A 72,089-nucleotide genomic window follows, 5' to 3' on the forward strand; every position below is an offset into this window, starting at 1 on the left:
CTAGTAGACGTCTTAGCTAATAATAAGGAAGATAAGGACGATAAAGAGGACGATAAAGAGGAGGACGTGGTTATAGATAATAACTAGTTAACTATACTATAGCCTATATATACGGGGCATATATAAGAAATAACTAAACGACCCACTATCCCTGCCCTAGTTATCTCTTAAGCTACTTAATCTGCCTCTCTAACTCCTATACTGTCCTCTAATACTATAGTTCCTATACGCGAATCTCTAACTTATACCTCTACTCCGTATATACTGCGCTTATGCGTTCTATACGCGCCGTATATACCTGTTACCGTATTCTCGCTGCCCTTACGGAGGGGGACGCGATAGAAGAACTACGGCGGCGTTTAGCTCTTAGTATAGCCCCCGCCGGCGGACTTAGCTAGTATCGCCTAGTATTACCCGTAGATAGGTCGCCCGGCGAGGTATATCAAGTATTAGCCGGGGTTTCCGTGGGATATATACCCCGTATATACTCGGGAAATATAGTGCCCTAAGAGGGCGAGGGGCGTGGTTATAAGTTAAAGCTTAAGTCGCTTTCCGATATTCCGGGCCTACTAGGCGGATCTAGGCCAGAGTAATCTCTATCGTTATTCGAGTAGTCGGTATAACTAGTATCCGAACCCAATATAATACTAATTATATCCTCCGGGCTTATACCCGGTATATACGACGTATATGGATTTTATGGGTTATACGGACTTCCGGAATTCCGCTTAGCCGCGACTGCCTATCGCCGTAGAGTCGTCTCTTATTTACGTAGCACCCTGCCCGCACGCGCTGTCTTACTATTATCCTTATAAAACGCGTGTATACTATAGCGGAGCTCTATATAATCCTGCTTTAGCTCTTCGAAAATAAGGTCTTAAATACTAAATAATATTAGTAAAAGTCCTAGCCTATATCCGGTATATGCTCCGTATACGCGGGATATACACTTACCCAAGGATACCCGTAAAAAGCATCTTCTTCCGGCCTATATTCTGATTATCCTTTATATAAAATACCTCTGCTAGGTTTATATCGCGGCAAAGGATATACTATACGTTAGCAGGGATCTTACTTAGGCCTAGGCAGATCACGGTAGTAACCCAGGGCCTGGACTTATACTTAGCCTATACCTTTAGGTCCGGCCACTAGTTATATATAGTGTTAAGTGGGTAATCGCGAAGAGTAAAGAGATAATCAAGATAAGAGTACTTAGTGGCTAGGACGTGATCGTATATAAGTTAAGTAGGGGGGTGCTAAAGAGTTAGATTAATCGCTGGCCTCCTTATTCTAAGGGCGGCTATCTATCTTTTTTATATACGCTGTCTAGGTCCGGACTAGCTTAGGATCCTGTTAGCCGTAATAACTGCCGTCCCGTGACTTATATAATAACCCGACTCGTGCCCTAAGTCGGCCCGCGACGTGACCACCTACTAGTTAGGCTCCTAACCGGATACTCCGACGTTTTCCGTGACTTATCCGCTAGCCTAGACTTATATCGTGACTCGTGGCTACTCGGCACCGGGGGAACCGGTAGTCTGGCACCTAACAGGGCGCCCCCTCTCCGTGGCTTCCGTCCCGGAAGCCTAATACTATCCTGTTATCCTCCTTTATTCTCCTCCGTCCTCCGATTAACTAATAATCCCTCCGTGATCCTAGCCTATCTATCGCGTCTCCTAATTACCTTTTCCGGAATATCGTTCTTTATAATAATCCGTTCTTTATAGTGGTCTTATTCTGGTTACGATATAGTCCTTCGCGGATCGCTTTATTATCCTAATTATATCCTAAGTCCCTTTAGCGAGGCTAGCCTATAATTACCTTTATTATAATATCGGGGTGGTTATTCCTTCCCTTTATAGGGTCACCTTTATTATTCCTTCCGTATAAGTGGGATAAAAGATTAGTCCTACCTAACCTTATAGATATCTTATTCTATTTTTCCTATAATCCTATTCTTATTATTTTCCTCTTTTTACCCTATTCTAATTAACTTTATTAGATTAGATTACTAGCTTTATAAGTAATCCCGCGCTACCCCGCGATAGAGTTAAGACTGGTTAATAATAGCTTTATATAATTTATTCCTCCGCCTATCCTGCTACGTGTCTTATTACTAACCCCGATCTTATTTTAATCCTAGTCTTATTCTCTTATTATAGCTATCTTTATCTCGTACTATTATAAGTTCCCCCCTTATCGTTTAACGCGTGGTTAGAACACGAGCTAACCGCTATCTTAGTATCGTCCGACTATTATAGCTCCTAAGAGTAATAAGAAGCGCGCCGCTACTAGTGGTAATAGTGTAGCTAGGACTCCTAGTAAACGTTAGAAAAAGTCCGCCGCCGCTAATACCCCGGCCGCTAACGCTAACGTGCCGCCTACCGCTAGACTTATCGATATAAGCGAAGGCGAGGGCCTTTATGCTTTATACTTACGGTACGCCGGCCACCTAGCCGACTTAAATCTAAAAGAGGGGGGTATTATCTTATATAAGTCGTGCCGATATAGCGCTAGTATATGTCCTGTTATTAGCCCGTATTTAACTCCTTATTTACCTACCTTCTTAAAGAAATCGGCGAAATATTATTACTACTAGGTTAATAATAATCGTTTATGCCTCGATATAGGCTTATGCTCCCTCCGTTATAGACCGCTTTATAGTCCGTTCCTTACTAATAGTTATCTAGTTACCGATAACGGGTAAGGCCGCCGCTAAAGTCTTATAGGATATTCTAGACGCTATTAAAATATAACCCGGCGGGTTTAATTAAGCCTATCTTATAAATACACCTTATTCTATATCTAACTATATACTAACGGCCCTAATAGGAAGCTACGCTCTAGGCTTAGTAAATTTTAAAGGTTAGTATCGGTAAGTATAAGGCCAAGACTACCCGTGGATCCAGTAAGGGTATACGGGCTAAGCGGCGCGATAATAAAGAGATTACTACCGCTAAATAAAATGCCCTTAAGCGGGTCGTAGCCTTATTAGAGGAGATATCGGCCTCCTTAAAGGCCTAGAAAGAGATCTCGGATCTCTTAAAAAAGTTCCTAGGGGTTTAGGGCGGTGTTACCGTTACGGGGTTGGTTACCGGTCCTATTATAGATAGTAACGCCGGGGCAGTACTCCCTAACCTAGACGCCGGTAATGGTATCTATAGTATACCCACCCCGGGACCGTTATCTGCCTAAAAGAAGGGTAAGGCTAAGAAGAAGGCCACCCTTATTCTAGTTAAGGATAACACCACGACTAACGATAACGATAAAGATAAGGGCGGAGATACCCCCTCGCCCACTACTCCTCCTCCTCCTCCTCCCCTTACCGCTAATATAATAGCGCAGGAACTCGACGATAACCTATAGCTAAGTCTCGCCGGCCTTACTACTAACTAATTTCCTTTTCTTTTTTTTTTTTTTTTTTTTTTTTTTAGAAGGGAATTTTATTCCTTTTCCTTTTTTTTTTTTTTTTTTTTTTTTTTTTTTTTTTATAAAAAATCCTTTTAAGGCACTCCGTGTATCCTTAATCCACTATTATCTTATCCTAATCCAGTCCCCGCTATGCTATAGTTATCGCTAGAACGTATATAAAGTATCTATCGATTAGCCCCGCTAGTATATTCCTTATAGGTTCCTAGGTATTATCTTTATAGCCCTAGCCTACTTACTTAATAAGATATTCGCGCCGTTTACCTTAGTAGCGATAAGTAATAATAGCTTCCACTTTGTATTCGTCTTTTTATAGTTCTATTACGACCTCCTACGGAGCCGGCAGCTAGCCGTCGCGTGACTTCTATAATTCGAGTAGGGAGATAGGGAAAATATTATAAATCTTTATACCGGTAGGCAGCTTAAGCCTATACGCTAGTCCGTGGCTGCCTATTATTCCTATAATCTTATAGGGTCCGATATACTTATCGCTTAGTTTACGGGATAGCCGATATTACTTTAGGTTCTTCGTAGAGAGTAGGATATAGTCTCCGACTCGAAACTACTATATTATCCGTCCGCGGTTATAATAATATTTATATATCGCTTAAGCTCTTTAAATTAATTTAGCTAGGGTCTTATAATCGGCTATAAGCTAAGTAGTATATCGGTCCGCCTTTATAAAGCGGATCTCTTTAGCTCGGGGTAACTTTACTTTATCGGGCCCCCTCGGGTTATAGCCTATTAAAGCCTTTACGGGGCTCCTTTTAGTGGCCGAATACTATACTATATTATATATAAACTTAGCGAGTCCTAACTTATCTACCTAGTCGTCCTGCTATAACGTGTAGTAGGCATAAAGGTAGTATTCTAGGTTCTGATTCTATCGTTTTGTTTACCTATCCGTCTACGGGTGCTACGCGGTGGATAGGCGGCGATTAATACTAAGGTGCCGATAAAGCGTTATCCAGAAGCGATTAGTAAAAAGGGCTCCTTTATCCGATACGATACCGTCTAGGAGGCCGAACCTATAGAAGATATATATCTATAACGTGTCCGCTAGGCTAGGCGCCGTTAGGCCACTACTTATAGGGATATAGATTAAGTATTTAGTTAGGCGATAGACTATTACTAGGATAGTGTCCTTTTTATAACCGGCCCCTATCACGGGCGGTAGGCCGGTAATAAAATTAATCGAAATCTCCGAAAAGGGATATTCGGGAATAGGAAGACTTACTAAATTACCGTATAGCTTATACTACCTAGGCTTAATACGCTAATATACTAAGCAGCTAGGGATAAACTCCCGAATATCCTTTAATAAGTGGTTCTAGAAGTAATAACCAGAGATCCGACGGATAATCCTCTTAACCCCGTGGTGCCTAGCAGTTAGGCTATTATAGAAAACTTATAAAACCTTTTAGCGTAGACTATAATAGTTAGGAATAAAAATCTTCCCTCGGAAATATAAAACTCCTTGCTTATCTCGGGACTAAGGGCTAGGCCTCCGTCGGTTATTAGTGGCTTCACGCTAATTTATATAAAACGGGTTTTCGGCCTATACCTTAATAATTTCTTCGTATAACGTGGGCGAGTCGGGATTAGTGACCGCTCCTAGGGTGATTAATCCTAGGATAAACTTTCTTAAAAACTCTTCCGCGGCCTTAGCTTAGTCGGAGGTAACTTCTAACTTATTAGGGGTATACTACGGCTTCCGCGAGAGGCTATTAGCGGGGTTTAATAACCCGGGCCGGTGCTTAATTTCGAAATTATAGGCAGTAATTTCTTTAAGCCAGCGCGCGTGCTAGGCCTTTAACTTCGGCTTATCCATTAAATATCGATAATTCAGGTAGTCGGTTAGGACTAACACGGGAGTCTAGCTATAAGCAATATAATACCTTTAGGTACAGAACAACTTAATAATCGCTATTAATTTAGAATTAGGCGTGCTATAGTTTAGTTCGGGTCTATATAGCTTCTAGGATATAAAAGCAATAGGGCGCTATATTCTATCTTTAAGCTAGCTAATAACTACGCTAATCGTAAATACTAATATATCGGGCTTAATACGTATTAGTAACTTAGGGTTAAAGTGCCGGAGAATAGGTGCCTCTATAAATAACCTCTTTATCTTAGCGAACGCTGCCTTTACCTCTAGACCGAAAGTAATAATCCCAGGGTTCCCCCCTTTAGTTAGGTCTATTAACGGCGCGGCCACCTTCGAGTAATTCTTAATAAATCTCCTATAAAATCCGGTAAACCCGGTAAAAACTTAAATCTTCTTAATAGTATTAGGCTCTTCCTAATCACGGATAGCTTTAACACGCAGGGGATCTATATAGACTTTATCGGGACTATATATAAACCCGAGGAACTCGACCTCGCGGATCTTAAATTTATACTTCTCGGGGTTAGTATAAAGGGACTATTCGCGTAGTTATTATAGGACCTGCTTTACATATACCCGGTGCTTATCTAGGTCCCGACTATAAATCAGGATATTATCGAGGTATACTATATAGATAGTGTCTATAAGGCTAGACAGGGCCTAATTAATATAGCGTTAGAAACTTACGGGGGTATTAGTAAGCCTAAACAGTATTACTAGGTATTCGAAGTATCCGTATTTTATACGGAAAGCCGTCTTTTATTCGTTACCTACCCGGATACGGAGCCGGTAATAGGTATCTTTTAGGTTAAGCTTAGTATAATAATTAGCGGCAGATAGCCTATCTAAGATCTTATAAATTAAGGGAAGGGGGGTGCGGTCCTTAACCGTTACCTTATTAAGCCCGCGATAATCGATATATAGGCGAAGCTTACCGCCTTTTTTTAGAATAAACAGAATAAGGGCTCCCGCCGGACTACTAGATAGCCTAATCCAGCCCTTAGTAAGAGCGTCCTTAATATATTACCGGAGTGCTTTAAGCTTTTATATCGCGAGGGGGTAAATTAGCCTAAATAGTGGTATTTTCCCCTTTTCTATATTAATAGCGTGGTCCTAACGTTAATAGGCGGGTAGCCGGCCTACTTCCTTAGTATTAAATACGTTAATAAAGTCCTTATATTAGTTAGGTAAGGAGAAAGGGGTAACGGAGGAATCTTTATCCGGGGGTTCTTTATCCGAGGGGTTATACTCCCCTTAATCCGGGTCTTATTATAGGCTTATCCAGCTTAAATAAAGGGAGGCCTCCTTTAGCAGCTTTAGTATTAACACCTATTACGCGTCGCCTCTCGCTTATTTTATTTACCGCTATAATATAACTAGCTCTAAGTCACCGTGTATAATAGGGTAAGTCTATATCTTCTAAACCTAGTCGATATTAGGATTAACTTAAGTTAACTAGGGTAAGCCTAGGATAATTTTAGGTCCGGACTAATTAAGGTCTATAATATAGAACTTATCTTATTAAATCTTTATATAGCCCTAATAGTCTTTTATCTTAATAATTCTCGATACCGTTCTATAAGTATTTATTATTATACCCTTAAATAGCTATCCTACCTTTAATTAGGGTCCCGTAATAACCTAGTCTAGGCCGACTAGGGACCGATCCACTATATTACCGTCGGCGCCGCTATCTAAGCGCGCCAGGATAATAACCTAACCCCCGCTATTACGGAGACTAACGTAGGCCTCCACGGGTTTTATAGGGGCCTTTCCCTCCTTAGGCGGGGAAGGTTCCTATTATTCCTCGATTATAACACGGCCTAATACTAAACGCGTACCGGCTATAGGCTATTTATTCGGATTTTATCTCGGGGCCTATCGCTTAACGCGAGGGTTATTATAAGTGCTCGCGTAGTGGCCCCGTTACTAGTAATTAAAATAGGTGATATTCTTAATAGGTGGACGAGTAAAGGGGGAGTAAGTATTAGATTCGCCGCGTCCCGATACTAGGTTAGGAGGGCCTTAGGGTTACGCTATGGCCTAGGACTAGCTAGCAGGGGGTCCCGCTTATCCCTAGTGGTTACTTTAGTCGTGATTATTACGCTAGTATCGCTAGCTATACCGTGGTTAATACCTGCCCCCGAAACGACTCTTTAAGGGTTACGTTAGGGCTTTGGCCTTTCGGTATAGGGGTACGAGCTCTCCGTATATATATAGGACTCCCTATGTAATAATATAGTCGCGGGTCGCTAGGTAGACTCTAGTCAGGACTATCTAAATACGCTAAAACTCGGGTAGTTCCTCCGGTAGCTCGGATTCCAGGGTCTCCTATTTACGGATAAATTATTAAAAGGTTTTATTAGGTTTCTAAGAGGACTCCTGCTCGGATATAATCTAAATAGTAACCTCTTATAGACGGGTATCTCGGTTATCGACCTATTAACCGAGCCAGGCTTCTAAAGCCGGCTATAAGACCCGCGCTGATTTACTATTATACTTATAACGGACCTTATTCTACCACCGTTCCTTAAGATAATAGGGTAAGCAGGAGATAATAAAGTAGTTCTTAGTAGCGTTAGTTAGGAAGCTATAAGGGTCGATTATAAAGCGCTCCTTTATCTCCTAGATAAAGGTCCGATACTTAGCCTAAGATATCCTATCCTACTTTAGGAGAGGGTAGTTAACCTTAGCCTAATTAGTTTATATTCCGGGGCCTTTTATATACTAATTAATAGGGACCAGGACCGCCTCTCCGCTAACAAAATATTTAATAGCACCGCTAATTAGGTGCTAGTTATTATTAAGTTAGTTTAAAGTCCGAGCTTCGAGCTTAAGTAGTCGTTCGAGTTTTCGCTTCTTCTTTAGTTCTTCTATATAATATAGGCGTTCTTCTAGTTACTTATATATTAGCTAATCTCCCGGGACTTAATTATAAGGGGGCCGGGGTTCAGGGTTCCGGTTATAAGGGGGCCGAAAAGGGAGCGGCTTATAGAATATAGAGGCTAAAAAGACCGAGGGGGCTAGTATCGAGTATATAGTTATTAGGCGCTTTTCCCTAGGTGGTCCGTTATAGGCCCGGACGGGTTCAGAGTTCTATTAGACATCGGATACACTATACTTAGACGATAGGTCCGGCTCCTATTACTGGCCCGAAGGTACCTTAGTGGTGGGTGCGGGTAGACTAGTGTCCGGATAGACTTATTCGACTTACTCGGTGGTGTTAAATACCTATTCGTTAATAGGGTTAGATATCTTATCTTAACTTCTTAACGGTCCTCGCGCCCTTAGAGGGTTAAAGCGATTAATATATTAAGTGGGTGATCGCGAAGAGTAAAGAGATAATTAAGATAAGAGTATTTAGTGGCTAGGACGTGATTATACGTAAGTTAAGTAGGGGGGTGCTAAAGAGTTAGATTAATCGCTAGCCTCCTTATTCTAAGGGCGGCTATCTATCTCTTTTATATACGTTATCTAGGTCCGGACTAGCTCGGGATCCTATTAGCCGTAATAACTACCGTCCCGTGACTCGTATAATAACCCGACTCGTGCCCTAAGTCGGCCCGCGACGTGATCACCTACTAGTCAGGCTCCTAACCGGACGCTCCGACGTCTTCCGTGACTCGTCCGCTAGCTTAGACCTGTGTCGTGACTCGTGGCTACTCGGCACCGGGGGAACCGGCAGTCCGGCACCTAATATATAGCCTATAGGTGTATAGTATATTATAACTAGGATAGGGCCTCGAAGAGCTTAAAGATAAGCTTTATAAGCTAATAGTTATTATCCCTAGTGCTTTTACTAATATTCCGTTTTAAATAGATAGTGCAGAAAGCTAGGAGGTATAGGAGATACTTATCGTATATTCGGCTAGTATTAATAGAATATAGGTAGTTACTAAAGCCTATAAATATATTAGCCTATACACCGTATATACCGCGCGTATACCCCGTATATATATATATATAACTCACCCTTATACTACGCGTCTAATATATCTAAGGTAATTGCCTAAATCGAATTCTCGATTATAGGTTCGATATACTAAAATCGAATAAGAGTCTCCACTATATCGTTAATATACCGAAAAAGAAGTATAAAGAGACGCTAATATCCCTTCCTCTTTAAGATATTAGTAAAAATATAGGTAAGGGTTTATATACTTAAAGGAATATTAGTATACGCGGGGTATATACGGTATATAGACTAGACTCACGCTCGACTTCGTTACTCTAGTAGCTAATACTATAGCAGTTATTATTCCGCCTATAGACTATCTTAAAGGATAGGTCCATTTAGAGGCATCGTGCTTTATGGAATTCCTGGACTCGAGTATATACGAAGCATATAATATAGAATATACTATCCTCTTCCACTTTAATAGCCCGTATCCAGCGCTTTTCGGGAGGGTAGTCCTGTTCGTAAGCAAACTCCCGCGTTACTCCTAATATTGAATATTAGTATACGATATATATAAAAATACATATATATATATATATATATATATAGGGCATATACGGGGCATATACCCCGTATATTACCTATCTTAAAGATCATAGCCCGCCGGATACCGTAATAACCGAGCCTTACGAATCAGGCTATAAACCAGGTTATACAAGCCAAAGGCCTAGTAAATATCGGTAAGTAACCAAATACTAAATCGTCGATATATAGTAATTAGTCCCGGATTTAAAAGTAAACGCTCTAAAATATATATTAGTTATATAGTATATATACCCCTAATATAAACACGTATACTTACTCGCTATTAAAGCGGATATCTTAGGGACTTCGCTAAGACTAAGGAGTAACTGCTGCCGTAAGCTCTATAAAACCTGGCTTAGTGGTGGAGGAGTATACGTATACTCGCCACGGGTAAGGTATATAATAAACGGGAACCGTTTAAGGTCAAACGGGATATAGATATCGATCTTCGCCTTATTAGGGTATGACTAGACGCGCCCCGGCCTAGTTAGATAGTTAAACCCTAACTTATTAGCGATTAATTTAAGGACTATATGCTCCGTATATACGGGGACTATTCCCGGTATATATATACTATAAAACCGTCGGGTCGCCTTAATACGGCTAATAAAACTATAGCCCTTAATAGGCCTAGTAGCGCCACTATAAATAATAAGAGTCCTAAAATACTTAAAGTCGATACGATCTTATATAGGGCGAATAGAATTAATTCGATGCTAGTTATTTTCCTTAGACTAATATATATAGCCTATAAAGTATACCTATATATAGTTAGTAGATGCCGGGCTTATACGATAGGACGCACTTACGCTAGGTTAAGGTTCGTACACTTTAAGCTCGGTATCCTTATAGGTAACCGTTTTATTATAGTATCCACGAGCAGGGTATATACACTGCTTCCGCTAGAATCATGCCTTAATCGCTTAATAGAATCTAGATTCGGTTAGTTATATTCCCTTCAGATATATTACTAACTTACGCCTCCGTTACCTAGGTTAGTTCTTCGGTAAGCGAATAGGACCGCCAGGGTTAATTCCTCGGATTTAGTAGACTCTATTCCAGGACGCGATAGTCGATATAACTCTATTCTAGGCATACGCTTAGTATACGCCTATTAATATGCTTATAATGCTTTATACCGCGATAGGTATAGCTAAAATACTAGGTAGCGTTATAACGATAATTCGGACTATTACTATTAGTAACCTATACTACCCTTATACGGGGTATATTCAGGGCATATAGTGCACTCTCCTTAGTATCTCGAGATAAAGCTTACGCGTAGAATAATCCCTCTAAGTATAGTACTGGATCTAAAAGATATTAGTTTAGGTTATACTAATATAGTATATACGCTAAATACCGTTTTAATCACGTCTCGATATATATTAAGGGCCTGATTGTAGTTAACCACCCTAAAAGCGTACCCTGCTATAATAAAGTATAGTATACCCGAATTCTCTATAATAGGATATAACGGAGGCGTTTAATAGTTAAGGAAATTAGTCGCTATAATTATATTCCTCCCCCGTCTCAAGAGGATAATAAAGGTGGTAGGGAGGTTAGCCTATAATTATCAGTATACGCCCCGTATATGCATAGCAGGTGCCCACTATATATAACTCACCTATAGTCCTATACGCAGGAAACCGGACACAGGAAAAGCCTCGCGACCACCCTCCTCTAGGTTAATGCCCGTATAGTTAACGGTATCCCGCTAGAAGGTCTTCTAGCTACTAGTAACCCATCGATTTACGAGATAGGTTAGGTTAATAGCCCTAGAGCCTAACCGGTCTCGATTAGGCGTAGGAGTATCGCGAAAAGGATCCATTATATCGGAATTAGAGTAACCGGATTATATAGATCCGGGCAAAGGCTAATCCTGTTCCGTAGGTATCTTAATCGCGATTATATACTACGAGGTTATGCGTATACTATACGTATACTATATTAGTACTCGAAGAAATTTTTACGCGGTCATTATATCTTCTACGTGTATATAGCCTCCACGAAATTACTTACATAGTAATACTTACTAAGCGTAGTATATGCTATATATAGGCATAGTCTATGCGTCGCGTATACTGTGTGGATAGAAAGGATACATTATATACGGCTGCTTAGATATATACCTAGGTCACTTTTCCTTAGTATTTTGAGTTCGAGGCCCTTATAAACTTAAAGTGGGTACTTTTTCGAGGCCCCTACGAACTAGCCCGAGGCCCTTACAAACTATATACTCGTTCCTATGCGTTTCGAACTTATAACCTATGGGGTTAGTTAGAGTAAGTATGACGGGCTAGCCCCTATAGGGCTTAAGCGGCAGCTCTCGCTTCGGCCGTTTATACAAAAGCATAGCCCCTCTACCACGAGTACCACTATTTACAGCCGCCCTATCTAGTATTTACAGCCCTCTCTATCCTATTTCGGAAGGTTACGCGAGCCCGCGTAGTAGTCTATATACGCCACGATCTTAGCTATAGATATCGCGTACCGGTACGTATATATTAGGACAAGACTTTCTTACCTAATCTTATCTCTAATATCTATGACTATAAATTCACTACTTATAATAACCTTCTGTATATAAACCTCTAGGCGATACGAATAGATCACGTCTACCTACCTAGAGGTAGAAGAGAGTAGTAGAAAAGGGTGGTGGAAAAATTTTTCTTATAAGGCCACGTAATTAGTCACGTAATCAGTCACGTAATTAGTTATATAATTAGTTATATACTTAGTTATATAACTAGTCACGTAACTAAAAGCTAATAATATATATATATTAATATAACGTAATACGCTATGTAAAAAGTTACGTGATTCGTCCCGTGACTGATTACGTGGCCTTATAAGAAAAAGTTTTCCGCCCTCTTTCCCACTACTCTTTTCCACCCTTTTCCACCACCCTTTTCCACTACCCTTTTCCACCACCCTTTTCTATTACCCTTTTCTACTACCCTTTTCTACTACTCTTCCACCCTTTTTTTAGCCCTCGGACAGGTAAAGGATATCGGGTATTCTAAGATACTTAAAGATAATGAAAATAATCGAAAAATAGCAGTGATTTTATAGTATAGAGCATTCGAGATAAGTTATAGTGAACAGCGGTAGTCTTAACACCATAGAAACCTTATCGTGATCCGGGGTATGTTGTATGTACCGGTACGCGATATCTGTAGCTAAGATCGTGGTGTATACAAACTATTGCGCGGGCTCGCGTAACCTTCCGAAATAGGATAGAGAGGGCTGTAAATACTAGACAGGGCGGCTGCAAATAGTGGTACTCCTCTGCCACGGAACCGGTAAAAGAGTACGCATTACTCTAACTGCCTATCAGAGCAACGAGCTGCGTATATAAGGGAAGGGTGGATCATAGTCTTAGACCGGATCTTTAGTTATCGGGGTATAACCCGTAACACCGAGTATTATTTATTTCACGCCTATTATTTCAACCTCCTTAGGCCCTTTAGCCTATAAGCCGCTTTCTCTTAGGCCCCCTTATAAGCTAGTCCCGTAGGAATAGCCGATATACTAGTAACTAAAAGAGCGCCTACGCTACCTAAAGCTAGACAGGGAGCGTAGACTTAAGCGCTAGCTAGAGCTTAAAGAACTAGCCATATACCAACTCGGTCTTAGTCAGGACTAGTAATAGGACCTAGGATGCATAGCAGTTAAACGTTTCGCTAGTAGATAAGCGGTTCCGGTCTCCGTTAATTAGTATACAGCTATAAAAGGTCCTGGTATCTAGACTAATTAGGCTAAGGTTAACTACCCTCTTCTAAAGTAGGACGGGATATCCTAGGCTAAGTAACGGACCTTTATCCAGGAAATAAAGGAATAGTTTATAATCGACCCCTATAACTTTCTAACTAACGTTACTAAGAATTACTTTATTATCTCCTGCTTACCTTACTATCTTAAGGAATATTAGCAGAATAAACTCCGTTATAAGTATAATGGTTAGTCTGCGCGGATCTTATAGCCAGCACTTAAGGCCTGGCTCGGTTAATAGGTAGACGATAAGGATACCCGCCTCCGGGAAGTCCCTATTTAGATTATATCTAAGCAGGAGTCCCCCTAGAAATATAATAAGACCTTTTAATAATTTATCCGGAAATAAAAGACTCCAGAGTCTAAGCTACTAACGGAACCACCTAAGTTCTAGCGCATTTAGATAGTCCTAACCAGAGTCTACCTAGTAACCCACGACTATAATATCGCTTAGGGAATTCTATAGGTTCACGGAGAGCTTACCCCCTTATACCTAAAAGCGGAGGCCTTAACGTAACTTTTAAAGAGTCGCTTTAAGGGTAGGCTATAGTTATAATATAGCTAGCGTAACTAGCGTAACGACTAAGGTAATTAATAGGGATACTAGGATTAGATAGAGGCTCTAGCTGCTTAAGCCTAGACTATAGGCTAGTGCTAGAGTTCTTTTACCCTAGTACCCCGATAAGATAAGCTATTTTCTTTTTCCTCCTGTCTACTTATTAAGAATATTAATATACACTAACCGTATATATCTATGGCCAGCCAGTACTATAGGACCTATAAGAGGATTTGAGTTAGGTAACCTTAGGGTGTAGTAAATGATATGTAAATAGGATGTATTATCTATAGGAGAGGGCGAGATTCTGGCCGTGTATATCTACGGGGGAACCTCGGGCTATCTAAGGCTAGGCGCTATACTGGGTATAGTGCTGGAACGGTGCTGGTACCGGTCTAGCGCTATACTGGTTTAGTGCTAGTATAGGGCTAGCACTAATCCAGCGCTATACGGGTTTAGTGCTCGTATAGTGCTAGCACTAATCTAGGGCTATATGGTTTCGGGCCCTGGTATAGTGCCGGATAATGGTGCGTAGTATATGCCCTAGGAGAGGCAAAGCCCTATATCCCGCGGGCTTCGCTATCCTTTAAGGTCTATAATATCTAACTTAGACTCGGCGTGGCCGATTATTATATTAGTAACAAGTAGTAGACGCGGTTATAATTCTTGATTATTAGCCGAGGCTAAATAAATAAAAAGAAAAAACTATAGTATAGAGTGGCGCTTTATAGCGCGTGTTCCTAACGCTTTTAGGTTCTGTTTAACGCTAGTAATTATATCCGGCCGCCCGTCCCTCCTTTATATGCTTATTAACCTAGGACTCGATATAGATAAAAGAAAACGACTAAATAAAGACTATAAGTATCCTTCCCCCTTACTCTATTATAGTATCTTAATCTCCGGCGCGTCTAGCTTTATGCTAGGTAAGCCCTAGTCTTATATAGGCAGTTCGAGAATCGTAGCGGTATTTTCGGGCAAGATCTTATTTAGGCGCGTTTATAGCTCGTTATCTACTAGATTATATAACGTCAGGATTCCTTTATAGCCGTTTCTCTAATAGTGGTTATAGATAGCTCCGGTATAGTGAATAAGGTCTATAACTAATCAGATATTAGTGGTTAGTCGGTTAGATATAGTCTCCTGCTTAGCGGCGTCTAAAGCCTTATTACTTTCTAATCTAGCCACTAGCCTATATAGTTCTATATACTATATCGCGACTAAAAAGGCAGGTCCGCTACGTACTACACGTTATATTATACCACGTGGTCCTTAATAAACTATACCACGAACTTAGCGGTTAGTAAAAGGACGATAATATCGTGGTAGCGCTAAGTAATAATAGCTAGTATCTAGTTAATAATCTTAATATCTATGTATCGGGCTTAGGTATTAGTATCTTTAAGCTATAAGGCGAAAGCTTTAGCGGCCTATACCTAAATTTTATTTTCCCTATACCGCGTAAAAGGCATCTTTCTAACTAGTCCCGTGTAGCCGGAGTCGTCGTATAGCCTCTTTCTAGAGGCGATAGTTCCGCTAAGGGTATTAGGTTCGGTACTAGCCGGGGATAGTTAGAGACTCGTTTACGCTAAGATATCTATAACTAAACGAATAGCGGGGGCTGGTCGTTCTCTAAGCGTCTATATATATTCTTTAACGGCCATGGCGTGCTATTAGATATACTCGCGGTGTTTTTTAGTCGCCGCGATAAACGAGTCTAGATTAATATTCCTGTTATTAAGCTTATCGATAGCGTCCACTAGCGCGAGACTAATACTATTAGTTTCGTTAATCTTATTAATTATCTTAGCCGATAAGTAGGCACCTCGGAGCGCTAGGCTCTAGCGGTTAGTTAGCGTGTTAGCTACACGTATAGGTAAACTAGTCTCCGTCACCGTGAGTCTACTAGCTTAACAGGCCGATCTATATAAAAATTACCTATCCAGGCCGCAGGGTATATTATAATATACTATCGTGAGGTATTATTCGAATAACTATTTATACTAAGGCCACTAGGTAATAGTGAGATTATTATCTAATAGAAACTATAGCTACGGGTATTCTAAAGCAATTAACCTTACCCTAGTAACGCTAATAGACTTAGTAGCGATAGCTTCTAGGGCGAATATAGTGCGTTCTAGGCGCCGGTTTTACGGGCCGTTATATCCCGCTTTTATTACTTATCTACGGTACCTCTTTACTATACTCTTATACTTAGTGCACCACTCTTTAAAGGTCGGCCCGGCTATAATAAGATAGTATACAACGTAATTCTTATTACTAAAAAGAGTGATAGCGCGAAAGTATCCCTTAAATATTAGTCCGGAGCCGTCTCTCGCGTTCCTAAACTAACGGGTAAACTCCTCTTACAGTTCTTAGTCTTTCGATTAGTGTACGTTTATAGGGTATATAATAACGTAAAACGTTATATTAGGGGGTATAGGGCTAGGCTAAATCGGTGAATAAGGTTATAATAGGGTAGCGTCTAGAAGGGAGTTAATAGCAGCGATATTAGACTTATATTAGGGAATAGCTTAATGGATAGGGGATCGTGATAAAGAAATAGTGTTAATAGTGGCTAAGTATAGGATTATAATAGAAGGATAATTATAACGGGATTACTAAGTAGATTTACGGTAAAGGTGGCTATTATAATCTCTTAGCTATAGGTAAAGAATAAAGGGAAATAGCGAAGCTATAGGCGGCTAAGAGAATTCTTTTATTTTCGAGCTAGCCGGGCTAATTTATATATACGCCGGGGCTATATAGCCGGTAGGGCTTCTATTCTTATTAGTTTAAGATCGGATAGTATTATTCTTACTATATCGGTCATACCTTTTAAAGGAGTGTTCCTTATCGCGGGGGATAGTTCTTTAGCTCTAGCCTAGCTTCGCCGCGAGGCTAAATAGGTCCCTTTAGTCCTTTAGAGCTCGCCGGGCTCTAGTCTTTTAACTTCTTTTACTCTATTTAATACTAAACAAAGCACCTCTAAAGCTCTTTAACGTTCTTTAAATTCCTTTACTAAATCCGGAGCTTCTATTATATCTACTACTATCTAGACGTTCTATTAGACCGGCTAGTCCTTCTATTAGATAAGGTACTCGGTACGTGGCTTGCCTTTTTCTCTACGGGTAATCCGTTTATCTAGGATAGCTTTAATCTCGTAGTGCTTATATAGGTCTCGCTATTACTCTTAGTCCCTATCTTATATACTAACAGGTCCTTTAGTCTCGGGTATCTCCGCGAATCTAACCGTTTAGAGTTAGGTAATACTAATAACGGGGTGTATATTAAGAGTCTTAGGCAGATCTAATCGGTACGCTAATAGCGATACTTACTTAAGGACCTTAAAGGGGCCTATCCGTTAAGTACCGAGCTTAGGGCTGGCTTTGCCTAGGAGCCAGTATCCGCGGCTAAGGCGGATATATACGTAGTTACTAGGCTAGAACCGAATATTACGCCGTTTCTTATCGTATAGGCGCTTTATATATATCTATACTATTCTAATAATAAGTTTCGTATCCTCCTAGAATATCTTATATATAAACTTAGGGTTAACGCTACCGATTAAGGCGAGTAGGCTATTTATTTTAGTGCTATATAGTATCTTATTTAGTATATAGCGAAGCGTTTTATTAAAGGCGTTATTTAGGTTAAACTATAAAGGTATAAGCACCTTCGGCTATAAGGCGTTTAGGTTATCCGCTAGGTATATACATATCCCGATATTAACTATTTAGTTCTGTCTCTCGGAAATACTATCGGTTTAAGGATACTAGGCTAATAAGAACTTTAGCTTAGTTCCGGCTACTATCCATAAAGTTATCCTGAAATCTAAGAAGAACTCAGGGTCACGATCCGAGATAATAGCGCGGGGGATACCCTAGTTACCTATCTAAAGGGCTTAAAAGAGCACGGACGCCTAGTTCTTAGTGGTATAGGTGCTATAGCCAGGGATAAGTAGGGAGGCCTTTAAGAACTTATCCGTAACGGTTAGGAGGGTATCGAATAAAGGGAAGCCTTCGCGCTACTAAGGTATCCCTAAGGAGGGCACTTTAGGTAGTCCGATAATAAAGTCTATAACGATAATATAAAAAGGGATTAGTGGCGTTAGGATAGGCTATATCTCGCTAAGAGGAGCCTGCCGATCCGTTTAGTAGGTATAATATATCTTATATTAAGTAATATATAAGTTAATCCCTTTATAGAGTCGTGGAATTATAAAGCGGCTAACTAAATCGTACTATATCTATTTAGCTCCGAAATAATACTAATTATTATAGGCGGCCTAGAGGAATACCTTATATAAGACGAAGGGGATATAAAGGCGTTTTCTCTTATTTAGATCCACCTAGTATAGGAGATTATTATTTATCTTAAAAGGGATATTAACTAGTAAGTTATAATTAGTGGTTTAGGTAAGGATAAGTACTGATTTCGAATCATTAGCGTATCCTTTAATAATCCTTTATCGTATATCGTCCTTTATTTAGATTTCGCTAATATAGTGTATAGCCTAGTCTTCCTAAATCCGGTCTAATTCGCCTAGACCTTCAGCTAGGGGGCTATTAGTGGTAGGTAGCCGAGATAAAGCGTTAGCTACTATATTCGTTTTACCTAGGATATATCGATAATCTAAGTAGAATTCGCTAAGAAACTCTAAGGAGAGGGTAAGCTTTATATTTAGCCTAGTCTTATTTATACTAGATAGGATAGTCGACTTTATAATACTAATAATGGCTATATAGTCTATAAGGACTATAGTCGGGTTACAATAAGCTAACTAAATAATAGTACGGGTCTTATAAACGGCCTATACTAGGTAGGCGACCTTAAGTTCCGTAGGCTAATACTTTTTTTCGGCGGTATTAAGCCCCTAAGTAATATAAAGTACTAGTCGAATATCGGTTTTCTTAAAGGTTCCTTTAGTAAGCTATTCGGTCTTATCGATTAGTTAAAAGAGTATAGCGGAGAACCCGTGCTTTTTAAAGGCGTTTAACTAGATAATAAAGATCTTAGTAGGGATATAATAGAATAGGTAAGTATCTAAGGTAAAAGCGCCGGTAATATTATAGAACGTAGCTAACTCTTTAGTAGTAGCCTTAAATATTATATATCTAGTATACGCTTTACGGGCCTATCCCTTATCTTTCCCGATATAATAGGCCTTAGCGAGAAGGGTCGTTTTCTATTACTAAAGGGGAGCGATTCGATAAGAGAATCGGGGAATAAGATAGCAAAGCCACCTAGTTATCCCGATCTAATATTCTAAGGACTAAAGAGAAGTTAGAGGGCGTATCTTTTATAAAGCCTTAGTATATTCCTTAGTATGTAATAGCCCGAGGGCGTTAACCTCGAATCCTAATAGTTAAACTAATAGATATCTAATAAAGGACTTATCGGGAAAGATACTAATCCTCTTTTTACTAAATAAGGAGAGCACCGTGTTTAAGTGCTTAGTATAGTCGTCCTCGGTATCCGACGTAATAACGATATTACCGATACAGGCGGCGATAAAGTCCTAGTATAGGCGAAGGAGCTAGTCTATATAGTATTAGATATACGTAGGCGAATTATAGAAGCCTATTATAGCGACCTTTAGTTATTCCTATTCTTATTAGGAAATCATAATAAACCGCTCGCGGTACGGTTTATATATAGGGAACTAGTAGAAGAAAGCCCGGGCGTTAATAACAGAGATAAACTTCTTCCCTTAGGGTCACTTACTAACCTTATCCTAGAACGGTATTAGGTATATATCTAGGATAATAACCTTATTTAGAGTATAAAGGTCGACTATTATACGGCCTTTACGTTTACCTTTTACCTCTCGCTATATAATAAAAACCGGAGCACTAAAGGGCGTTAGTGCTAACGTTTATTCTATATAGTCCTGGTCGTGGAGTCTGTCTAGGGTCTAGTCTAAAAAGGCTTAGTCCTTATAGCTAAGCGGGTATAGCTTCTAGCTAATCCTTTAGGTATACTACCTATTAATTAAGGGAACGCGTATATAGTCCTTTTTATTTATATCGATAACGCTTTAGTCCGTCTAAACCTTAGGGTAATTACCGATAATCCTAGTAAAGCGCTATATAAAGCGGGGTCCGTGGTTATAAATAGTTACGTCTTCTAGAGTCGCTTTAGTCGGGGTATCTAGGCTCTTAGCGATTCCGAGCTTCCCGCTAATAGGTAACTACCCTTTAAAGATATCGCCTTATCCTTCCGGACTTAGGGACTTCTTAGCGGCCTCTAGTCGTTTTATTAGAATATCACGGGCTTTATTTTACTTTATATTAAAATATCCGTTAGCGTAGAAAGGGATCTATATACCTTAGTTTATTACCGTAGGAAATAAGTAGCGGCCGGTCGCTAGTATTATAGATTAGGACGAATATCCCTTCGCTAAGGATATAGTTTAGTAAACCCTTAATACCCGGGTAGAATTCTATAGAGTCTAAAGTTATATTTTATTCCTTAAATAGGACGAATCCGTATTAATATAGCGGAATAATAACTTTCTTAGCGGCTTTTAATTAGCGTCTAACTAATAAACGTTTAGCGAAGTTATATACCGGGACGATAAGACCTTTATAGGACCTAATTTAGATAGCGTCCCGCGAGTTAAGGATATCGACCTTATTCGGATAGTTAAATTCCTGCCTAAGGAGTAAACCGGCTTCTAGCTTAGAAACCACCTAAGCCTTTATATATAGCCGTCCAACTCGGGGCTAACCGTTTACTATACCTTATATTAATAGGGTAAACAAAGCCTATCTAATAATATCCAAGGTACCTACGCCACGAAGCGTAGATCTCTTAGACGTATCGACTTTTATATCGGGGAGGTAAGGGAGAAGGTGCTAGTTTATAACGTATCGCGAGGCACCTAAATCGATATAAACTTAGAAAGGAGCGCTATTCAGGGTTACACAAACTTAGACCCTTACGTATATATAACCGTATAGGCCGGCTAATAGGTCTATTACTTCTTATAAGGCGCCTTTAATTAACGGGGAGTCCTAACCGCCTTATTCTATTATTAAGAATAGGTAGGAATAAGACTTTTTATAGTAAAGGGCCTTATTATTAGGTCTTATTAGCTATCTATACTTAGTATATTATTCTTATACCTAATAGAGATTATAGTATTTAGGTACGAATCCGGGTTTATCGGCGACCTAGTATAGTTAATTACTGCCTTTATCGGTCTCGGCTTTATCGTCTATAAGGTCCTTAGAACTATTAGACTCCTCCTCTAAATAGTATAGATCCTCTGGTTCCTTATTATTCTTATATCCTTTATCGGAGACCTTATTATTAATAGCAGTGTTTATAGGGTCCCGAGATTATTCCCGGCGAAAGCTCCGGTTACCGCGCGCTAGTTAATCGGATACGTTATTAGCTAAGAGCCTTTAGCCGTATTCGTTTATATAGCGGTTTAGCGTTCCTAGGGCTAGTAGGGCGTAGTCGTTCTAGCGGAATTATCCTAGTCCTAGTCCTAGTAAGCGATATTCCGGAAATAGTGGACGACGATCCGGCGCTAAGGAACGTTATTCGGGCTATAGCGAGCAACGTAAAGCCGGGCTACCGCGTTAATCCGGGTACCAGGGAAAGGGCGAGTATACCTAGGAAAATTAGTTTAATATCGATATCTATTTAATCTATAATAGTAATTATTAGGTAATAAATACCTTTTAGGCTTTATTAGTATAATTCCGGTATTATCCTAGTATTATACTAGCTAGGCTATTTATAAAATCGGTCGCTAGAGTTTCTGGTCTAGGATAAAGAATAGTATTTATTAGGTTAGCGTCTAAGCGATCCTATATAAGAGCTAAATACTTACCTTTAGGTTTATTAGCTGCCTTCGCTAATCGGATTACCTTATCTATAAAGATATAAATATTATAGCGGGTAATTATATTATCTAGGGTATATCGCTCGCGTCTTAGCTTATACTCGGCTTCCTTTTAAGGTAATCGGAACCTTTCCTATAAGGCGGTCTTTTATTTAGTAACGGTTATTATCGTGGTTAAGTATAAATATCGTCCTTTATTAAGGCTTATAAACTATACGGATACCTTACCTAATAGATAGCGGGCTAGTCCGCGGGAAAGGGACTCGCGGTGCTAGGTATTTAGGCTAGTATACTAGTTTATTATATTAATAAAGTAGAAAACGTCTATATAGATTAGTTTAGTTCCTTCGGTCTTAAGATCCTGGTTAGTAGTAAAGTATAAGGGAGGCTTAAAGTAGCCTAGGTTATCGGCCTTAAATCGGTATATCCGATTATCGCGCTAGCTAAGGATAATAAGTAAATCCGATTATTATATATATAGGTATAGTTCTAGGTAGCTAGCGCCTAGTACGTTCCTAAGGGGAGGACCTATACCGGGGGGATTATATCCGGGAGGACAGTTACCTAGAGGGGCTACTTACTATTAACGTTCCGGGTTCCTATTATTCCCGTCTCCGATATCCTCCGTCTCGTCGCGAGGGTAGTATATAATATCGGAGGGCGTAGGGCTTATACGCTAATCGTGGTGGCTTATAGTATCGGCTTAATAACTTTCTTAGTTAGAGAATAGTATACGGTTATTAGGCGTTAGGGTCTAGTCGGGCGTCCCTTTAGAAGGTTTAGCGTACTTTAGAGAAGGGCTTTCCGTTATATCTTCGGGGAAGCTTCTAACCGGCTATTCGATTATATTTATAGCGGGGCGGATTAGAAGCGACTCTAATTCCTTAACCTTAATCTTTGGTTTTATTAGCGGAGAATCATAGCTAGCGGTGAAGGGGGCTAGCTTCTTTCCCTTTACTACGCTATTATAGGGTATAACTATAGACTTATAAAGGTCGATATACTCGGGTTCCTTTTTTAGCTAATTATAGAATACCTTTACGAAAAAGTTATAATAAGTAACCCACTTAGCAGTATAGGTTAGCCAAGGAGTCAGGATAGCTTTAGAGACTCTTCCTCTAATGGTTATAGTATAGCTAGCTCTACTAGTGCTAAGGAGGTTCCTTACTTGCTCGGCTATAAAAAGGAGTAGCCGATATCCGGGGATAAAAACCTTTTTAGCTATATCTGGATAGGCGTTTGTTAATACGGCGAGGGGATATACGCCTTTTAAATCCCTTAGCGTAGGGGGAGAGTCTAGGAGAACGGGGTAAGGAGCGTCGGTTATTATTAAGCGGGTTCTATAATAATACCTTTTAGTGCTTAATAGGTTATTTTAGATACGGGCTTATCGGATAACTAGTACTCGTAGACTCTTATACTTATCGCTTACTCGCTTAGTCTTATTAAAGGGGAGGCGCTTTACTTAGTGGACTACGGGTAACCGGTGCCGCTTTAGCTACGTGTTCGCTTAGTACGCTATATATAGCTATTTAGCTAAATAAGGGTTTAGTACGTAGACCTCTATACTTTACGCTAGAGGGCTGGTGAACGTGGTAAGGGGCGCGTGGGTAAATAGTTCCTTATTAGTACTATTAGGCTATAGCTTAATAGTCGCTGCTTATTACCTAGTCCTATTTAAGGGGAGGCACTTTATTAATAACGGATAGTTACTTACCCTAGGATCGTGTAACTAGAATAGTCTATATAGTCATTTAATAGGATAGGTACACGAACCTTACTAAGGTCGAATAATCTTATTCTAGTTACTATTATTTAATATACACTAACTATATATATCTCTGGCTAGCTAGTATTATAGGACCTATAAGAGGATTTAAGTTAGGTAACCTTAGGGTGTAGTAAATAATATATAAATAGGATATATTATCTAAAGGAGAGGGCGAGGTCCTGGCTATATATATCTAGGGGGGAACCTCGGGCTATCTAAGGCCAGGCGCTATACTAGGTATAGTGCTAGAACAGTGCTAACACCGGTCTAGCGCTATACTGGTTTAGTGCTAGTATAGGACTAGCACTAATCCAGCGCTATATAGGTTTACTGCTTATATAATGCTAGCACTAATCTGAGGCTATATGGTTTCGGGCCCTGGTATAGTGCTGGATAGTGGTGCGTAGTAAATATTACTTATTATAACTACTAATAGCGAGGCCACTATATAAGTAGCTATAATAACCCTCGCGTTAAGCGATTAAACCCGAGGCTAAATCCGAATAACTAGCCTATAGCCGGATAAGGCTAGCGTTAGGCCGTATTATAGTTAAGAACCGATAGCAACCTTCCCCGCTTATAGATAGAAAGGCCCTTATTAAACCCGTAGAGGCCTATATTAGTATCCGTAAAGGCGGGGGTTAGGTTATAACCTTAGCGCGTCTAGATAACGGCGCCGATAGTAATATAGTGGATCGGTCCTTTATAGGCCTAGACTAGGTCGTAACAGGACCCTGATTTTAAGTAGGATAGTTATTTAAGGGCATAACGATAATAACCTATAGAATACTATTAAGAATTATTAAGATAAAAGACTATTAGGGCCGTATAAAGATCTAATAGGACGAGTTCTATATTATAGACCTCGACCCGTCTAGCCCTGAGATTATCCTGGGTCTGCCCTAGTTAGGATAAGTTAACCCTAATATCGATTAGGCCTAAAAGACTTAGACTTACCCTCTTATAAGAGGTGACCTAGAACTAGTTATATCCCTAAGAAATATAAGAAAGGCGAGGGAAAACGTATAGTAGGTATTAATACTAACGTTACCTAAGAAAGTCTCCCTTCGGTTAGGCTAGATAAGCCTATAGCAGGATTTAGGTAAGGCAGAAAAGGAGCTATTAGATAAAGAACCGGATAAAGATTATCCCGAGGCTTCCTTTACCCTACCTAACTAATATAAGAACTTTACTAATATATTTAATATTAAGGATATAGGCCTACTCTCCGCTTACTAACGCTAGGACTATGGTATTAATAAAGAGGGGGGGCAAACATCACTCCTTAGGCCTATCTACCCTCTAGCGATATAAGGACTTAAAGTACTCTGATAATATATTAAGGATATACTCGCAAAGGGTTAGATTAGACTATTAAGTAGTCCGGTAAAAGCTCCTATCCTATTTATTCTAAAAAAGGGCGGAAAGCTACGGCTTTACGTTAACTACCACGGGCTTAATAAGGTAACGTTTAAAGGATCGCACTCTACTCCAACTAATATATAAGACCCTAAACAGGCTATCTATAGCTAATTACCATACTAAGCTAGACCTTAAGCATACCTATTACCGGCTCTATATCCGGGGGGGAGATAAATAAAAGACGGTATTCCGGGTAGAGTATAGGCATTTCGAAGACCTTATAATACTATTCGGACTTACGAATACTCCGGCGAGTTTCTAACCATATATTAAGCAGGCCCTAGCCGGTCTTTTGGATACTATCTATATAATATACCTTAACGATATTTTAATTTATAGTTAGGACCTAGATAAGTACCGGGTATATATATATTAGGTCTTATAGTAACTCCGCTATTAGTCGCTCTTTACTAATCCCGAGAAATACGAGTTTAAGACCCGTAAAGTTAAGTTCCTCAGGTTTATCTATAGTCCTAAGGGAGTCTATATAGACCCTATACGTATTAGGGCTATCCGCGATTAGGAGGAGCCTAATACCGTTAAGAAGGTTTTAAGCTTTTACCCGCTTTACCGGGTTCTATAGGAGGTTTATTACGAACTACTCGAAGGTGGCCATGCCGTTAATAGATCTAACTAAAAGGGGGAACCCCGGGATTATCGCTTTCGGACTAAAAGCTAAGGTAGTATTTACTATAATAAAGAGGCTTCTTATAAAGGCACCTATCCTTCGGCACTTTAACACTATATTACCTATACGTATTAAGCTCAACGCGTCGGTATTTATAATCAGCGTAGTTATTAGCTAATCCGAGAATAGAATATAGCGTCCTATCGTGTTTATATCACGGAAACTATATAGACCTAAACTTAACTATAGTATTCCCGATTCGGAGCTAATAGTAATTATTAAATTATTCCGTATCTAAAGGCACTACGTAGTTTATAGTCAGACTCCCATGTTAATCCTTACTAACTACCTAAATCACCGATACTTAATAGATAAGCTAAAGTTAAAGGCGTAGTATACACGTTAGCTTAAAGAGATTATAGCCTGTAATTTCGAAATTAAGTACCGGCCGGGCTTATTAAACCCAGCTAATAGCCTCTCACGGAAACCGTAGTATACCCCGAATAACTCCGAAGTTCTCTCTAAATATATTAAGGCCGCGGAAGCGTTTTTAAGAAGGTTTATCCTAGGATTAATTACCCTAGAATCGGTCGCTAATCCTGACTCGCCCACGTTATATAAAGAAATCGTCGAGGCTTAGACCGAAGACCCGTTTTATATAAACTAGTAAAAGGCTAAGGATAACCGGTAAAGGGCTAGCCCCTAGTCAAGAGATAAGTAAAGTATCCTATATTTTTAAGGAAAGGTTTTTATACCCGAGTATTCCGGTTTACGTAAAAAGGGTCTATAAGTATTCTACGATAATCTAATAGCTAGTGACCACGGGATTAGGAGGATAGTCTAACGGATCTCTAGCTATAACTTTTAGAATTATATATCTAAGGATATTCGGGAGTCTATCCCCACCTATCTAGTATAGTAACGTACTATATCCAGGTATTATAAGCTATATAGCGAGCTAGTAAGTCTTCCTATTCCTAAACGCTTATTTTTAGAGATTTTAATTAATTTTATTACTAGCCTACCGCCTATAATAGGGGCAGGCCTTAAAAAGGATATAATTTTAGTTATAGTCTATTATCTAACTAAACACGGAATATATATTCCGACTAATAGTGGCCTAACGGCGCCCGGACTCGCCGACACGTTATAGATATATATCTTCCATTACTTCGGTCTCCTAAATAGCATTATTATAGATAGGGGGGCCCTTTTTACTAGTCGTTTTCAGGCAGCTCTTTATTATTACCTAAGCATAGATCGCCGCCTATCCACTATATAGTATCTATAAATAAACGGATAAACAGAATAATAGAACCAGAATTTAGAATACTATCTATAAGCTTATTATATATTATAGTAAAACGATTAGGTAGATAAGTTAGGACTTGCTAAGTTCACGTATAATATAGTATAGTATTTAGCTATAAAGATAACCCCCGCAGAGGTATTAATAGGTTATACCGCGAAGGGCCCCGATAAAATAAAGTGATACCGATCTAGTAAAGTCCGGTCCGTAGATGCGGACCGGCGCGCCGCCTAAGTTATAGCCGATCGTAAGACTATAGCTAAACTGATTTAAAGGGCTTAGGTAATATACGAACGGTATTATAATCGGGGATATATAGCCTAGCGGTTTAAGATAGGTAATTATATCCTACTCTTTATAAAGAACTTAAAGTAACGCCGGCTATCTTATAAGCTAAGCGATAAGTATATTAGACCCTATAAGATTACGGGGGTAATAGGCAGCTATAGACTAGCCTATAGGTTAGCGCTACCCGCCAGTATAAAGATATATAACGTATTCCTTATTTTATTCCTAGAGCTATAAAAGTCTTATAACGGATTACTACCCGAACCGTAAAAGGTTATAGTTAAACTATAACAAGATAACGAATATAAGGTAAAAGCTATTATAGCCTACCGCTACTAAGGTAAATAATATTTATATCTTATTAGATAGGCCGGTTAGGGCTATAGAGATAATACCTAGGAACCTATAAGGAGTAAACTAGCGGGGCGAATTAATAAACATTTTGTATATATTCTAGCGATAACTATAGTATAGCGGGGACTAGATCGGGATGATATAATAGTAGAGTAAGGATACACGGAGTGCCTTAAAAGGATTTTTTTATTTTTTTTTAAAAAGGAATAAAATTCCCTTCTAAAAAAAGAAAAGAAAAAGGAGGATTAGTTAGCTATAAGGCCGGTAAGACTTAGCTATAGCTTATTATTAAGCTCCTACGCTATCGTATTAGTGGAAGGGCGAGGAGGAGGAGGAGGAGTCGATATAATAGGCGTGGGGGTATCTCTACCTTTATATTCATCGCTATTATTAGTTATAGTATTATCCTCGACTAGAATAAGGGTCGCCTTCTTCTTAGCCTTACCCTTCTTCTAGGCAGATAACGGTCCTAGGGTAGGCGTGCTATAGACGCCGTTACCGGCGCCTAGGTTAAGGAGTATTGCCCCGGTATTACTATTTACGATAGGACCGGTCACCGATCCTATAGTAATAATATCATTTTAAACCCCTAGGAACTTCTTTAATAGATCTAGGATCTCTTTCTAGGCCTTGAGGGAGGCCGATATTTCCTCTAATAAGGCTACGACCCGCTTTAGGGTATCCTGTTTAGCGGCGGTAATCTCTTTATTATCGCGCCCTTTAGCCCGCACGCCTTACCGGATCCATAGCTAGTCTCGGCCTTATACTTACTTATAGTGACTTTTAAGATTTACTAAGCTTAGAGCGTAGCGTCCTATTATAGCTATTAGTATATAATTAAATATAGGATAGAATATACTTATAACACGGGCTTACTTAAACCCGCCGGGTCACGTCTTAGCGGCCTTTAGAATATCCTATAAAACTTTAATAGCGGCCTTACCCGTTATCGGTAACTAGGAGACGGTTAGTATAGAAGGGACCACGGAGCGGTTTATAGCGGAGGGAGTATAAGCCTATATTAAGGCATAAACAATTACTATTAGCTTAGTAATAGTGATATTTCGCTGATTTCTCTAAGAAGATAGGTAAATAAGGAGTTAAATATAGGCTAATAATAGAATACGTACTAGCGCTATGTCGGCACGACTTATATAAGATAGTAACCCCCTCCTTTAAGTCTAAGTTAGCTAGGTAGCCGGCGTACCGTAGGTATAGGGCATAAAGGCCCTCGCCTTCGCTTATATTAATAAGTTTAGCGGCGGCGGTAGGCGGCACGTTAATAGCGGCGGCTTTCTTTTAACATTTACTAGGAGTCCTACCTATACTATTACTACCTATAACGGCGCGTCTCTTATTACTCTTAGCAGCTATAGTGAATAGACGATACTATAACGGTAGTTAGCCTATGCTTTAACTACGCGTTAAACGATAAGGGAAGAACTTATAATAGTTTAAAGTTAAGATAGCTGTAGTAAAAGAATAAGGCTAGAATAAAAAATCGAGGTTAGTAATAAGACACGCCGTAGGACTAATAGGAAGAATAAATCTATATAAATCTATCGCCCGCTAGTCGTAACTCTATTATAGGGTAGCGTAGAATCACTTATAGGGCTTAGTAGCTAATCCGATAAAGTTACTTAGAATAGGGTAAAAAAGGAAAATAATAAAAACGGGATTATAGGAAAAATAGAATAAGATATCTATAAGGTTAGGTAGGACTAATCTTATATTTCACTTATACAGAAAGAATAATAAAGGCGACCCTATAATTAGAAGGAACGACTACCCTAGTATTACTATAAAGGCAGTCGCGGACTAGCCTTACTAAAGGGATATGGAATAATAAAGCGGTCGGTAAAGGGTTATATTATAACCGGAATAGCATCACCACTAAGGATAATATCCTGGAATAGGAGATTAAAAGGAGGAAATACTATGCACCACTGTCCGGCACTATACCAGGACCTAAAACCATATAGCTCTAGATTAGTGCCAGTACTATACGGGCGCTAAACCCGTATAGCACTAGATTAGTGCTAGCCCTATACTAGCATTAAACCAGTATAGCGCTAGACCGGTGCTAGCACCGTCCTAGCACTATACCTAGTATAGCGCCTAGCCTTAGATAGTCTAAGGTTCCCCTATAGATATACACGACCAGAACCTCGCCCTCTCTTTAAGAGAATCTATCCTATTTATATATTATTTACTATACCCTAAGGTTACCTAACTTAAATTCTCTTATAGGTCCTATAATACTAGCTAGCCAGAGATATATACGGTTAGTATATATTAAATAGTAGTAACTAAAATAAGATTATTCGATCTTAGTAAGGTTCGCGTACCGATCCTATTAAATAACCGTATAGACTATTCTAGTTATATAATCCTAGGGTAAGTAACTATCTATTATTAATAAAGTGCCTCCCCTTAAATAGGATTAGGCGATAAGTAGCGATTCTTAAGCTATAGCCTAATAGTGCCGATAAGGAACTGCTTACCTACGCGCCTCTTACTATATACTAGCCCTTTAGTATAAAGTGTAAAGGTCTATATACTAAACCTCTATTTAGTTAAATAGCTATATATAACGCACTAAGTGAACACGTAGCTAAAGCGGTACCGGTTACCTATAGTCTATTAAATAAAGCGCCTCCCCTTTATTAGGACTAGGCGAGTAAGTAATAAGTATAAGAGTCCACGAGTATTAGTTATCTAATAGGCCCGTATCTAAAATAACCTATTAAATACTAAATAGTGTTATTATAAAACCCGCTTAATAATAACCGACGCTCCTTACCCCGTTCTCCTAGACTCTCCCCCTACGCCACGGGATCTAAAAGGCGTATATCCCCTCGCCGTAATAGCGAACGCCTATGTAGATATAGCCGAAAAGGTTCTTATACCCGAATATCGGCTACTCCTCTTTATAGCCGAGTAAGCAGGGAACCTTCTTAGCACCGGTAGAGCTAGCTATACTATAATCTCTAAAGGAAAAGTCTCTAAAGCTATCCTACCTCCTTAGCTAACCTATCCTTCTAAGTGGGTTACCTATCACGACTTTCTTATAAAGATACTCTATAATTAGCTAAAAAAAGAACCCGAGTATATCGACCTTTACGAGTCTATAGTTATACCCCGTAGTAGCGTAATAAAAGGAAAGGAGCTAGCCCCCTTTACCGCCGGCCACGATTCTTCGCCGGTAGAACTAAAGATTATAGTTAAGGGATCGGAATCGCTTCTAATCCGCCCCGCTATAAGTATAGTCGAACGGCTAATTAGAAGTTTCCCCGAAAATATAGCGGAAGGCCCTTCTCTAAAGTTCGCTAAACTATCTAAAGGAATACCCGACTATACCCTAACGCCTAACGACTATACACTATTCTCTAACTAGGAAAGTTACTAAGCCGATACTATAAGTAACCGCGATAAGCGTATAAGCCCTATACCCTCTAATATTATATACTACCCTCGCGATAAGACGTAGGATATTAGGTCCGGGAACGGTAGGAATCCGGAACGCTAATAGCACCGGGTAGCCCCTCTAGGTAATAATCCCCCCGGATATAATCCCTCCGGGGCAGGTCCTCCCCTAGGGAATATACTAGGCGCTAGCTACCCGGAACTATACCTATATATATAATAGTCGGATTTACTTACTATCCTTGGCTAGCGCGATAACCGGACGTACCGGTTTAAGGCTAATAACCTAGGCTACTTTAAGCCTCTCTTATACTTCGTTACCGACTAGGATCTTAAAACTAAAGGAACTAAACTAATCTATATAGATATCTTCCGCTTTACTAATATAATAGACTAGTATACTAGCCTAAGTGCCTAGCACTATAAGTCCCTTCCCCGCGGACTAGCCCGCTATCTATTAGGCGAGGTATCCGTATAGTTTATAAGCCTTAATAAGGGACGACGTTTATACCTTACTATAATAGCCACCGTTACGGAATAAAAGACCGCCTTATAGGAAAGGTTCTAACTACCTTAAAAAAAAGCCGAGTATAAGCTAAGATATAAGCGATATACCCTAAATAATATAGTTACCCGCTATAATATCTATATCTTTATAGATAAGGTAATCCGATTAACGAAGGCGGCTAATAAACCTAAAAGTAAGTATTTAGCCCTTATATAGGATCGCTTAAACACTAACCTAATAAATACTATTCCTTATCCCGGACCGGAGACTATAATAACTAACTTTATAAATAGCCTAGCTAATATAATACTAGGATAGTACCGGAATTATACTAATAAAGCCTAGAAGGTACTTATTACTCGATAAACCCTGCCACGGATAGAATAGATATTAACCTTAAACTAATCTTCTTAGGTATACTCGCCCTTTCCCTAATACCCGGATCGGTATAATAGCCCGGCTCCACGCCGCTTACCGTAGCCCGAATAACGCTCCTTAGCGCCGGACTATTATCCGCTATTTCCGGAATATCGCTCGCTAGGACTAGGACCAGGATAATTCCGCTAGAGTAACCGGGCCCTACTAGCCCTAGGAACGCCAAACCGCTATATAAATAAACACGGCTAATGGCTCTTAGTTAATAATATATTTAATTAACTAGCGCGCGGAAACCGGAACTTTCGCCGGGAACGATTTAAGGATCTAGTAAACACCGTTATTAACGATAAGGTCTCTAATAAAGGATATAAGAATAATAAGGAACCAGAGGACGTATACTATTTCGAAAAGGAGTCTAATAGTTCCGAGGACCTCGTAGATAATAAAGCCGAGACCGATAAATATAGTAATTAACTATACTAGGTCGCCGATAAACCCGGATTCGTACCTAAATACTATAATCTTTATTAGGTACGATAATAATATACTAGGTATAGATAGCTAATAAGATCTAATAATAAGGCCCTCCGTTATAAGAAGTCCTGTTCCTACCTATTCCTAATAGGGGAATAAGGCGATTAGGACTCCCCGTTAATTAAAAGCGCTTTATAGGAAGTAATAAACCTAGTAGCCGGCCTATACGGTTATATATATATAAGGGTCTAAGTTTATATAACCCTAGATAGCTCTCGATTTAAAGCTTATATTAATTCCGGTGCCTTCTAATATATTATAAGCTAGCACCTCCTCCCTTACCTCCCCGATATAGAAGTCGATACGTCTAAGAGATTTACGCTTCGCGGCGTAAGTGCTTCGGATACTATTAGATAGACTTTATTTACCTTATTAGTATAAGGCATAGTAGATAGTTAGCCCTGAGTCGGACGGCTATACGTAAAGGCTTAGGTGGTTCCTAAGCTAAAAGCCAGTTTACTCCTCGGGAAGGAATTTAACTATCCGAATAAGGTCGATATTCTTAACTCGCAGGACGCTATCTAGATTAGGTCCTATAAAGGTCTTATTATCCCGGTATATATCTTTACTTAACGTTTATTAGTTAGGCGCCGATTTAAAGCCGCTAAAAAGGTTATTATTCCGCCGTATTAGTACGGATTCGTCCTATTTAAGGAACGGAATATAACCTTAGACTCTATAGAATTCTAACCGGATATTAAGAGTTTATTAAACTATATCCTTAGCGAAGGGATATCCGTCCTAATCTATAACGCTAGCGACCGGCCGCTACTTATTTCCCGGGGTAATAAGCTAGGGTATATAGATCCCTTCTACGCTAACGGATATTTTAATATAAAGTAAGATAAAGCCCGCGATATTCTAATAAAACGACTAAAGGCCGCCGAGAAGTCCCTAAGTCCGGAAGGATAAGGCAATATCTTTATAGGGTATTTACCTATTAGCGGGAAGCTTAGAATCGCTAAAAGCCTAGATACCTTAACTAAAGCGACTCTAGAAGGCGTGATTATTTATAACCACGGACCCCGCTTTATACGGCGCTTTACTAGGATTATTAGTAACTACCTTAAGGTTTAGACGGACTAAGGCGTTATTAATATAGATATAAAGGACTATATACGCGTCCCCTTAATCGACGGGTAGTATACCTAAAGGATTAGCTAGAAGCTATATCCGCTTCGCTATAAGGACTAAGCCTTTCTAGACTAGACCCTAGATAGACTCGATAATTAGGACCGTACAGAATAAACGTTAGTACTAAAGCCTTTTAGTGCTCCGGTTTTTATTATATAGCGAGAGGTAAAAAGTAAATATAAAGGCTATATAATAGTCGACCTTTATACCCTAAATAAGGTTACTATCCTAGATATATACCCGATACCGCTCTAGGATAAGGTTATTAAGCGACTCCGAGGCAAAAGGTTTATCTCCGTTATTAACGCCTAGGCTTTCTTCTACTAGTTCCCTATATACGAACCATACCGTAAGCGGTTCACTATTATCTCTTAGCGGGGATAGGAATAACTAAAGGTCGCCCTAATAGGCTTCCGTAACTCGCCCGCGTATATCTAACGCTATATAGACTAGCTCCTTCGCCTATACTAGGACTTTATCTCCGCCTTTATCGATAATATTATTATCGCGTCGGATACTAAGGACGATTATACTAAGCACTTAAATATAGTGCTCTCCCTATTTAGTAAAAAAAGGATTAGTATCTTCCCCGATAAGTCCTTTATTAGATATCTATTAGTTTAACTACTAGGATTTAAGGTTAACGCCCTCGGGTTATCGAATACTAAATAATATACTAAGGCTCTATAAAAGATTCGCCCTCCGACTTCTCTTTAATCCTTAGAACGTTAGATCGGGATAATAGGGTGGCTTTACTATCTTATTCCCCGATTCTCCTATTAAATCGCTCCCCTCTAGTAATAGAAAACAACCCTTCTCGCCGAGGCTCGTTAAATCAGGAAAGATAAGGGATAGGCCTATAAGGCATATACTAGATATATAATATTTAAGGCTATTACTAAAGAGTTATCTATATTCCACGATATTACCGGCGCTTTTACCTAGGATACTTACCTATTCCACTATATCCCTACTAAGATCCTCTTTATCTAGCTAGACGCCTTTAAAAAGCACGGGTTCTCCGCTATACTTTTTTAGTTAGTTAATAAGACTAAATAGCTTATTAAAGGAACCTTAAAGAAAACCGATATTCGACTAGTGCTTTATATTAATAAGGGGTTTAACGCCGCTAAAGAAAAGTACTGGCCCACGAAACTTAAGGTTACCTGCCTAGTATAGGCCGTTTATAAGACCCGTACTATTATTTAGTCCGCTTATCGTAACCCGACTATAGTCCTTATAGACTATACCGCCATTATCGGTATTATAAAGTTAATAATCCTATTTAGTATTAATAAGACTAGGCTAAATATAAGGCTTACCCTCTCCTCTAAGTTTCTTAGCTAATTCTAATTAGATTATCGATATATCCCTAGTAAAACGAATATAATAGCCGATACTTTATCCCGGCTACCTACCACCGATAACCCCCCGGCTAAAGGCCTAGGGGAATTAGACCGGATTTAGGAAGACTAGGCTATATACTATATTAGCGAAATCTAAATAAAGGATAATATACGATAAAGGATTATCGAAGGATATACTAACGACTTAAAGTAGGTACTTATCCTTACCTAGACTATTAACTATAACTTATTAGTTTAGATCCCTTTTAAGGTGGATAATAGTCTCCTATACTAGGTAGACTTAAATAAAAAAAAGCGCCTTTATATCCCCTTCTCCCTATATAAGGAATTCCTATAGGCCGCCTATAATAACCGGTATTATTTCGGAGCTAAACGGATATAGTATAATTTAGTTACCTGCTTTATAATCCTATAACTCTATAAGGAGGTTAACTTATATATCGCTTAATATAAGATATATCGTACCTACTAAACGGATCGGCAGGCTCCCCTTAACGAGATATAGCCTACCCTAACGCCCCTAATCCCTTTCTATATTATCGCTATAGACTTTATTATCGGACTACCCGAGGTGCCCTCTATAAGGACACCTTAATAGCGCGAAGGCTTCCCTTTATTCGATACGCTTCTAACTATCACGGATAAGTTCTTAAAGGCCTCCCTGCTTATCCCTAGCTATAGCACCTACACCGCTAAGGACTAAGCGTCTATACTCTTTTAAGCCCTTTAGATAGGTAACTAGGGTATCCCCCGCGCTATTATCTCGGACTAAGTTCCTAAGTTCTTATTAGACTTCTAGATAACTCTATAAAAGCTAGCCGGAACTAAGCTAAAGGTCTTAATAGCCTAGTATCCCTAAACCGATAGTATTTCTAAAAGGAAGAATTAAACCGTTAAGATCAGGATACGTATATACCTAGCGGATAGCCTAAACGCCCTATAGCTAAAGGTGATTATACCTCTTTAGTTAAACCTAAATAACGCCTTTAATAAGACGCTTAACTATATACTAAATAAGATACTATACGGTACTAAAACGAATAGCCTACTCGACCTAATCGGTAATATTAATCCTAAGTTCGTATATAAGATATTCCAGGAGGATATAAAACTTATTATCGTAATAGCTTAGATATATATAAAACGCCTATATAATAAGAAACGGCGTAATATTCGGTTCTAGCCTAGTAACCGCGTATATATCCGCCTTAGCCACGGCTACTCGCTCCTAGGCAAAGCCAGCCCTAAGCTTCGCGCTTAATGGATAGGCCCCTTTAAGGTCCTTAAGTAAGTATCGCCGCTAGTATACCGATTAGATCTGCCTAAGACTCTTAATATACACCCTATTATTAGTATTACTTAACTCTAAATAGTTAGATTCGCGGAAACACCTAAAACTAAAGAACCTATCGACGTATAAGACGGGGACTAAGAGTAATAGCGGGACCTATATAAGCATTATAAGATTAAAGCTATCCTAGATAAACGGATTACTTATAGGGGAAAAGGCAAGCTATATACCGAGTACCTTATTCGATAAAAGGACTAGCCGGACTAGTGGAACGTCTAGATACCGGTAAACGTAATAGAAGCTCCGGATTTAGTAAAGGCATTCGAAGAACGTTAAAGAGCTTTAGAGGTGCTTTATTCGGCGTTAAAAGGAATAAAGGAGGTTAAAAGATCCGAACCCGGCGAGCTCTAAAGAACTAAAAGGACCTATTTAGCCTTATAGCGGGGCTAGGCTAAAGCTAAAAGAATATCTCCTTTAATAACGAACACTCTTTTAGAAGGCCTAACCGGTATAAAAAGAATAACACCGTCTAATCTGGAACTAATAAGAATAGAAGCCTTACCGGCTATATAGCCCTAGCGTATACGTAAATTAGTATAGCTAGCTAGAAAATAAAAGAATTCTCTTAGCCGCCTATAGCCTTACCACTTCCCTCTATCCTCTACTCATAGCCAAGAGATTATAATAACTATCTTAACTAAGAATCTGCTTAGTAATACCTTTACTATTACCCCTCTATCACTATCCTATATTCAGCTATCTCGCCTATCTCTATTACCCATAACACGCTATACTAGAGTTAATAAGAGCTATTCCCCCGAATATAATCCTCTATTTAGCACTATCCCTAGTATATCCTAGCCAGAGCACCTAAGCCTTAATCTATTACTATACCAGTTAATACCTCCTATTATAAATTTTTATATTATCGTATACCCTATAGACGTCTATAGGTCCAAGGACCAGGATCTCCGAGAGGAGTTCACACGTTAGTTTAGAAACGGCCATAACGGGTCGGGCCTAATATTTAAGGGACATTTTAAAGCCATCACCCTGTTTAGCGATAAGAATTACGTGTCTTACCACCTAACCACCGCCGGGCCCGCGTTTAAGTAGTGGTGTAACGACTATAAGGCCATCGTTAAACGTTACCGTAAAAAAGTATTAGACGCGGGGTACGATAACCCCTAGAATAGGCGCCTAGACCGCACGGTCTTTGCACTAAAAGAACTAGCTAACCGGTGTATCACTAAAGCCAAAGCCAGGGAAATCATACTCGAATTCCCCTAACTCTAATTCCTACTAGATAACGCTAGCACTATCGCTTATTAATAATAGTACGGTTAATTATTTAAAGAGTATCTCGCTATAGCACGTTATAATACCCCCCGCGGCCCTAATAGCCAATTTTTACACGGCTCGGCCCGCTAAGCCAGTCGACTCACCGTAACGGAGACAGGCTCACTAATACGCGTTACTAATACGCCTACTAGCCGCTAAAGCCTAGCGCTCCGAGGAGCTAATCTATCGGCCAAAATAATTAATAAGATTAATAAAACTAATAGTATTAGCCTTATATTAGTGGACGCTATTAATAAGCTTAACGATAGAAATATTAACTTAGATTCGTTTATCGCGGCGACTAAAGAATACCGCGAATATATCGCGTATCACGCCTCGGTTACTAAGGAGTATATTTAGACGCTTAAGGAACGATCCACCCCCGCTATTCGCTTAGTTATAGATATCTTAGCGTAAACGAGCCTATAGCTATCCCCGGTTAGTACCGGACCTAGCACGCCTAGCGGCACCACTATATCCAGGAAGAGACCCCGCGATAAAGCAGGCCCTATAGGGCCAGCCAGAAAGATACTCTTTACCCGGCATAGAGAAGATAAGATCTAGGTACAGGGAGCTAAAGCATTCGCCTTAAGGCTTAAGGACCTTAATACTTAGGCGCGATGCACGGATATTAAGATTATTAACTAAACACTAGCTATTATTACCTAGCGCCACCACGCTATTATCGTCCTACTACTAACCACTAAGCTCGTGATATAGTTTATTAAGGACCACGTAGCGTAGCATAACGTATAGTAAGTAGCCGACCTACCCTTTTTAGTTATAATATAGCGTATAGAACTATATATACTAATAGCTACATTAAAGAGTAATAAGGAATTAGACATAGCTAAGTAAAAGACTATATCTAACTGATTAACCACTAATACCTAATTAGTCACGGACCTTATTCACCACACCGTAGCTATCTATAACCACTACCAAAGAAACGGCTATAAGGGGATCTTAGCGTTATATAATCTAGTAGATAATAAGCTATAAATACACCTAAATAAGATTTCGCCTAAAAAGGCCGCCACGATTCTCGGACTGCCTATATAAGACTAGGGCTTACCTAGTATAAAGCCGGACGCCCCGGAGGTTAAGATACTATAATAGAGTAAAAGGGGACGGATACTCGCGGTCTTTATTCGGTTATTTTCTTTTATTTATATTAAGTCCCGGGTTAGCAAATATACGACGGAGGGACGGGTAGCCAGATATAATTACTAGCGTTATAAACGGAACCTAACGGAGTTAGGAACACACGCTATAAAGCGCTATTCTATACTATAGTTTTTTTTATTTATTTAGCCTTAGATAAAAATAAAGAATTATAACTACGTCTACCACTTATTACTAGTATAATAATCGGCTAAGCCGAGTCTAAGTTAGACGTTATAGACCTTAAGGGGCGGCGAAGCCCGTGGGACACAGGGCTTTATCTCTCCCGGGGCATATACTACGCACCACTATCCGGCACTATACCAGGACCTAAAACTATATAGCTCCAGATTAGCGCTAGCACTATACGGGCACTAAACCCGTATAGCGCTAGATTAATACTAGCCCTAGACTAGCACTAAACCAGTATAACGCTAGACCGGTGCCAGCACCGGCCCACCACTATACCTAGTATAGCGCCTAGCCTTAGATAGTCTAAGGTACCCCCGTAGATATACACGACCAGAACCTCGCCCTCTCCTTAAAAGAATCTATCCTATTTATATACTATTTACTATACCCTAAGGTTACTTAACTTAAATCCTCTTATAGGTCCTATAGTACTAGCTGGCCAGAGATATATATGGTTAGTGTATATCAGGAAACTTAATAAGTAAATTAAGTTAAAGTCACGATAAAATTAGGGTACGGTTAGTCCGACTAGGGCACTTGGTTATTCCGACTAGGGCAGTAGTAACAACACCTAACGCTAGCCGCCACGACGTCTTTTTATACCTAGATACTTATAGACACGCATTAAGCTTATCGTAGGAAGCTTAGACGTTTTGGTCCTAGGCGGAGGCGGGTATATTATAGATATATATATTATATAAAAAATACACTTAATAGGTATAAACCTAAGCCACACGCTATACAAGGTATATTAACCTGGTATTTCTAATAAGGCTAGGAAAAACGTCTAAGGCCCGAATATAAAGCTAGTCGTAATAGCCGCACGCTTTATATAGGGAAAGTTTCGAGGGTCTTATTTTAAATTATAACCACATAATAACTAGTTAAGATATTAACTCTATATTACTTATCTAAGTCTAAGAAATAACTGAATATTAAATCTATGGTATTTTTAAACCCGTATAAGTAGTATTATTGCCTGCCTGGATACCCTATTAAGAAATCAGATAGCTGTACGCGGTTCTATTACCACGACCACCCCCTCTATCTTAGCCTATATATAAGATAACGCACTAAAATGTATGTTAGACCTTTATCTCTAATAGAAGAAGCTTAGAAGGACCTTCTTAAAGGGCCCTAATTAACGATTAAGTCGAGCGACCGGGCGGTCCTGTAAAGGACCCTAATTACCTAATTAAAGGACCCGGATTAACCTAATTAAATCGAGCGACCGGGCGGTCCTTTAAAGGACCGGATTAACCTAATAAAAGGACCCGGATTAACCTAATTAAATTAAGCGACCAGGCGGTCCTTTAAAGGGCCTTATTAACCTAATTAAAGGACCCGGATTAACCTAATTAAATTAAGCAACCGGGCGGTCCTTTAAAGGGCCGGATTAACCTAATTAAATCGAAGGACCGGATTAATCTAATTAAATCGAGTAACCGGGCGGTCCTTTAAAGGACCTTAAAGGACCTAATTAACGATTAAATTAAGCGACCGGGCGGTCCTTTAAAGGACCGGATTACCTAATCAAAGGACCCGGATTAACCTAATTAAATCAAGCGACCGGGCGGTCCTTTAAAGGACCCTAAAGGACCTTAAAGGACCGGATTAACCTAATTAACCTGATTAGATTAATTAGCCTAAGCCAGGTAAACTAAGCGATCGGGGTAGACCTAGAAAACGATAATATCGTGGTTATTTAATAGAACCAGCGATTGTTAACTACGATTATCTTTACGTTCAGAGCTTAGACCTCCCTGCGGGAGAGAACACGATAAATAAAATAAAAGCCTCTAATTAGCTAAATTACTAAAACGGACCTATATATACGTACTATACCGGTAATTCTATATGAATCTATTTCCTTTATATACTATGCTATACTACTCTCCTAAGGGTGGTCTAAGCTTACTAAGATAAGTATTAAGCGTATCGTTGTTAGGTATAATGAATTGAGCGTTACTACGATTAATTAAGTGTATCGGCACTACGATTAATTGAGTGTATCGTGTGGACCGTCGCTACGATTAATTGAGTGTATTGTCGGGACCGTCGCTATGATCGATTGAGCGTATCGTCGTTACGATTAATTGAGTCTATCGTCGGGACCGTCGCTACGATGGATTGAGCGTTATCGTCGTTACGATCAATTGAGTGTATTGTCGGGACCGTCGCTACAATCGATTAAGCGTATCGTCGGGACCGTCGCTATGATCGATTGAGCGTATCGTTGTTACGATTAATTAAGTGTATCGTCGGGACCGTCGCTACGATTAATTAAGTGTATCGTCGGTATCGCCTCTACGATCAACTGAGTGTATCGTCGTTACGATTGATTAAGCGGATATCTTTTATCTTAGCAAGCTTAGACCACCCTAGGGAGAGGAGTATAGCGTAGTATGTATAGGAAATAGATTTATATAGAATTACCGGTATAGTACGTATATATAGGTCCGTTTTAGTAATCTAGCTAATTAGAGGCTTTTATTTTATTTATCGTGTTCTCTCCCGTAGAGAGGTCTAAGCTCCGAACACAAAGATAATCGTAGTTAACGATCGCTGGTTCTATTAAATAACCAAGATATTATCGTTTTCTAGGTCTGTCCCAATCGCTTAGTTTAACTAGGCTTAGGCTAATTAATCTAATCAGGTTAATTAGATTAATCCGGTCCTTTCATTAGGTTAATCCGGTCCTTTAAAGGACCGCCCGGTCGCTCGATTTAATTAGGTTAATCCGGGTCCTTTAATTAGGCAATTAGGGTCCTTTAAAGGACCGCCCGGTCGCTCGACTTAATCGTTAATTAGGGCCCTTTAAGAAGGTCCTTCTAAGCTTCTTCCATTAGAGATAAAGGTCTAATATACATTTTAGTGCGTTATCTTATATATAGGCTAAGATACAGGGGGGTGGTCGTGGTAATAGAACCGCGTACGGCTATCTGATTTCTTAATAGGGTATCCAGGCAAGTAGTAATACTACTTATACGGGTTTAAAAATACTATAGACATAATATTTAGTTATTTCTTAGACTCAGATAAGTAATATAGAGTTAGTATCCTAACTAGTTATTACGTAGTTACGATTTAAAAAGAGACCCTCGGAATTTTCCCTATATAAAGCGTGCGGCTATCACGAGTATCTCTGCGTTCGGGCCTTAGACGTTTTTCCTAGGCTTCTTAGAAATACCAGGTCAAGATACCTTTTATAGCGTGTAGCTCAGGTTTATACCTATTAAGTGCATTTTTTATATAATATATACATCTATAATATACCCACCTCCGCCTAGCACCAAAACGTCTAAGCTTGCTAAGATAAGATATCTTATAGGATATAAAAGTATCTGGGTATAAGCGGAACACGCGGGCGGGTGTCACCGGCTATCAATATAGGACCCTAGTTGGAATAACCGAGTGCCCTGGTCGGACTAACCGTACCCTAAAATTATCAGAGGGATCGGGGGTAAAGGGAATATAGGGTATATCGGGTCGGAGGAAGACACGGGAATATTAGACTAGCATTAAGGTTTCCGGGACGGAAACTATAAAGACGGGGCGCCCTATTAGGTACCGGACCTCCGGTACCTAAGTATCGGATAATAATAAGTCATAATAGGGTTCTAGACCGGCACGAATTACGGATAACTACGGAGTATCCGATCCGGGACCTAACTTAACGCTAGCTATAACGTGGTTAGCACTAGGGCATAAATCGAGTTATCGCTATAAGCTAATAGATAGTAATCGATTAGGCAGAATAGACTCTTACGCTAAACTAAGGCTAGCTAGTATATATATAAAACAAGATCGACCGCCCTTAGGATAAGGAGCCTAGCGATTAATTTAACTCTTTAGCACCCCCTGCCTATTAACTTAAGTATAATCACGTTCTAACCACTAAATGCCTTTATCCGGATTATCTCTTTACTCTTCGCGATAACCCACTTAACATTTCTTTACCGCCGGCCACGATTCTCCCCCAATAGAACTAAAGATTAAGGTTAAAAGATCAGGATCGGTTCTAATCCGCCCCGTTATAAGTATAGTTAAATAGCTAGTCGGTAGTTTCCCTAAGAATATAGCGGAAAGCCCTCCTTTAAAGTATACTAAACCTTCTAAAGGAATACCCGATTATACTCTAACGCCTAGTAACCGTATACTATTCCCCGACTAGGAAAGTTAATAAGCCGATACTATAAGCTACCGCGATAATTATATAAGCCCTACGCCCTCCGACCTTATATACTATCCTCGCGACTAAATAAAGAATATCGAAACTAGGAATAATAGGAATCCGGAATGCTAATAATAACCAGTAGCCCCTCTGGGTAATAATACCCCCGGATACGGCCCTTCTAGCGCGGGCCCCCAAAGAAATGCACCGGATATTAGCTACCTAGAACTATACCTATATAGACGATAATCGGATTTACCCGCTATCCTTAGCTAGCGTGCTACTCGGATATACCGATTTAAGGCCGACGACCTAGGCTATTTTAAGCCTCGCTTATACTTCGCTACCGACTAGGATCCTAAGACTAAAAGAACTAAACTAATCTACATAGATATCTTCCGCTTTATAGATATAATAGACTCTTATACCGGCCTAAGTGCCTATCAGTGTAAATCCCTTCCCCGCGGACTAGCCTGCTATTTATTAGGCGAGGCCTTAGTATGGTTTATAAGCCATAATACGAGATAATATTCGTACCTTAATACGATAATACCCGTTATGGAATAAAAGACCGCCTTATAAAAAAGGTTCCGACTACCTTAAAAGGAAGCCGAGCATAAGCTAAGACGCGAGCGGTATACCCTAGACGATATAGTTAACCGCTATAATATCCGTGTGTTTATAGGTAAAGTCATCCGATTAATAAGGTCGGCTATTAGGTCTAAAGGTAAGTATTTAGCTCGTATATAGGACCGCTTAGACGCTAACCCAATAAACACTATTCTCCGCCCTAGACCAGAAACTATAGCGACCGACTTTATACATAGCCTAGCGAGTATAATACTAGGATAGTGCTAGAACTCTACTAATAAGGTCTACGAGGTACTTGTTACCCGATAAACCCTACTATGGATTAAATAGATATCGATGTCAAACCAATACTTCTAGGTATATTCACCCTTTCCCCGGTACCCGTATCGATACGGTAGCCCGGCTTTACGCCGCTTGCTATAGCCTTAATAATATTGCTTAGCACCGGATTATTATTTATTATTACCGGAATATCGCTTATTAGAACTAGGATAATTCCGCGGGAACAACCGCGCCCTTTTAGCTCTAGGAACGCTAAACCGCTATATAAACGAATATAGCTAACAGCTCTTAGCTAATAACGCGTCTAATTAATAAGCACACGTAAATATGAACTTTCGCGAAAAGTGATTCCGGGACCCTATAAACACTATTATTGATAATAAGGTCTCTGATATAGAATATAAGAATGACGAGGAACTAAAGAACCTTTATTATTTCGAAAAGGAGTCCAATAGTTCCGAGGACCTTATAGACGATAAAGCTAAGACCGACGGAGGTACCGATTACCTATACTAGGCCGCTCATAGACCCGAATTTAGACCTAAATACTATAATCTTCACTAAGTACGATAATAATATACTAAGTATAGATAGTATTAATATTATACTTATCATAAGTAATAATCATGATAATTATATATATAATATCCAAGTCAAAATAAATAATATATGGTTATAGCTATATTACTAGACGTTTACTTTATAACTAGCTTAACCTATACTGTAATACTATACGTATTATACGTGTATATATACTTGGCTTATAATATATATTATATAAACATACTAGGTATTGTAAATACGATATCTTAGTTATTACTTAAGCTAATAACGTGGCGTGATAATCGTCGCGTAGGCTATTAACGTAATAGTCGCCACCCAATCTTTCAGTGTCCTTTGCTAGCCCCGGATCCATGAAGAAATCCTAGAAGTTGGCCCTTTATATATGCATAACTACGCGTTCGCGTATTAAGCAGTAATCCTAAGAATCTACGAATTTAATAGCTATTTGCTTAATTTTCCTCTTTTCCGCGCGTATAGCCTACTACATGTAGCCTAATTTATTAAAAGATATCTTATAAGGTCTAAAAATAAGGCCCTCTACTATAAGAAGTCCTATTCCTACTTATTTCTAATAAAGGAATAAGGTGGTTCCTAAGCTAGAAACCGGCTTACTCCTCGGGCAGGGATTTAACTATCCGAATAAAGTCGATATCCTTAACTCGCCAGACGCTATCCAGATTAGGTCCTAAGAAGGTCTTATCATCCTATAGTATATCTTCGCTAAGCGTTTATTAGTTAGGCGGCGACTAAAAGCCGCTAAGCAGGTTATTATTCTGCTATATTAATACGGATTTATCCTATTTAAGAAACGGAACGTTACCCTAGACACTATTGAATTCGAACCAGATATTAAGGGTTTACTAAACTATATCCGTAGTAAGAAGATATCCGTCCTAATCTATAATACCAGTAACTAGCCGGTACTTATTTCCTTGGGTAATAAGCTAGGGTATACGGATCCCTTCTATACGGATAGATACTTTAATATAAAGTAGGATAACATAAGCGATATTCTAATAAAACGACTAAAGGCCACTATGAAATCCACGAGCCCGGAAAGATAAGGCGATATCTTGAAAGGGTATTTACCTATTAGCGGGAAGCTTAGAATCGCTAAGAGCCCGGACACCCCGATTAAAGCGACTCTAGAACGCGTAACTATCTATAACCATAGAGCCCGCTTTATATAACGCTCTACTAGGATTATCAGGAATTATTCTAAGGTTTAGACGGACTAAGGCGTTCTAGACCTAAATGAGAAGGATAATATACGCGTTCCCCTAATTAATAGGTAGTATACCTAGAGGATTAGTTAGAAGATATATCCACTTAGCCGTAAGGACCGAGTCTTTCTAGACTAGACTCTAGATAGACTCCACGACTAGGACTATATAGAATAGATATTAGCCCTAATATCTTTTAGCGCTCTGGTTTTTATTATATAGCGAGAGGTAAAAAGTAAATATAAAGCCTATATAATAGTTAACCTCTATACTCTGAATAAGGTTAGTATCTCTGACCCGTACCTGAGACCGCTTTAGGATAAGGTTATTAAGCGACTCCGCAGGAAAAGGTTTTTATCCGTTATTAATACCTAAGCCTTTCTTACTAATTCCCTAATTATAAACCGTATCGCGAGCGGTTTATTATAATTTCCTTATAAGAATAGAAACGACTAAAAGTCGCCCTAATAGGCTTCCGTAACTCGCCAGCGTATATCTAACGCTATATAGACTAGCTTCTTTACCCGGACTAAGACTTTATCTCTGCGTTTATCGATAATATCGTTATCGCGTTCAATACTAAGGATAACTATACTAGGTATTTAAATACGGTGCTTTTACTATTTAGTAAAAAAAGGATTAGTATCTTTTCTAGTAAATCCTTTATTGGATATCCGTTAGTCTAACTTTTAGAATTTAGAGTCGATGCCCTTAGGCTATCGAATACTAAAGAGTATACTAAGGCTCTACTAAAGATCCACCCTCCGACTTCTCTTTAGTCGTTAGAACGTTAAATCGGGATAATAGGGTGGCTTTGCTATCTTACTCTCCTATTCTCTTATTAAATCGATCCCCCTTAGTAATAAAAGATAACCCTTCTTACTAAGGTTTATTAGATTAGGGAAGATAAGGGATAGGCCTATAAAGCGTATACTAAACGTATAATATTTGAGGCTACTATTAAAGAGTTAGCTACGTTATATAATATCACTAGCGCTTTTACCTTAAACGCTTACCTACTTTACTATATCCCTACTAAGATCCTCTTTATCCAGCTAGACGCCTTTAAAAAGCACGGGTTCTCCGCTATACTCTTTTAATTAGCCGATAAGACTAAATAGCTTACTAAAGGAACCTTTAAGAAAACCGATATATAACTAGTGCTTTATATTAGTAAAGGGCTTAACGCCTCTAAATAGAAGTATTAGCCTACGGAACTTAAGGTTGTCTATCTTATATAGGCCGTTTATTAAACCTATATTATTATTTAATCCACTTATCGTAACCTGACGATAGTCTTTACGGACTATAGCGCTATTATCAGTATTATAAAGTCGACTATCCTATCTAGCACCAATAAGACTAGGTTAAATATAAAGCTTACCCTTTTATACGACTTCCTTAGCTAATTCTAGCTAGATTATTAATATATTCTTAGTAGGACTAATATAATAGCTAACGCTTTATCCCGGCTACCCACTACTAATAGCTCCCTAGCTAAAGCTCTAGGCGAATTAGACCGGATTTAGGAAGACTAAGCTATATACTATATAAATAGAATCTAAATAAAGGATAATATACGATAAAGGATTATCGAAATTTACGTTAACGATTTAAAGTAAGTATTTATCCTTACCTAAACCACTAACGATAATTTCCTAGTTAAGATCCTTTTTAAGGTAGATAATAGTCTCCCATACTAGATGGATTTAAATAAGAGAAAACGCCTTTATATCCCCTTGTCCCTATATAAGGATTTCCCCTAGGCCGCTCACGATAAGTAGCATTATTTCGGAGCTAAACGGATATAATACGATTTAATCATCCGCTTTATAATCCCACGACTCTATAAGGAGGTTAACTTATATATCGCTTAATATAAGAAATATTACACCTGCTAAATAGATCGGCAGGCTCCCCCTATTAAGATATAGCCTATCCTAACGCCCTTTAATCCCTTTCTATACTATCGCTATAGACTTTATTATCGGGCTACCCGAAGTGCCCTTCGGAGGGACACCTTAGTAGCGCGAAGGCTTCCCTTTATTTAACGCCCTTCTAACTACTATAGATAAGCTTTTAAAGGCCTCCTATCTTATCCCTGGGCATAGCACTTATACCGCGGAGGACTAGGCGTCTATACTCCCCTAAGCCCTTTAGATAAGTAATTAGGGTATTCCCCGTCCTATTATCTTGGATCGTAACCCTAGGTGCTTATTAGACTTCTAGATAACTCTATAAAGGATAGCTAGAACTAAGCTAAAGTTCTTAACAGCCTAGTATCCCTAAACTAATAGTATTTCCGAGAGGACGAACTAAACGATCGACATCGGGATACGTATATATCTAGCAGATAACCTAAACGCTCTATAGCCGAAGGTGATTATACCTATATAGGTTAACCTAAAGAATGCCTTTAACGAGATACTCGGCTATATATTAAATAAGATATTATATAGTAATAAAACGAATAGTCCGGTTAACTTAATTAGTAATATTAATTCCTAGTTAGTATGGAAGATATTCCAAAAGAATACAATACTTATTGTCGTACTAGTATAGATATATATAAAGCGCCTATACGATAAGAAATAGCGTAATATTCGGTTTAAGCCCGGCGACCGCGTATATATCCGCCTTAGCCGTGGATACTCGCTCCTAGCCAAGGCCAGCTATAGGCTTAGCGCTTAATAGATAGGCCCCTTTAAGGTCCTCGAGTAAGTATCGCTGCTAGTATACCGATTGAATCTGCCTAAGACTCTTAACGTGCACCCCGTTATTAGTATTACTTAACTCTAAATAATTAGGTTCGCGGAGATACCAGATAATAAAGGACCCGTCAATATATATAATAAGGACTAAGAGTAATGAAAGGACCTGTATAAGTATTACGAGATAAAGGCTATCCTAGATAAACGGATTACACGTAAAAGAAGGGGCTCGCTATATACTAAGTACCTTATCCGATAAAAAGATTAGCTAGACTAATAGAACGTAGAGATACTAGTAGACGTAATAGAAGCTCTGGATCTAGTAGGGGAATTCGAAAACCGTTAAAGAGCGTTAGAAATCCTTCGCTTAGCCTTAAAGGAAATAAAGAGAGTTAAAAGACCTAAGCCCGGCGAGCTCTAAAGAAATAATTAATATAATACTTATAATAAGTAATAATTATAAGAATAATATCTAAGTCAAAATAAATAATATATAGCTATAGCTATATAACTAGACGTCTACTTTATAACTAGCTAAACCTATACTATAATACTACACGTATTATACGCGTATATATACTTAGCTCATAATATATATTATATAGATACACTATGTATCGTAAATACGATATTATAGTTATTACTTAAGCTAACAACGTGACGTGATAACCATCGCGTAGGCTATTAACGTAACAGTCGCCACCCAATCTTTCAAGGTCTTTTACCAGCCCCGGATCCAGAAAGAAATCCCAGAAGTCAGTTCTTTACACGTTCGCGAAACTAGCAGTAATCCTACGGATCTACGAATTCAACAGCTATTTAATTGATTTTCCTCTCTTCCGCGCGTATAGTCTACTACTCGTAGCTCAATCTATTAAAAGAAATAAAGGGGCTTATTTAGCCTCACGGCGGAGATAGGCTAGAGCTAAAGAGCCGTCCCCCTTAATAACGGGAACTCCATTAGAAGGCGCAACTAGTATATAAAGAATAACACTATCTAATCTCTAACTAATAAGAACAGAAGCCCTACTGGCCGTATAGCCCTAGTATATATCAGGGATATTCCATTTAAGGGGATCGAATAGGACTTATAGACGTTAAGGAATGTGTTAAGAACCCGGAACCGGGCCTAAGGTTAACCCCAGGGATATTTACAACCGAGTTATATTTTAGAATTATTAAGCTGGCCTAAGCCCTATAGTCTTAGAGCCTTAGGTTATTATATATCGATCCTAGGAAGGATAGTTACCTATTCTTAAGTAGGGTATTTCCTGTTAAGTCCTAAGTTAAAAGGGCTTAACGAATAATCTTATAATTATGCCCTCTCTAAGGTTAGCTTTATAACCTATTCTTATTATAGTCTTAACGACTCTCTTTACTCTTTATATAAAACCTATAATGTTTTATTTATTCTAACCGTTTACGGGTATAACGACTATTAAGAGTTTAAAAGACTAGTTACTTTTTAAATCCTATTATTACCCCTAACTAATACCTAAGATACCCTCTAAGCGCACTGCCCCTATTCGTACCCGGGATATTTCCCCCGCTATTAAAGGAGCCGAAGCCGGGCTATTAGGCGCTAATCGCGAGTAATCCCTTACGCCTAAGTCAGAGGATAAAAATAGTAACCCCGATTTCGAGATTCGCGGATAAGCTAACCTGGATACTCGTGATCCTATAATAGAACTACTACTCGATTAAGGGACCCCCTAAGTTATCCGTATAAAACCCTTATTCGATATTAAAAACCTTAAAACCCGCCCCCCCGGTATTCTATTATCGGCGGAACTTAACTTCCTAATTACGCACTATAAGGATCGCTAAGCGCGCGAAAAGAAGGGGAAGCGCCTCCTTACCCTTTAATAACGAAAGGACCCCGATACCTCTAAGCGTATCCCCTAAGGGGGCTTCCGTAAAAGGTAGTATAAGGTTCCGTAGAAGCTCCTTAAATAGGACGGGTAGTCCTATAACCAGTTCTAGACGTTTATCGAAGAAATTAAGGAGCGCTTTATACTTAATACGGTTAAGCCGTTTAAAACAAAGAAGGTTTATCTTACCTCTACCCTACTACTAAAGATTATAAAATCCCGATAATATACCTATTATAGGCGTGTTTATAAGAAGACTAAAGGGGCTACCTAGGAGGACCTTAAGACCTTCTTTACTAAGTAGTTAATTAATAATAAAACCTATAAAGTATCTATAATAAAGAAGCTATTCTTGGACTAGATTATATAGCAACCTAATTAGACCTACGCTAAGTTTATTAATAGGCTAGACTCGTTATTTAATAAGGTATCCCTACCCTTCCCTAATAAATAGCATATATAGTTAATCTTAGTAAAGCTAAATAAGCCACTATAGAACTAAATCGTGGTCGCCGGTATTCCCACCGATAATAAGGCGTTAGGTATCGTAGCCTAATAAACAGAGACTACTCTTTTATATAAGAATACAGAAAAGATACCCTGGAACAATCGCCTAAGGTAGCCTTATAATAAGAAACGTGGGCGTAATAAGGCCCCTAATAGGGCCTATACTATATATATTTAACCCTTTATACCTCCCTAAGGCTTTATAGAATTAATAGAAGTAGATAATATAAAAGCCCCCGGGCTCCTAAAACGCGCTACTATAACGGCGTTATATACGTTAGCTATAATAAAAGGGGTTATTACCGGAACGAATACCCGAAGGAACCCTCTAAGTTAGGTTAGTTATTAGGATACTCCGCTAGTTAGAACCCGAATAACCTACCGGTTTATATAAGGAACCCCGTTATTAAATAGGCTTAGGCCTAGGAAAGGCCGCCGTCTTAGCCGTTCTTTACTAGTAAGGGCGCGATTAAGGCGAAGATAGAGTTACGGTTAAGTAGCGGATAGAGCTGCCGGGGCGCTAAGCTTAATAAAGGTGCTAAGGTTAACCTAATCGACTAAAGGGCCCTGCCTCCCGACTACGGTCCCCTAGGATCACTAAAGCGACTTAAGTAGGTTATCCTTAGGGTTAACGTGTAGTTTATTAGGTCCTTTAAGATATATAATAAGGTTATAAATAGTTAGGACCGGACCCGGATATATCCGATTAAATTTAAGGTATTAGATATAGACCCTAATAGGTCCTAAGTTATTATCGGTATACCCTGGTTAGTAGAATATAACCCCGTTACCTTTTTCCTGTCCGGCGAATAGATATATCGCTTTTAGTAAGAGGACCTTTAAGGCATCCCGGGTCGAAGAGAGTTAAAGAAGGCGAAGGAGTATATATAGCTTATTATCCGCCTTATAAAGTCCGGTGCCCCCCGTATCGGCTAAGTTATTAGTATAAAGTGGAATACTACTAAGGAAAAAAAGGACACGGTACCTAATAGTCCTTTAATCCTTATTATCTAATTAGACCCGTCGTAACCTATACCCCTAATACCCCCTAAGCCAACCTAACTAAATAAAGGGATCCTAGAATATCTTAATCCCGGGCCGTATTAAGAGTTACTTAATAAGGACGAGTTAGGGAATATTATCTCTAAGTAGTACTAAGAGTTTTTAGATATTTTCGATATTATAAAGGCTAGCCGTTTACCCGCCTACTAATATTAGGATTATATAAGTAAGATAAAAGAAGGTACGTCACCCCTATTCGGCTTATCTACCCCCTAGCTACGTAAGAACTAGCTGTCCTTTAAGACTATATTAAGGAGGCTATAGCTAAATAGTGGATTCGCCTATCTATAAGCTTTATACGCGCCCTGATCCTATTTATACTAAAGAAGGGTGGATAGCTACGTTTATATATAGACTATTAAGGTCTTAATAAGGTTACACGTAAAGACTATACCCCGCTCCCCCTAATACACAAAGTCCTTAACCGCCTCGCGTTCTCCACGGTTTATACTAAATTAGATCTTAAGGACGCCTACTATAGCTTAAGAATTTAAGATAGGGACGAGTAGAAAACGGCTTTTAGCACTAAGTACGGATACTTTAAGTACTTAGTAATACCCTTTAGTCTATATAATACCCCTGCTAGTTTTTAGTATTATATTAATAAAGTCTTAAAGGGTCTCGTTAATACTATCTATATTATATACCTAAACGATATCCTAACCTATAGTAAGGAACTTAGTACCTATCTTATATATATTAAGGAGATCCTTACGCTCATAAGGAAATAGTCCCTATTCGCGAACCTATAGAAGTGCGTGTTTAAAATATAATAGGTCGAGTTCTTAGGCTTTATATATAGCCCTAATAGTGGTTTTATAGACCCTAAGAGGGTTAAGGCTATTAAGGATTAGGAGGAACCTACCTTTATTAAGAAGATTTAGGTCTTCTTAGGTTTTACCGGTTTCTACCGACGTTTTATTAAAGGCTACTCTAAGGTCACTGCTCCTTTTATAGACCTATTAAGGTTAGGGGGTATACTAGGTATATTCTAGTTAGGGGATATAAAAAGGGCCGTTTTTAAAACGTTATGATTATTATTCTAGTTAGTACCCGTGTCATAGTATTTTAACCCAGTCTTACCTATTCGTATAGAACCCGACGCGTCTAACTTCGTACTAGGCGCTAGAATTAGCTAGTATAAGGACTAAACCTAGCGACCCATGGCGTTCCTATCTAACAAGCTAAGGGGGCCCGAACTAAACTATCCGATACTAGATACTAAGCTAATAGCGATTATCGAAGCGTTCCGGTAATAGCGCTATTATTTAATATATAATTAGACCCTAGTAAAGGTGCTAACTAACTCCTTAACACCGGTATCTACTATATAAGCCTTAAGTTAAACCTTAATATGCCTATTAGCTAAAGTAGCTATTAAGCTTTGATTTTAAGATTTATTGTTATCCGGGCGTTTAGAACCCCGTAGATAGGCTCTTATAAAAGCCGTAGGTCGCTATAGATTAGGCGGATCTCGAAGCGGAGCGGTAAAAGCCTAGTAAGGGATTTACTAAGAAGTTTGTTATTAGCCTTATAAGAGCCTAAGGTATACCTAAGTCCTCGGGTCTGTCTAGCCTAAAGGACGAGATTATCTTTGCCTAGAAAGATAATCCCTTTTATATCTCCTTAGTATTAAAGGATAACTTAACGGACCTATAGTCCTATAATAGTCAGGGTGCTATCTACTTTAAGGACCGTCTCTTTATACCGAACTAGTTAGGTTTACGCGATAAGGTCCTCTAGGTATTTTATAACGCACCTATTATAGGCTACTATAGGTTAGGTCGGACTATTAAGAGGATTTCCGAGTCCTACTACTAGGAATACCTCTTATAAGACGTTAAGAAGTTCGTGCCTACGTATAGTATCTATTAGACGACTAAGCCGCGTTAGTATAAGCCCTTTAGGTACCTAGCACCTTTACCTATACCCGAATAGCCGTTCTAAGAGATCTCGATAGACTTTATAATAGGCCTCCCCCCTATAATCTTATAGGGAAAGAAAAGGGATTCTATCCTGGTTATAGTATATAGATATACTAGGTACGCGATCTATATCCCCTATAATAGCTCTTTAATAGCTAAAGGCCTTACTAGTATCCTATAAGTGTATGTTTTTAGTATCTACGGCCTACCTAATAGTATCGTTTCGGACTAAAGGTCCCTGTTTACTAGTAAGTTCTAGACCACCCTATATAGCCTCCTTAGCATTAAGCGGCGGTTATTAACCGCGTTCTACCCTTAAACAGATAGCTAGATAGAATAATAGTATAAGCGGCTAGTTATAGGTTAATCGCACTAAGTAAGGCCGAATAATTATATTAGCTAGAATTAAGGAAAGGAAAGGAAAAGGCTTATAGAGAAATATAGGATTTACTAGGTTTATACGAATCCGCGGTAAGGGCAGCGTGAGGTCTAAGCGTCGGTTCTGCGTGGTAATTAGCGGTTCGGGCCTCATACCGGAACTATACTTTCGAGGGGTTAACCCGTGATATTACACCCCCCCCCCCTCCGGGGCCGTAATAACTAAGCGCCGAACCTATTATTTCCTGAACGCGTCGCGAGGGAGGCGTGTATCCTCTATTATATCGGATATATTCAAGTCGTGTAGCATTCGCGGCGACTTCGCTCCTAAGTCGCTAGTGTTCCGCGTTACGCTGAGCGCTTACCCTTTATATTAAAAACGCCTAGTTACTCCTTCTTCTTTATTTATAAACTATTATAATAAGGGACTCTCTAGGGAGACCTTATATATCCATAGAGAGACCTTACACGTGACTTCTTCGTGGGATTTTGTGGGGCCATAACAAAGCCGTGAAGCTCCCTAAGTATCCTATACAATTTGTATATACAGCTAAGTAGTTACCTGTATACTACTTAGCATTTCCAGTCACGGGGACATTTTTTAGATCATTCCCGCGGTGCCCGGCCATAGATAGTACTTTAGTGGCTACGGTGCCCCTTTTCTTCCCTGTACCAGATGACTTAAGGGCCAGTTTTAGGCTTCTAAGACTACTACAGTACAACGTATAGTTAGGCGTGTATATAAAAAGAGGTACGGTACTGGAGCGGCTTTATGGCTTTGCCATGGCCCCATAAAATTGTCACGTGGAAGGTCTCTCTATGGAAATGTGAGGTCTCCCTAGAGAGTCCTAATAAATAGCTTTATAGGCTTCTATTATATTCCGTAGTTTAATATTATAGTATAAATATAGCGTTGCCCGGTTTTTTATTCGTAATTAATTCTTCCTCTATAAACCTGTAACGTTATTTTAGTAGTAAGCGCCGTCGCTTATTCCGTGCTTAGGGCCGTATTATTCTTCGCTATCTTACGGCATAGTTATTCTATACTTATAGTCTTTTCGTTAATTTAATAATTAATATCTTTTTAACTATTTAATTAATTATCGTAAGTCTCCTAATAAGTCCTTATATCGATCCGGTTAGGTTATAGCTAATAAAGTGCGTTTAGATATCCGCTCCCTGCTATAGCGCCCGCTACGCCCGCGAGGGCACCGTTAAAGAGTAGCTAGTCGCCGGTAACGTCGTGTCCCCCCCCCCCCCCCCCCAACCCGGTCTTAATAACGAGGAACGTTATTAATCGGTTAAAAGTATAGCCGAGAAGGCCCTTGCCGCTATAGCGAATCCCGGTAAGCGTCCGGCTAAAGAGGAGGTTTATAATAAGGCCTAGTACTTTACTACGAGGATCTTACTAACTCTTTAGTAGGCTAGCACGCCTAGTAAGCGACCGCGCGGCCCGACTTATCCCCCCGGTTATTATTACAACGATTTCTACCGCCCCTACGCTAATCGTATTATGGGTATAAAAATAAAGTTTAACTAGACGTGTTATAACTAGTCTGGGCCCGGGGCCGCCTATAAGAAGCCTAAGTGCTATAAGTGCGCTATAGGATCTTATACCTACCGCCTAGTCAGTTACTTATAATCTATAGGCTAAGTAGATAAGACTAATATCCTTAGCTCCCTCCCGGCGCCGCTAAGTTTATCCGTCCTATAATAGCAGCGGGTTATATTATACACCATAATCTAGATAATAATAACGTGAGTATTCCTAAACCTTCTTTAAGGTCGTTACTAACCCTAGTCTAGCTCCGCGATGCCTTTAAATTAGCTCGTAGCGACTATTATACCTTATTATCCGAGGAGCTCTCCGCTACCGCCGTTACCCCTATTAACGCCGCCCCCGCCCCCGTTAATAATAGCGAGGGTCTCCGCCGTAAGGTAAAGGCCCTCCGTTAGGAGGTTAGGGGGCCGCGATAACGCGCCTCCTAGAGGGTATTCTCGCCGCCCTTTAGGGAGGTGGTAATCCTATTACCGGTAATAGTAATAACAGTAATAAGGGCGGTTCGGGTAATAATACCGCCGACTAAAGTCCTTTATAAAGGTATTATCTGCCTTTTTAGGAACTAGTAAGGGGGCTAGTAAATTCCCCCCCTTTAATTAACTTACGACTAGGGGTCGTCCTCCCCTTATATCTAGGTCCCCTTATCTTCGTGTATACTTCGTAGTATAGTCTTATAGAGGCCCGTTATTCGTGTTAGCTAGGCCGTATTTTACTTTAAACACGATTAACGCCATAGTGTCCTTTATAGCGTTTAACGGTTCCTAAGTAGGTTTTATATATTCTGCCTAGCGTACTAATACTTTATATTATACGCTACGCCCTTACCGCTTATTCTATACGTATAAGATACTTTTTACCACCTACTCTTTATTATTATAAAGGGCGTCCCGGATCGGTTTAGGCTATAGGTTAATTACGACTTATCTAGGGAGGGGGTTATAGCTAGCTCGCTTTATGATATTAGCGTGGAAACGGGGATATATTCCTAAGGGTATATCTAACTCGATAATATAGGAGTTAATTATTTTCGTTACTCTATACTTTTAATATAGCTAGCTTAGCTTCTTTAAAGGTCTAGGCGTAGAATAATTAGCTATAGAAAGCTAGGCGAGGTCTCCTACCTTAAAGCGTTTAGCAGGGAGTCGCTATTTATTCGCGGATTTCTTATCCTATAATTACTTCGAGGCTATAGCTATCTATATAAACTCTATAGCCCCCTATAAGCGACTTAGTAGGTTATAAGCGGCGGCTTCCTTCGGGTATACAGGTATCAGGTCATGGATTTAGATAGGGTCGACGTGGAACCCGTGTTCTAAGAAGAAAGGGCTTAGCTAGGTCGTGGAGCTTTTCCTGCTATTAAGCGATAACTACGCGGCGGGTAATAAGCGACCTTAGTCGTCCTAGGAATAGTACACGAAGGTATAAAGGTAGGTCTGGATATCTTAGTTTAGCCTCTCGGGCCCTTTATCGGTTTATTAGTTTAAGGGTAGTAAGCCGTGCTAAGTCGTTACTTAATCCTTACGAGTTTATAGAAGTGTTACTAGAACCTCTTGGTCTAGTTTAAGCCCCGGTTATTAATAATTAAAAGGCGTATACCGTGGAACCTAAAATAGTAATTTAGGAAGCGTTCTGCGTAGGCCTCCGCTTTTATGATTTTTATCGCTTTTAATATTATTAACTTTATTAGCCTGTCCGTGATTACTTATAGGAACCTCGCCTTACTCTTATTCGTAGGTAATAGGTCCGTTATAAAGTCTATTATAAGGTAGCTACGAATTCGCTTTAGTATAGGTAGTGGTTTTAGTAGCCCGCGCTTTATATTCCGCTATTAATTACTCCTATTACACGGATTATAGTTACGGATAAACTTCCGTATATCCTTATTTATACCGGGCTAAAAGAATTATCGGGCTAGTATAGCGATTATATTATCCCTGCCCGGGTAGCCGCTAATAATAGAGTCGTGGATCGCTTATGCTAAGCGTCCTCTAAGCAGCGAGTCCTCTCCGGAGCTTATAACCTAGAGGCGATCCTAGAAGGTTATATATCCCGCGGGGTTAAGAGAATATTCCGCGATCTATAATCGTAGTCTAAGGGAGGGGTTAAAGCTATAAGCTCTTATAGTGATCGTAGCGAGGACCCCCTAATACTAAGGGTCGGTCGTTATAGTTTTATCCAAAAGTCGTTAAAGGCCCTTGTTTATTTCGAATACCCGCTTAGCGGATATCCTCCGTATTATCGGCTTTAGAATTATTTTCGGGATCGCGGAGTCAGGTATTAGTTAAATCACTTACCCTTATTCCCGGTTATCTAAACTATCCTTCGGGGCGTCCTGCTCGCGATAGGAGAGTATATCCGCTACGAAGTTCTTAGTGCCTTACTAGTACTCTAGTATAAAGTTAAATTAGGCTATGCTGCGCACCACTATCCGACACTATACTAGCACTAAAGCCCGTATAGCGCTGGATTAGTGCTAGCACTATACCGGCACTAAAGCCCGTATAGCGCTGGATTAGTGCTAGCACTATACCGGCACTAAAGCCTATATAGCGCCGGATTAGTGCTAGCACTATACCGGCACTAAAGCCCGTATAGCGCTGGATTAATGCCAGCACTATACCGGCACTAAAGCCCGTATAGTGCTAGAATAGTGCCAGCACTAGCCAAGTCCTAGATAGACCGAGGTTTCCCCGTGGCTATATAGAGCAGGAACCTTGCCCTCTCCTTTAGATAATTTATCCTATTTATATATTATTTACTATACCCTAAGGTTACCTAACTTAAATCCTCTCGTAGGTCCTATAATACTAGCTGGCCAGAGATATATACGGTTAGTATATATTAAATAGTAATAACTAAAATAAGATTATTCGATCTTAGTAAGGTTCGCTTACCGATCCTATTAAATAACCGTGGAGACTATTCTAGTTACACGATCCTAGGGTAAGTAACCGTCCGTCGTTAATAAAGTGCCTCCCCTTAAAAAGGACTAGGCGACGAGTAGCGACTATTAAGCTATAGCCTAATAGTGCCGATAAGGAACTGCTTACCCACGCGCCCCTTACTATATTTACTAGCCCTCTAGCGTAAAGCGTAGAGGCCTGCGTACTAAACCCCTATTTAGTTAAATAGCTATATATAGCGTATTAAGCGGACACGTAGCTAAAGCGGTACCGGTTAACCGTAGTCCACTAAGTGAAGCGCCTCCCCTTTATTAGGACTAGGCGAGTAAGCGATAAGTATAAGAGTCCACGAGTACTAGTTATCTAACGGGCCCGTATTTAAAACGACCTATTAAACACTAAATAGTATTATCGTGGAACTCGCTTAATAATAACCGACGCTCCTTACCCCGTTCTCCTAGACTCTCCCCCTACGCTAAGGGATCTAAAAGGCGTATATTCTCTCGCCGTAATAGCGAACGCCTATCTAGATATAGCCGAAAAGGTTCTTATGCCCGAATATCGGCTACTCCTCTTTATAGCCGAGCGAGCAGGGAACCTCCCTGGTACTAGTGGAGCTAGCTATACTATAACCTCTAAAGGAAGAGTCTCTAAAGTTATCCTGCCCCCTTAGCTAACCTATCTTACTAAGTGGGTTACCTATTATGACTTTTTCGTAAAGGTATTCTATAATTAGCTAAAAAAGGAACCCGAGTATATCGACCTTTATAAGTCTATAGTTATACCCCGTAGCAGTATAGTAAAGGGAAAGGAGCTAGCCCCCTTTACTACCGGCCACGATTCTCCGCTAGCGGAACTAAAGATTAAGGTTAAGGGATCGGAATCGCTTTTAATCCGCCCCGCTATAAGTATAGTCGAATAGCCGGTCGGGAGTTTCCCTAAAGATATAGCGGAAAGCCTTTTATTAAAGTACGCTAAACCTTCTAAAAGAACGCCCGACTATACTCTAACGCCTAACGACTATATACTATTTTATAACCAGGAAAGTCACTAAGCCGATACTATAAGCCACCGCGACGAGTATACGAGCCCTACGCCCTCCGATATTATATACTACCCTCGCGATAAGACAGAGGATATCGGACCCGGGAATAGTAGGAATCCGGAACGCTAATAGTACCGGGCAGCCCCCTTAGGTAATAGTCCCCCCGGACGCGGCCCTCTTGGCGTAGGTCCTCCTCCAGGGAACACGCCGGACGTTAACTACCCGGAACCATACCTGTATATACCATAGTCGGATTTACTCGGTATCCTCGGCTATCGCGATAATCGGACGCACCGATTTAAGGCCGATAACCTGGGCTACTTTAAGCCTCCCTTATACTTTGCTGCCGACTAGGATCTCGAAACCGAAGGAACTAAACTAATCTATATATTTAACTATCCGAATAAGGTCGATATCCTTAATTCGCGGGACGCTATCTAGATTAGGTCCTGCGAAGGTCTTATTATTATCGACGTGTAAGATAGGGACTAAGAGTAATAGCCCGACCCATATAAGCACTACGAGATTAAAGCCATCCTGGATAAACGGATCACTTATAGGGGAAGGGGTAAGCCACGTACCAAGTACCTGATTCGATAGAAGGACTGGCCGTACTAGTGGAATGTCTGGATGCTAGTAGACGTAATAGAAGCTCCGGATTTAGTAAAGGAATTCGAGGAACGTTAAAGAGCTTTGGAAGTGCTTCATTTAGTATTAAAGGGAATAAAAGAGGTTAAAAGACTAGAGCCCGGCGAGCTCTAAAGAACTAAAGGGACCTATTTAGCCTCGCGGTAGAGCTAGGCTAGGGCTAAAGAACTATTCCCCTTAATAATAAACGCTCCGTTAGAAGGCATAACCGATATAGTAAGAATAACACTATCTGATCTCGAACCGGTAAGAATAGAAGCCCTACCGGCTATATAGTCCCGGCGTACACGTAAATCACTATAGCTAGCACGAAAGTAAAAAGATTTCCTTAGCCGCCTATAGGTTCCCTATCTCCTCTATTCTTTACCTATAGTTAAGCGATTATAATAGCTATCTTACCTAAAAGCCCGTTTAACGATTTTCTTATAATAATCACTATTACCCTTATCTAGCCCCCCTATTTCCTATTTCTATCCTGCTATTAGCTAGCTAATACCTATAGCCATAAGCCTTTTCGTTACCCTATACCCCACTAATATCCACCTATTAAAAGACTAAACGCTATAGGATTCATTTAACAGGTACTTTAGAAACGGCCGTAAAGGCTAAGGCCTACTATACGATAGCTATTTCCGCGCTATCTCGCTATTCGGAGACAAGAACCAGGTTAAGACTTAGTTATAAGCGCTCGGCCTAGCCTTCGCTAAGTAGAAGAATAATAATAGCGGCATTATCGCTAGATATAGGCGTAAGGCTATATAGGCAGGCTATAATTACCCTAAGGATCGGGGAACCGATTATATTATCTTCGGCCCTAGCCACCTCGTTAACTAAGTAGTGGACAAAGAAATAGCTAAAGATATTATCCTAAACTATCCCTAGCCATAATTCCTCCTCGACTATAGCCGAGTTATTACCGAGTAGCCCTAGGCAGAGAAGAGCTTCGAAGAGCACCTCGTTATAGCACGGCATAACGCCCCGAGAGGCCTAGACGGGCAGTTCCTTCACGGTAACGCCCCTAAGGCTATACCTAGCGCCGTGACTACCACGGGTTCCCCTATACCACGACCCTCCGCTATTATAAACCCCCGCTAGCAAAGCGCTAACCTGCGTGCCACGAGCCTTAATAAAAAGATAATAGAAGTTATCGATAAGGCTAATAAGTTAGGCATAGAGATAATTGCTATTATCCGATACTTCCGAGATAGCATAATAGATAAAGCCAGCTTCCTTAAGGCCGTGATCCTATTCTACGATATACTCGAGCCACGAACCGGGCTTATTAAGATATAACTCGCGAATACCGTAGCTTAAGTAACGCCCCCTATTAGATTAGTCACGGATATCCTCGCGGGGACTTTAATTAGCCAGGGCACCCCGAGTAACGGTAGGAATAATATCGTATAAACCACTATCCTAATAAAATCGGGTATTAAATAACCGTCAGGGAATAATAGCAACCAGCCCCTAGCTAAGCGACTATTCCTAAACCGTACCGGGGAAAAAAAGGTCTGGATTTAGGCCGCTAAAAGCTTCGTATTATATCTACATAATACTATAGCCTAGGCGTAGATAAAGGAATTCACTAGGGCCGGTTAGACGCTTAACACGATCCGATAGCGTAATCACGGTATCGTCCTGCTATTACCCGTTAGAAGGTTCGTTATATAATTTATTAACTCCTATATCGCGAATAATGCCGTGTGGAACACGGCCGACCTACCTTTACTGATTACACTTTAGCGTATAGAGTCGTATATCTAAATAGCTAGGCTAGAACCTAACGGAACTCTGGACCTTAATAAGCGAAACACTATAGCGTAGCACTTTATTAACGACCCGAACTAAGTAGTGTCCTTAATATACTATACTATAACTATCCGGGAATATAGCGATGCCCGCTATTATAGAGCCGTCCTTATATTATACGATTTAGACACGGCAGAACTCGCGGCGAGGGGCTAAGAGATCATTATAGAAGACGCGGCGGCTATCCTGGAGATAGAGCCGGATATATAGGGTATCCTAACCGATAAGCCAGATAAGCCCGTCGTTACTATTATCTAATAACACCTCGGCCACGATTCGTCTAGTAGAAGGGCTATCGGACGCTATATAACGGAGCCGCTTACCTAGTATTCCATAAACCCGGCACTACTCTTTACTATTCCTCTTATTTCTATTTAATATAACCTAGTGCTATTATTTATTTCCTTATATTCTCTTTTTCTGCGAGTCCTTAGTTAGTAATTCTATAACGGAAGGACGGGTAGCCAGATATACTTACTAATATTAGATATAGAACCCACGGAGTTAGTGAATCGCGCTAGAGAGGCGCTATCTTATATAGTAAAAAAAAAAATTAATAATAAAAAGAGAGAATACCCACGTTTATAATATATTACTAGTATAATAATCGGTATAGCCGAGTCTAAGCTGGACTGCGTAGACTTAAAGCACGGTTAGAAGCCCGCGGGACGCAGGGCTTTATCCTTCCCGGGGTATATACTACGCACCACTATCCGATACTATACTAGCACTAAAGCCCGTATAGCGCTGGATTAGTGCTAGCACTATACCGGTACTAAAGGCACTACTATCCGATACTATACTAGCACTAAAGCCCGTATAGCGCTGGATTAGTGCTAGCACTATACCGGCACTAAAGCCCGTATAGCGCCGGATTAGTGCTAGCACTATACCGGCACTAAAGCCTGTATAGCGCTGGATTAGTGCTAGAACTATACCGGCACTAAAGCCCGTACTATACCGGCACTAAAGCCCGTACTATACCGGCACTAAAGCCCGTATAGTGCTGGAATAGTGCCAGCACCAGCTAAGTCCTAGATAGACCGAGGTTTCCCCGTGGCTATATAGAGCGGGAACCTCGCCCTCTCCTTTAGATAATTCATTCTATTTACATATCATTTACTGCACCCTAATGTTGCCTAACTCAAATCCTCTTATAGGTCCTATAGTACTGGCTGGCTAGAGATATGTACGGTTAGTGCATGTCAGGCTAGTTAACTAGCCTAAAGGCTTTACTTTTCGGTAAGAGACCGTTTAGTTATAAAATACTTAAGAGCCTTATAGTCCGATAGTATCGTGAATTACTTATAGCTTATTAGTTCTGCCTTCTAAACGAGTACGTAGCTTATAATTACTAACATCTCCTTATCGTGAATAGGGTAGTTATACTCCGCCAGGGTAAGCTTATGCGAGTAATATATAACCACGTAGCGACGTCCTATCTTATCTACCTAGGATAAGATACTACCTAACACGTAGCCTGAGTAGTCGGTTTCTAATATAGTCTTATAGTTAAGGTTTTATAACTATAGGACGGGTTTTAACTAAAAAAGTCGTTTTAGCTCCTTAAAGGCGGCGTCTTCTTCGGCCCCCCACCCAAAGAGTCGGTCCTTTTTTATTAGTACCGAGAGGGGGGCCGTAATACCTATAAAGTTATAGATAAATATCCGGTAATAGTTCGCGAATCCCAAAAAGCTTCGTACTCCCTTTATAGAGGTAGGGGCCTCCTAGTCGCGGATAGCCTTTAGCTTCTCGGGGTTATAAGCCACTCCCTTATCTATTATAATAATAAAGCCTCGATACTTTACCGTTATTATACTAAACTCGTACTTAGCCGGGTCTAGGTTTAAGCCGGTATCTATAAGCCTATATAGTACTAACCGGACCTTCGCCTTATAGTCCTTATAAGATCCGCTTAAGTAGATTAGGACGTTATTAATATAGGCTATAATAAAGTTATTAAGAAACTCCTATAAGATCTAGTTAAGATAGCGTAAGAAGGTAGCGGGTACGCCGTTTAGACCGAAGGGTTATATTAGCCACTTAAATAGACCGAAGCGTATTCTAAAGGCCGTTTTACTCTTATGCCCGGGGGCTATACGGATCTTATAAAAGGCGGCGACTATATTAAGCTTCGTAAACCACTTAGCGCTAGCTAGGTTACGTAGGGTCTTAGTGATTAAAGGGAGGGGGTAACGATCCCGCTAAGTGATCGCGTTTAGAGCTTTATAGTTATAGTAAAAGCGTAACCCACCCCCTGGCTTCTTTATAAATAAGACCGGCGCGGCAGCCGTCGAACTGCTAGCTTATATAAATCCTTTATCTATTAGGTCGTTAAGCGTCTTCCGGAGCATTAGTAACTCTTCCCTTAATATACCGTAGAGGGGCCCCTATAATAAGGTCGGCTCGAGTCTATTAGGACCTCGCTTTAGGGTGATTTCGTGGTTAACACCGGGTCGGTAAGAGGGAAAGTCGTTAGCCTTATTAGGCGTAAAGAGGTTACTGAACTCTTATAGTATATTCGTAGGGATATAGTCCTAAGGGTCTATTAGTTCCTTTTTATAAAGGGCCTTATCGATATCCCGTATACTAACGGCACGGATTAAGGCGTTAAACTTATCTCTTTCTTTCCCCTTTAACCCCTTTTTTATCCGTTATATTATACCCGTAAATACCGATCCCGAGGCTAGCCTTACCTCGCGGATAGCTTATATATCGGTAGGTTCTTTTTCGCCTATTAGTCGTAGGTTAATATCGGCGACTCTATAATATAACTTACGATTCTTCGCGTAATATATAATATTATTATATTCTAGCTACGGTTTTCCTAGTAATATATCCTAATATAGCCCTTTTACTATATAGGCGAAGACCCGTTATATATAGCCGCTAATTTTAAGCTTAAACGCGGCGATCCTAGCGTTAGTGGCCGGCTTAGATATATCCGAGAATCCTTTTAGTAGTCGTTTCCTTTTATCGACTAACGGTAACTTAAGTCTTTAGGTAAAGCGTTCGTTTATAATAGCGTAGTAGTCGTAACCCGTATCTATAAGAGTATATATATATCTTTTATTTACTTATATTAATATTAAGGCTAAGTCGCTGCTAGCTAGGTGCTTAAACGCCTTCTACTCCTGATATAAAGCGGTTATCGGCTTTAATACCTGTTTTTATATTAGAGCTATTCTTTTCCTGACTCTTTATTATCCGAACTATCTAAACTTATAGCAATATCGCTATCCTCGGCCTAGACCTTTGCTACGCGGGCGCTCTTAGCCTTCAAGCCCTTATTCTAGGACTTATAGTTTATACGGATATATCATTTCTTCCTATACCCCTAGCACTCCGGGTTATCGCGAGGTTAGTCTATAGTCGTGTTAGGTTAAACCTAATTAATCCCGCCTATTATAACGTCTCTATTAGCGTTAATCTCTTAGTTCCGGGTTTATTTCGGTATATAAATATTCCGGTTAGTTAAGCGTAGGCCTTTTAGTTTCTAGGCGATACCCTAGACTTCGGTAACCTAGCTTAGGTAGTTATAGGGTAACTTCGCGGTAACTAAGGCGCTATATAGCTTCTGGCTTACGGCTCCCTTAAGGAAAGTGATCTTCGCCGAGGCTACCTACTCGCTACTACCTGCTTAGGCGACCTATTTCTCGAATTTCGGTAGGAACTACGCGAAGGTTTATTGCTTATAGTATTAGAGGGAGCGTAGCGCGAGGGCTACGCGAGGCTATTTATTCTAGTCCTTATATATACGGTCTAGATAGTAAAGGAACGATTCTGGGTCGTGAGTCCCTCCCGGCCCCCCGGCTACGTAGAAGGCCGATACCACTTACTAAGCACTCCCTTCTAGGTATAAGTTAATAGAGTATTATATTTTAGCTCGGTTATTAAATAAGTATTCGTCTAGCTAGAGCTTATCACGCATCTACTACGACTAGGTGGCGTACTCTATTCGCCTTCTACTAAACCTCGGGGGGTATAGCAGAGGCTTAGTACGTAGCGAATATAGCTCCTAGGGGACTTCGATTTAGGGGGGAGCAGAGGTTACCGGGGTAGGAGGGCCTGCTACCGATTCTAATAGGGTGTTTATAAGGGCTCCCTCTAAGGGGGGCGCGAGGTTGGGGGTAGGTTATTACGGGGCTTAGGCGTTCGCGAGTCGTTAAAGTAGCTCTTATTATTAAGCTATCTAGTCCTATAAGGGACCGAGCGTCGTATTAATAGCTTCGGTAATCCTTCTATCCGTCTATTTAGCTAGCTCGGCGGGGTTTATAGGACCGCCGCCGCCTAATAGCGTGTTCGTATCTAACTCTATACTAATGCAGCGTATAGGGTTCGCTAAATTCGAGCTATATAAGCGGCTAGTTATAGGTTAATCGCACTAAGTAAGGCCGAATAATTATATTACCTAGAATTAAGGAAAGGAAAGGAAAAGCTCTATAAAGAAGTGCAGGATTTACTAGGTTTATTCGAATCCCCGGTAAGGGCAGCACGAGGTCCGATCGTCGGTTCTACGTATTAATTAGCGGTTCCGGCCTTATACCGGAACTACACTTTTAAGGGGTTAACCCGTGATAGATAGAACCTAAACTTAGAGTATTCCCTACGGGTATTTAGTACCCTATAATAGGACGACTAGGTTAACTAGCTACCCCTAGCCTAGTTCACCTATAATACTATATTGTATTTAGCTATCCGGTAAACCCCTTTTATTACGCTAATAGGGTTTAACCTACGCGGACTATATAATATATAAATATATAAGTCGGGTAAGGTTTATACCGCTATAGCTAAGTAAAGGGTAAAGCATCTTATATCAAATCGCAGGGCTATAAAGGTCCTTATTAGGAAAGCCTAAACCGCCTATAAACGGTACTATAACGCTGGCCGGGCGGCCTAGCGCTTTAAGATTAGCGACTATATACTGCTATCCTTAAAGAATATTAAGTAACGTCGTCCTAATAAGAAACTATTACATAAGTTCCTCGGCCCCTATAAGATCACCTCCGTAATAAGCTAGTATAGGCTCGGCTATAAGCTATAGCTCCCGGAGTCGATAAGGATTTATAACGTTTTCCTAATCTCGCTCCTTAAACTATAAAAGTCTCGGGACGGCAGGTCGCCTATACCCGCGGACGTTAAGATTGAACTATAGGAGTCGGATAAATAGGAGGTAGAGGAAGTCCTGACTTATCGCTATAACGGGAATAGGCGCGAATACCTTATTAAGTGGGCCGGGTATAAGTATAAATATAATACTTAGGAACCACGAAGATACCTCCCTAACACGCTTATTAAGGAGTATTATTTTAATACATTAGGCTACGAGTAGTAGGCTGTACGCGCGGAAGAGAGGAATCAAGCAAAATAGCTGTTGAATTCGTAGATCCGTAGAATTACTGCTTGTTACGCAAACGCGTAGGTTATGTGTAAAGAACTGATTTCTGGGATTTCTTCCTGGATCCGGGGCTGGCAAAAGACCCTGACAGATTGGGTGGCGACTGTTACGTCAACAGCCTACGCGACAGTTATCACGCCACGTTATTTGCTTAAGTAATAACTAAGATATCGTATTTACGATACCTAGTATATTTATATTATTATTATTATGATTATTACTTAATATAAGTATAATATCAATATATTATAATTAAAAGAATAGAACTAGTTAATAATATCGTCGGCGCCCCGCAGGGACTTTTCTTATTCAGGCCTAGGGAAGAAAAAAAAACAAAATAGAAAAAGAAAAAAAAACAAATACTAACGCTATCCCCTAACTCCCCCTAGCCCGACCCTAATAACCACCGTAAGTAATCCTTATTTATTTTTTATAGCCCGTTTTTTTACGAAGACCGGCTAACTTCGAATATTATTTAAATATCTAGCCTAGGCGGTAGGCGATAATAGCTAGGTGGCGCTCCGTATTAAGGGGAGTATCGCGCCGTTTCTTCTCCGCCTCCTCCTCCTCCTTATAGCGACGACGCGCTATAGGGTAGAACCCCCTATTATTATAGGCGTATTTCTTTATAGCCTCGAGGGCCCGATATAACTTAGTTTAGACCCGCAAGACCCGGCGCTTATATATATTAGCGGTATGCGTTATAAGGATATTAGGTTAACTTATAGACGTTTAGTCGTCTAGACTATTACCGCTCTATATAGCCGTTACTAATATCTTTTCTAGCTTTTTAGCTACCCGCTTTACCCGTAACGAAATCTATATATCTAGTTAGTAACCTTAGAAGCGGTTAAAGTAAAGGGGACTATAGCTATATAAATATACTAACTCGTAGTCGCGGCTATTACTATTATAGTAGTAATAGCATTTATCGGAGACCTTATTACCGGGGCAGGGCCGTATAGTGATAGGACTAGTTACGCTATCGCTACGTAATACTAGAGAACCTAGTATACGGGCGTACAGCCTATAAGGAGCACGAAGCTTTAGACCCGCCCTAACTAAAATAACGGGATATACCGGTATTTCGACGCCGCCGCTATTGCTAAAGTCCGAGGGTCTATTACTAAACTCGGTAGATAGAGCGAACTCCGATAACGACGATCTATTAGAGTTAGCTTTCTTATTATTAAAAAGGGTGGCTTTATCGGCATTACCGCTTATAACGACGTGCTGACTAGCATAGTTAGAGATGCCCTCTAGGTCATCGAGGGGCTTAAAAGCATCTTATAGTAAGTTATTACGCCATAAAGGGAGAGGGCCGGTCGATTTAGTAACCGGAGTAGCTATAATAGCCGGCTTCTTAACGGTCCCGAGTAGCGTAGCTTATTACGCCGGAGTAGCCGCTATACCTAGCTACTCGATAGCTTTATCCTCCGAGGAGGAAGAGGATAACGAATCTAAGGACGAATCCGATAATAAGTTTAATAAAGAGTTAGACTGCCACTATTACTATTATTACTACTATTACTTAAAGGTAGCCGCTATAGCCGCGGCCTTAGCCTTAGCCTAAGCCTTCTTAGCCGCCCGCTATACCTTCTTCCTAGTAGTCTTAGTTACCCCCTTATTAATAACCTTAGGTGTTACCTTAATAGACTTAGTACCGACCGTATCGGACTTTATACCGGCCTTACCGGACTTCTTAGAGGATTTACCGGCCGCGCCGGACTTTTTATGCTTAGTAGCCAAAGCTAGAGGCGCTATTATATAATGGTGGTCTGCTCTAATACTATAAGTCAGCCTAAGGTCTACGCGAAGAGGATATAACACTTATATAGTGGTGATAATGACGGTAATAATGATAATATTAATAATAATCTGCTATAATATTAGCTGAGTCCTAAGCCGGCCGCCCTCCTATACGTAATAAAAACAATACACGGAACTAAGCAGAGACGATATATACTCTAATAAAGGGTTTATAGGATAAGTTAATACTCTTAATATACACGGGGATAAATAACTTACTATTAATAGCGATACTATTATTATTATTATAGATAGGTAAAATAAGAAAGGGTAAAGAAAAGGACAAATAATAAATTAAGTTAGGCAGATAGAAAAGTCCTATATTAGGAGAGTCGTATAACCTAATATAGGCCCTACTTATATTATTCCTTCCCCTTTTACCTAGATACGACTACGTACTACGGGATTCTACGATACGGTTATTTAGTTAATAAAGGACGCGCCTAAGGTGCTATTATAGTGCACGCGTCTACGGATAGGCCTTATTATTATTAATATTATCATAGATATTATGTCTTATTATTACCCGCCCTTAAACTAGATAAGCCGCGAGAGGGCGACGAAGGAAATAGGGTAAGTTCTTTATTATTTAGGACTATATCGTGACGGGCCTTATTTAGGAAGTGCCCTTTATATAGGCGTTTTAGGTCGCCTTAATAATAGTAGCAGTATAAGAGGAGTGGATAAAAGAGGCCTTAGAGAATTAAGAAAGTAATAAAGACTACGATTCACTACCTATAAGTGCTACTACTACTAACCTAATATCTGCTTTTAGAGTTTTGGTTTATTCTCACTAGAGCCCTTGATTAGATAGGGCCCTAGCCAGAGCGCTTAGGGCTTTATTATAGTATAGTCGTCGTAAGGAAGATAAATAAGGGAGACCCAGGAGAGTTATGCTTTATCTAAAAACAACTAGGCGTCTTGGTTCATAAAGACTATGGTTATACTATATAAGGTGGACAGGATTAATTAGAGGAAGGTCACTTTAGGTTAACGGGGACGACTAGTTTAGCTCGGGAGGATAAAAGGGAGTTAGTGGCCCTAATAGGTGGAGTTTAGGCCGGCCTATACGTCCCTAGGTTAGGATAGATTAACGGGTAGACTAGACTAGTAACGGTCACCGGCTTCTATGGATAGGAGCCTTAGAAGGAGGGGCGTGATATCAGGGATATTCTATTCGAGGGGATCGGATAGGACTTAGAGGCGTTAAGGAATGCATTAAGAACCCGGAACCGGCCGTAAGGTTAACCCTAGAGATATTTAGGACCGAGTTATATTTTAGAATTATTAAGCTGGCCTAAGACCTATAGTCTTAGAGCCTTAGGTTATTATATATCGATCCTAGGGAGGATAGTCACCGGTCCTTAAGTAGAGTGGTTCCCGTTAAGTCCTAAGTTAAAAGGGCTTAACGAACAATCTTATAATTATTCCCCCCCAAGGTCAGCTTCGTGACCTGTTCTTATTATAGTCTTAACGAGTCTCTTCACTCCTTACACAAAACCTATAACAGTATATATATAAATTAGCATAGCTAGCTCGAAAATAAACGATTTCCTTAGCCGTCTATAGCTTTATTATTTCCATTTATCCTTTTACTATAGGTAAGCAAGTATAATATCTATCTTAACTATAAATCCAGTCAAGTATACTATTATGCTTAGCTAATAGGCTACCTACCTATTATTACCTATATAACTCTTATAGTTAGCTTATTCTTTATTATTATTTTCCTTAATATAATTCTAATTTGCTTATTTATTTAGCCTATCTCCGTATTATAACCTTACTTATACCAGACCCGTTATAATTAATACACTTATCGCTAACATCTATATTATTGCCTACTCTATAAACGTCAATAGATCTAAGAACTAAGAGCTCCAAGAGGAGTTTATACGCTAGTTTAGAAACGGCCGCGACGGTTCGAGTCTAATATTCAAGGGATACTTTAGGGCTATCACCCTGTTTAGAGATAAGAATCATATATCTTCTTATCTAACTACCGCCGGGCCCGTATTTAAGTAAGAGCATAACGACTATACGAATATCGTTAAACGATATCGTAAGAAAGTATCAGACACGGGGTATAATGACCCCTAGAATAGGCGTTTAGATCGTATAGTCTTTATACTAGAAGAATTTACTAACTGGTATATTACTAAAGCCAAATCTAAAGACATCGTGCTCGAAATCCCCTAACTATAGTTCCTACTAAATAACTCTAACACTATTAACCAATGGCCCTAGTATAAGTAATCATTTAGGTAATATATCGTAATAGCTTAATATAATACGCCCCGTAGCCTCGACGGCTAATTTCTATATAGATTGGCCCGCCGGGCTAGTAGAATTATAGTAACGGAAGGAGGCTCCCTTATACGTGTAAATAATACACTAATCGCCTACTAAAGCCCGATCTTATATAGTGCTAATCTATCGACCGCGATAATTAATAACATTAATAAGACTAATAGTATTAGCTTTGCGTTAGCCAATACGGTTAATAAGCTAAGTAATGGTAATATCGACTCAG

At 39.8% G+C, this 72,089-nt stretch overlaps 1 protein-coding gene across 1 annotated transcript in view; it reads left to right on the forward strand.

Annotated features, from left to right (window-relative positions):
- Positions 1 to 87, forward strand: part of ACRALDRAFT_1070452 (uncharacterized protein) — a gene marked incomplete at both ends in the record, with an annotated part of 2,112 nt that extends 2,025 nt beyond the window's left edge. Inside the window, one exon of the mRNA XM_071017770.1 lies at positions 1 to 87. This exon is cut by the window's left edge and continues 29 nt beyond it. Coding sequence (XP_070871317.1) covers positions 1 to 87 — 87 coding nt within the window.
- Positions 88 to 72,089: the final 72,002 nt, after the last annotated feature.

The sequence above is a fragment of the Sodiomyces alcalophilus genome (assembly GCF_042370955.1).
Source record: "Sodiomyces alcalophilus JCM 7366 unplaced genomic scaffold ACRALscaffold_9, whole genome shotgun sequence".
In the NCBI taxonomy this organism is placed as follows: Eukaryota; Fungi; Ascomycota; class Sordariomycetes; order Glomerellales; family Plectosphaerellaceae; genus Sodiomyces; species Sodiomyces alcalophilus.